Source organism: Myotis nattereri (assembly GCF_964212035.1).
Source record: "Myotis nattereri genome assembly, chromosome: X".
Classification (NCBI taxonomy): Eukaryota; Metazoa; Chordata; class Mammalia; order Chiroptera; family Vespertilionidae; genus Myotis; species Myotis nattereri.
The window spans coordinates 139163930-139236018 of record NC_138078.1 but is presented as its reverse complement, the minus strand read 5'-3'; the positions used below and the strand labels follow the sequence as shown (position 1 = coordinate 139236018).

General features: G+C 43.7%; 2 protein-coding genes across 2 annotated transcripts; one reads left to right on the top strand and one right to left on the bottom strand.

Annotated features, from left to right (window-relative positions):
* Positions 1-17039: 17039 nt before the first annotated feature.
* On the top strand, positions 17040-18110 carry LOC308511884 (melanoma-associated antigen 10-like; the record flags this gene model as incomplete). The annotated part of the gene is made up of 1 exon (XM_081081723.1): positions 17040-18110. A coding segment is annotated over one exon (1071 nt), but the record flags the coding sequence as incomplete, so codon positions are not given.
* A 9559-nt stretch (positions 18111-27669) lies between these two features.
* GABRE (gamma-aminobutyric acid type A receptor subunit epsilon) lies at positions 27670-45375 on the bottom strand (the record flags this gene model as incomplete). Its single annotated transcript, XM_081081327.1, has 9 exons — positions 27670-28050; positions 28340-28539; positions 28656-28808; positions 33288-33425; positions 34773-34855; positions 35594-35814; positions 40518-40585; positions 41011-41231; positions 45320-45375. The coding sequence occupies 9 exons, from the start codon at positions 45373-45375 to the stop codon at positions 27670-27672; spliced, it is 1521 nt and encodes a 506-aa protein (XP_080937453.1).
* Between the last annotated feature and the right edge of the window lie 26714 nt (positions 45376-72089).

The window sequence follows — 72089 nt, the reverse complement described above, 5'->3', positions numbered from 1 at the left end:
CAAGAAGAAAAAATAGAAAATTACATTCTTTTCAGATTTCACTTTTGAATGTGCTGGTGTCTCTGTCAAGAGCTCCCTCTTGCAAGCCAAAAAGCAACATGATCCCCAGGGAGCCTGCTTCCTAATAGGCAATATCTCGGTCATTCAAAGACAGAAAGGGAGAGCTCTGTACAGTGATCAGAGCTTTGTCACATCAGCTCATGGTGTGCTCCTCTTGATAGGTAGAAATCTGCTTTATCATTCTGCAAGTTTGGAACTGAGACTCAGGAAGACTGGGAGTTCCCTTAAGTCATCTAACTCAGTTGGTAGGAGGCAGAGTTGGGCCTCAAAACTGAGATGGAGTTCACAGTCCTAAACCTTTTTGAGTGCCCCATTTGGCCGTGGGTGTGAGTCAGGACCAGGGAGCTGCCAACCAAAATGGGTAAAAAACTCAACTAAGTAATAAAAGAGCAAAATAATAAGTGATAATTATAATGATATAATAATAATCACCTATTCACTGACTCCTCTGGAAATCAGAGGAGGAAGTTATAGATGTAGGGAAACCCCTTTACACTCATACTCCATACCCTGTGGTCAAGGCCAGATTGAGCAGCCTGGATCCCACTAAATGTCACATTTTCCAGGCCAGCCCCTCTTCTCTTCACCTTTTCCTGACCTTAAAGCAGAAGCAGGAAATCCATTCTCCTCCTTTCTTCTGATTTTCTTCCTGCCCCAAGTCCCTGCCCAATCCACTTCATGGCTGGCCACATCCTGCCTACAGAATCACATTGTACTTCTGCTCTGTGGGGCCCGCCATTGATTTAAACATGGCATATCCAATGTATAACCATAGCCAGCATATGGCTCCTTTCCTCAAGGTTGTGATATTTATTCTTGTGCTTGTCACCAGAGACAGAACAGAATAGATACAAGGGGAACTGGTAGACATTTTGAACAGTGCTTCCAGAAGCCAATTGGCTCATGCTCATCTCTGATCAAATAGGCAAGAGATATAGAGGTAAAAGAGCATGCAACTGACTAGTGACTCAGCCCTGAATGGCTGTGTGGGCTTACTAGGGCACGTACCCTCCCAGGCCTTTGTGTCTCCAACTGAGACAAAGAAGTTGAATCAAATGGCCTCTAAGGCCTCTAATTTTTATTTTCTAGGATTCATTCACTCACTGTCTCTTTCTCAATTATGGTCTCTATCTCTCTCTTGCTCTCTTTTGTGTGCTCTCTCTCTCTCTCTCTCTCACACACACACACACACACACACACACACACACACACACTCTCTCTCTCTCTCCTTACTCTGTCATTTGCATTGTCTGCCAAATTCCCTTTGGCTTACTGTAAAAGTATAACTGGTTTTATAAAAAATATTCTACACTGTATCCAGCCAGTGCTTGCTTCATAGGACTCCCCTGTAGTGGCACTGGCTTATTCCAACAATGCAGAATCATGACCTTTGTCAGCATTTCTTTTCAGTCATGGCCCCCAGAACCAGTTAAAGTACAAGAGGAACCATATTTCTTATTTAACAAAAATGGGCCTGTTAACATGAGGACCTGTGTAGGGCACTGGTAGGTCAATGAACTTTGATTTGGACTTGGGGTTGGGCTTCCCTGTGCCTGGTGTCCAGAACCAGGGCAGAGAATTCAGCAGCCTCACATTCTCATAAACATTTGTGGGAGGAAAGAATGGAGTTATGCTCTGGCCATCAAGAGTCAGAATCCATTTTCAAGTACATAAGTAGGAAACCTGGGACTAGCTCTTCAGGCATCCAGTCCCAAGTCTAATCAATCCCCATTGCCTTATGCATCTTCCTCAATGAGGGACCCTGTGATACTGGGAGAAAAATTGAATTTCAGTTTTTGTTAACTTCTGACATTTCTCATTTCATTCCATTTTGTAGGCAATGAACCACAAAAACATTAGTAATACGTTAATCTTTGTCTCCAAGAGAAATCACGGATATTTTTATATCACATTATCATTGTATCTACCTCTGGATAGCCTTTGTAGCTAACTTACTTTGGAATTCCAGTAGTTTTTATACTCACCACTAAGTATTTTATTCCATACATCAATAAGGAAGCATTTATGTTAGTATATAATACAAATTTTGTTTACTATTTTGATATAATTTATTCCCTTTGTAATGTAATGCATTTAAAGTATTATTATGACAAGGAGTCAACACCACAACAAAGGTTAACACAGCTGTCTAAGGCAAACTGGGGTCTGTAATCTATGAAGTTTAGAGCCTGATGTAGCTTGTATCCTCACTAGATTCTACTCCAGAAACCTACTCTCTCGCTATATAGGACACCAGCCTGGAAGATACCTATTCATTGTCCAACATCAAGGCAGCTCGTTTTCACAATGGCTGATTTCAGGTCTTATTTTGATCTCACTGTAGTTTGCCCCCAATATCAACTATTCAATCTAGGCTCTGCTAAAATGCCTGCATCTCATGACCTCTTCTTTCTCCTTCCCTCATTTTCCTTTGCCCTGGGTTCATTATTACCTTCTCCCACCTGTTTCCCCTGGCTGCTACCAGCACTTTATATCCCTTTTTCCTTCCTCCAAGGCCCACAGCATACTAGTAGCCCAAGATGGTCCACAATGCCACATATGCTCTGCCTCTTTTGATAGGAATCCAGGGGTGCTCAAATGGAGCAAGTTGGCTTGGGGCTCCAAGAAGTTGCCAGGGTTATTGTTGCTGTTACTACTGCTGATAGGTTGGGGCAGCAATAATTATGGCAAGTTGGGAAAAAGAAGCAGGTTGGCTCTGAATTAGGGCTTTTTACTCCATGACTTTCCTACATACTCTAATCTCTCTAGTCAGACCACATCTGTTCAGAATTTTGGCTCCCTGAATAGTCCCTTGAATCCAGGGTTGTTATGGGCATTGAATGAGACATTTCCTATTGGGAGTCCATGGTGGATGTGCCCAGAAGGCAACATTGGAGTGAGGCAGGCAGGAGGGTTGGCTGTGTTGACAGGCTACCTGATGTGGAATCACTTACCAGTCATGTGACCTTGCATAAGTTGCTTAAACTCTCTGCCTCAGTTTCCTTTCTTGTAAAATAGAGGTAATAACACCACCACTCACCTCATGTGATTGTTGTGAGGATAAAATGAATTAGTTTCCTTAAAGTATGTAGCATGGTATAGACGCAAACTAAGATCAATGATAGTATTATTGTCTTTGCTAAGCAGGTGCATGTTTACGAGAAGTGAACAAAAAGAGGAATTATGGGTGTAAGATGCTTCTGGATTCTGAGAAGCACAGGTTGACATCTGCTACCTCTGCACCTTCCCAAAGTGCTTGCTTTGGAATAGAAGGGAGATGACTGTCCAACCTACTCTAATATCCCCACTCAGCCTATGTCTGTTTGGAGTCTATGGTTTCTTTATAATACCTCCCTCCTAGGGATGTCACAGGAATTGAATGAGGCATTGCCTATACCAGTGATGGCGGACCTCTGACACGCGAACTCATTTTTTTGGTTGATTTTTCTTTGTTAAATGGCATTTAAATATATAAAATAAATATCAAAAATATAAATCTTTGTTTAACTATGGTTGCAAATATCAAAAAATTTCTATATGTGACATGGCACCAGAGTTAAGTTAGGGTTTTTCAAAATGCTGACACGCTGAGCTCAAAAGGTTTGCCATCACTGGCCTATACAAAGGTGGGAACTCCTTGAAAAATAGAGGTGTGCTTCAGACTCTCAGGAATGGATTTTTCACCTTCAAAAATGGATTTTTTTGGAGTCTAGATTCATCTGCCCACAGCTGCTGTCTAGTTTCTGAAAAGCCTAATAGATCAGAGTCATTGAGCCTGGGTTCTATGGCTCCCCTCCCCAGTAGCCAGCCATATGAGCACCCTGATTCCCTATACAACCCACCCCACTCTTGTTAGAGCCAAATCTCCTGTTCTTGGTTCTAATTCCAATCTGCCTCATTGCTTTTGTTCCACCATTTCCTGTGCCTTGATCCATAGCCCCCTCCACAAAGTTCAGTTATCCCCACCCTCTAAGGTGGCAGTCCCATCTTCTCCAGGAAATATGTGCTGACTAGAGCAATAGATTCTCAGACATCAGAACTCCAGTTGCCCACTCATTAATCAGCCTTCATGGACTACCCCTCCTTTGACTTCCTACAGCACTTAAGACTCATGCCAGACAATTTAGCACTTCATTTTAGACTGTCATCAATTGTGCCTCAATTTTTCCCTGTGCATTACAGTGTTAACTACAACTCCATCAACAGCTTTAAGAGGACAGAGAGAAGTAAGACCAATATTTCTTCCTGACACTGATGCAGAAAGATAACTGTTGTGGCATCTATAGGGTTGAAAATGATACACAATTCTTATCCTAAATATTCTTTCTGTTCCCAAATCTGGTTGGGAGCCTCCTCTTATGGCACAGGACAGTGGAAATGAACAATTTGCCCAGCTTGCCAAGGAAAGGTTATGTGTGCCAGTATACTCAGCAACTCCACCTCCAGGACATCCCCATCTCATCCGACCCTGGACATTTGAATTCTCCTCCTAAGGGCTTGCTTACTCAGGCTAGGGCCACTTAATACTAAGACCAGTGGTGGAACCAAGTGTCCTGGGTGAACGGCTGTTATACATGGGAATATGACTCTTCAGGTTGTCTGCAGAAAGGTTTGCTGTAATAGGGTAGTGCTTGTTCCAATCTGCCTGGGGCAGGCTATTGTGATCTGACAGAAAGTGTGCCTGGTGGGCTCTTTACACATACAAATTTGGGCACAAACTGTCTCTATGTTATTCATCCATGGTGTTTGTTCTACAGTGATACCTCAATATGCTTTTCCAAACTACTTTGACTGATCTAGTGTTCTGAGGCAACAAAGAAAGGCAAGGGCAGTAGCCAGACAGTTTTTCATGTACTTGTTCAAACACATTTATTGAACAGTTATTATATGTCATGTCTTTGTTGAATGCTGGGGTCACAAAGAGAACAAAGAGAGAGTCCTCGTGTTCCAGAAGCTCATGGTGTAATGGGAAAGGCAATTTATACAGCCAACTAAATTTCATGGTGGGGGAGCCACAGAAGCTGTGGGGACTCCTACAACCAATCCAGTTTCCAAAATCAAAACAAAACTCAGTTTTCCCAAGTTCCATACTGATGGTGTTTTCTACCGACTACCTATCCATTGCCCTACCTAAACTACACTCCTTCCTCCACTGTAGCTGCCAGGGGAGCTCCATACTAAGAGAAATTAATGTGACCGACAGGCAAAGAGGAAGTTTCTTGTAAGAGGATGGAGGATGGGGATGTTGTGAGTCATAATATTGCTAAGAGAGTCCCACTGACTGTATCACTTAAGCTCCAAAGCAAGAATTGAGGGAAGTCCCTAGGCCCTGGGAGATACTTAAGCAATGGGAGCTATAATTATTATCCTAGTGTGTTTCTTGACTTTATATAGTTTCCACTGATACTACATGGGGCAAATATGTCCAATGGGAAGAAGCCTGCACGTGGGGTCAGGGATTTGCCTTCTAATTCTGGATGAGTCATTTACTAGCTATGTAACCTTGGGTAATTTACATGACCTCTTTGCCTCAGTAACCTCATCTGTCAAATGAGGTTAATAATGGTATTTTAGTCAGAATAAAATGAGATTATGTTTTTTGTTTGTTTTATTCTTTTTATCTTTCCAGCCTGCCCCTGCCACTCAGCCCTGGCCTTCACCCTCCTCATTGTCTGTGTCCATTGGTTGTGCTTATATGCATATAAGCTCTTTGATTGATCTCTTATCTCCCAGCCTCCCCTTCCTTCTCTCTGAGGTTTGACAGTCTGTTCAATGGAGATTATATGTTTTAAAATTCCTTCATGAAGGCTGACATACTAGTACTATGTAATCCACAACTGGGGACTAGTTGTTGTTATTAAGAGCTATAATCCTCTGCTTCAGCAATAGCAACAGAAGCAGCAGTCAGTAGCATGTTTGTACCAACTTCTCTCCCCCCCCCCCCGTTTTTGGCCTTTCCTCTCTCAGCTAGCTGAGTCCTTCAGCAAGTGGGCAGCAGAGAACTTGACAGTATGAACTGAAATGTCCTCAGGTAGATCCAGGCAGCTTCCTAGCAAAGAATTGACTGTTGCTGCCAGAGGGCCTCTATAATAGAGGTAGGGGAGAGGGCTGAGTTCATGTACTGAGATTACTGCCTCCCTCTGAGAAAGTTAACCTGCCCATTTCATCTGATGAGTGTATTAAAGCAGTAATCACGTCCATGCGGTCTCGCTTTTTTTTTTTCCTGGGAATTAATGACTGGGGAAACAGTATGGTCCTTTTTGCAGCCATTAGTGCTGGGCTATTACTAATTCCAAGAAGGACCACATTAGTGCTCTAATGAGAATGTGGGGCCAATGTTTTTTTTTTTTTTAATTGGCTGATTGCCTGTGGGGATGCACTTGGCGCTTTGAGCCTTAATGTCATCCCCATTAGAAATTCAGCTGCCTATACCATTTTATATCTGTCCCATGCTTGTACTAATAATGTTTGGGAAGATTTTAAACAATGAGATGACCAAAGTCATTGTCAGTCTCAAAATTAAAGAGTACTTTGTAAGTGGAAGGCACTTAGCTTGGATATAAAACATCATTCGCGAGAGAATGGATGATGATTTTGGTTGCCTTTGGTTACCTCTCTCCAACCTAAGAGGGTGGGATTCACCACATCTGAGTTTCGGTCTCTCTCTCTCTCAGAACACTGAACAGTAGATATATTCTCTCAACAAGTGTTTAAGTGCACAACACCATATTATTGACTAGGTACTTTGTCAAATAGCACATCTTTAGAAATTATCTTGTAGAACTGTAACTTTAAAAATATATATTTTTATTGATTTTAGAGAGAGAGAGAAAGGGAGAGGGAGATAGAGAAACATTGATATGAGAGACAGTGATTGGTTGCTTCCTGTATGCACCCCGACTGGGGATCTATCGAATTCACGATCTGGGTATGTGCCATGACCTGGAATCAAAATGGCAACCTTTCAGTGCACAGGACAACCAACGTTCAACCAACTGAGCCACATCAGCCAGGGAAAAAACTGTAACTTTATACTCATTGAGCAACAACTCCCCGTTTCCCCCTAACACCAATCCTGGCAACCACCATTTGACTTTCCTCTTTTATGAATTTGACTATTTTAGATTCCTCATATAAGTGGAATCATGTTGTATTTATCCTTCTGTAACTAGCTTATTTTACATAGCATGATGTCCTAAAGGTTCATCCATGTTGTCACAAATGACAGAATTTCCTTATTTTTTAAGGCTGGAACACATATATACATATACATATTTTCTTCTATTAATTCATTTGTTGGTGGACTTTGGCATTATTTCCATATCATGGCTATTGTGACTAGTGCTTCTAAAAGTATTGAAGTGCAGGCATCTATTTGAGTTCCTAATTTCATTTCTTTTGGATAATGCCCAGAAGTGGGATTGCTATTTCACACAGTAGTACTATCACAGATGTATGCATATTTCCAAACTCATCAAGATATGTATATTAAATGTGTAAAATTTTTATGTATCAATTATATTTCAATAAAGTTTTTAAAAAAGACTCTTCCTTCTCAACTTTTCTGCAGCCATAAAGAGCTGCCAACCTTACCTGTCCCCAGAGGCTGCTTTGACTTACTCCCCCACTCAGGGCCATCAAAGTACCTCCTGGCATTGTTGTTAACCTCAAGAGCACATGAAACTCATGGAGGAGGAAGGAAGGAGCCAGAGGCAATTATTACTACTGTACAGATAAAGAAATAGAGTTTAAGTGACTGATGCATGGTCACTTTGCAAGTCAGTGGCAGAGCTAGAATGAATATTAGTTTCTAGCTTAAAGCTCAGAGCCATTTCCTCTCTCTAGTTACACTAGGGAGGTCTGTTAGTTCTCTGAAGAAGTGCTACTCAGAGTACTCATTGGTTATAAAATGAGAAGCTTGGTGCAGGATGTAAATCAATGCACTGCTTCATTCATTGAGAAAATCTTGCTAGGAAATAAATGTCAGTTGTATGAAACAGTGTGTTTAGTTTACATTTTGGCACAACTTCCATCAAGGATGGTTCTGGGAACCACACTGTGAGTAGTACTGGCCTAGATTATCAGAACTGTAAGTTCTGTAGAGGGAAGAGACCTTTTTTGTCTTAATAAGCATAATAGCCACCATTAATGTATCTGAGTTTTCCTAGTGTCAGATATTGTGCCAAGCTATAAACATTCTCTACAATTTTTTAAGGTTGGCACTACTGTTATCACCTTTTTATACATGAGGAAACTGAAGTATGGAAAAGTTAAGTAGCTTTTCTATGGTCATACATTTTATCAGTGGTGGAGCTGAGTTTCTAACTCTGTCCACCTGACTTAAGAGAATACACTATTTACACATTGTTTCATATCTCCCATGTCACTGTGGTATTCCAAGAGTGAAGTTTAAAAGTACTATACATTCTTTGTGGGGATACAAAATGATACACACAGCCACTCTGGAAAATAGTTTGGCAAGTTTTTATAAAACTAAATATGTGACTACCATATGATCCATACATTCCTGGACATTTTTACAGAGAAATAAAAAACCTGTTTTCATCCAGAGCCTGAACATGAACATCCAGAACAGTTTCATTACAAACTACCAAAATTCACAATTAAAAAAAAATACCAGAAGCAATTCAGATGTCCTTCAATAGGGCAATGGTCAAACAAACTGTGGTACGTATATGCCATGAAATACTACTCAGCAAAAAAAGATATGAACTATTAATATATACAAAAATGACCTGGATGAATCTGTAGAGAATATTCAGTGGAAAAAAGCCAATCCAAAATACTTACATACTGTACAAGCCAATTTATATAATATTCTTCAGATGACAACAGTATTTAAATGGAGAACAGATGAATGGTTACCAGGGGTTGGGGAGGGTGGGGGTTAGAGAAAGGAGGAAAGAGGAAGTGGCCCTAAATGGACAACATGAAAGATTCTTGAAATGATGAAATTGTTCTATATCTCCAATACATCCATATCAAAATACCAGTTGTGATATTACACTACTACAGTTTTACAGTATTACTAGAGGCCCAGTGCACAAAAATTTGTGCACTCGGGGGAGGTGGGGGTAGGGGGTCCCTCAGCCCGGCCTGTGCCTTCTCGCAGTCTGGGACTCCTCCGGAGATAACGACCTGCTGGCTTAGGCCTGCTCCCAGGTGGCAGAGGGCAGGCCTAATCCCTAGGTGCAGCCCCTGGTTGGGCTCAGAGCAGAGCCGATTGGGGAGTTGGGGCGCTGCCCTCTGTCATGCACAGAGCAGGGCGGATAGGGAGGTTGTGATGCCACCCTCAGTCACGCTCAGGGTAGGGTCGATTGGGGGTTGGGGCACCGCCCCCTGTCACGCACAGAGCAGGGCCAATCAGGGGGTTGGGGAGCTCCCCCCTGTCACTCACAGAGTAGGGCCAATAGGGGAGTTGGGGCACCGCCCCCTGTCACACACAGAGCAGGGCAGATCAGGTGGTTGGGGCGCCGCCACTCTCACACTCAGGGCAGGGCCGATGGGGAGGTTATGGCTCTACCCCATCACACACAGAGCAGGGCCCATGGGGGGGGGGTTGAGGCGCCGCCCTCTATCACCCACAGAGCAGGGCCGATCAGGGGGTTGGGGCACCCCCACTCTCACACTCAGGGCAGGGCCGATGGGGAGGTTATGGCTCTACCCCATCACACACAGAGCAGGGCCCGTGGGATGGGGGGGTTGAGGCGCCACACCCTGTCACACACAGAGCCGCAGGGCGATGAGGGGGTTGGGGAGCTCCCCCCTATCAGGCACAGAGCAGGGCCGATCAGGGGGTTGGGGCGCCTTCCCCTGTCAGGAACAGAGCAGGGCGGATAGGGAGGTTGTGGCCCCGCCCTCTGTCACACACAGAGCCGCAGGGCGATCAGGGGGTTTGGGCGCTTATCCTGGTGCCAGGAGGCCTCTCGGCTCCACTGATCCGGTGCTGGGAGGCATATTACCCTTTTACTATATAGAATAGAGGCCTGGTGCATGGGTGGGGGCTGGCTGGTTTGCCCTGAAGGGTGTCCTGGATCAGGGTGGGGGTCCCCACTGGGGTGCTGGACAGTCTGGGTGAGGGGCTGAGGGCTGTTTTCAGGCTGGGACTGAGCTCCCAACTGCTCCTTTTTTTCTTTTTTCTTTTTTATTCTGGGCCAGCTTTAGCTCTGGCTCTAGCTCTGAGGCCTCTGCTGCTGAAAGCAGGTATCTGGTTTGTTTAGGTTCTATAATCGGAACTCTGTATCAACTCCAGCTCTGAGATCCTAGCCGGCTGAAAGCTGGTTTCTGGGGTTTTGTTTAGCTTCTATATTTGTTACAATGTTTCAAACTGCAAGCTCAGAGGCCGGCAAGGCAGGCATGGAACGTTGCAGTCTTCCATCACTGAAGCAAGCAAGCCTCATGTTCAGTTTAAGCTGCCTGGCTGCCGGCGGCCATCTTGGCTGGCAGTTAATTTGCATATCGCCCTGATTAGCCAATGGGAAGGGTAGCAGTCGTACGCCAATTACCATATTTCTCTTTTATTAGATAGGATTACTGTTAAGGGGAGCTGGCTAAAGGGAACAAGGCTCTCTTTGCATTATATCTTACCACTGCATGTGAGTCTACACTTATCTCAAAATTAAAAGTCTAATAATAAAACAAAAACCGCCCTGGTCAAGTGGCTCATTTGGTTGGAGCATTGATGCATAAACCAAAAGGTTATAGGTTCAATTCCCAGCCAGGACACATAGCTAGGTTGCTGGGTCTATCCACACAGTCAGGGCACATACTAGTACTTAAGGCAGCGGATTGATGTTTCTCTCTCTCTCTCTCCATCACTCCCTTCCTCTCTCTAAAATCAATAAAAATATTATCCTTGGGTGAGGATTAATTTTTTTAAACTAAAACCTGAAACAATATATGCATGCCTATGTTCCTTGCAATGCTATTTACAATAGCCAAGATTTGGAAGCAGTCCAGGTGCCCACCATTATATGGATGGATTCAGAAAGTGTGGTAGATTTATACAATAGAATACTAATCAGCCATAAAAAGAAGAAAATCTTACCTTTATGGCAGTATGGATGGACCTAGAACAGGGGTGGTCAACCTTTTTGTGAGTGCGTGCCAAAACCAGCAAAATCTCTGACTCAAAATTCTTCTGCGTGCCAACCCTAATTTTTTGAGAACATGTTATGCCTACTTGTTATTTCTTAAGGTGTACATATGTGAAGAACCTTGAAGAAATAATAAAATTCATTGGAGCGACAAAAACACAGTATATGATGATGAAAAATACATTTATTTTTTAATGTATACATGTACACTGATAGTCCGACAGAAAACTTTATGACTCCGTTTGATATTATCAGTGGGACTTTTGCTCCTGCATCACTGATGACAGAGATTTTACATCAGGTTTATATTTCTTGACCTTCAGAGATATGCACGAGCTACTACTTTCATCCGTCAGGCTACTCCTATTATGAGACTTAACAAAATTCATCACTGAGAACAAAGATTCACAAGCGTATGTGGATAAAAACATGGAGAGTAACGCTGTTGCAAAGTTTTTTAAACAGAAAAAAATTTTCTGGGGTTGAATGTTCCATAACTGCACTAGGAGTTCTTGGTTTCCTGGTCACCTTCACTATTCTAAGTCTTCAATAGTTCGTTTTCGACACTATTGAAATTGCTCTTCCCCTCTCTCGTCAATCCATGTCTATGGTCTTAAAGATAACTTGTTATGTAAAATTATTTATTTATGTAAGATGCACCTACACGGAATTTATCTGAAAAACAAAAAAGTTGATATTAAGAAAAAAATTGTAAATGGAAGATTATAGGAGAGCGTTTCACGTGCCAGCAAAAGTTATTGGCGTGCCATGTTTGGCACTCATGCCAGGGGTTGCCCACCCCTGACCTAGATGGTATTAAACTAAGTGAAATAAGCCAATCAGAGAAAGACAAACTACCATATGCTTTCACTTATGAAATCTAATGAACAAAATAAACAAAAACAAAACAAAATAGAAACAGACTGATAGATACAGAGAACAGACTGACAGCTCTCAGAGTAGAGGGAGCTTCAGGTGCTGAGTAGTGATTAAGGACAAAAAAAAAAAATTCCATATAGCCACAGACAACAATATGGTGGTTACCAGAGGGAAAGGGGGGGAGGAGGAAGGTAGAAGAGGGTAAAGGGGAGATAGTTATTGAAGGTGAATACACAATACAATACAATATACAAATGATGTGTTGCAGAGGAGTACACTTGAAATCTAATTTTATTAACCAATATTATCCCAATAAATTTAATAAAAATTGTCTGCAAATTTTGCTTAGACTAGAAGTGAACCACTTATCAATTTTATTTTAATCATCACTATTGGTGTACCCTGTAGGTGTAAAATTTGGCTTCCACACTGTCAACGTTTCTTGGGGGCCAGACTTCAGAGACTTCATATATAGTTCTGAAGTCTTTGGATTTGCTCTGAAGTTATTGGCTGCCCAAGTTATCATTTGAGGTGTTGAATTTTCTACATTATCTTGGTCTTTCTCTGGATCATTTTTATTCAGTTCCTCATTTGCCCTGTGATAATGGCCACATATTGTTGGCTTTATAGCTTTCTTAGGTTTTCTTGAAGGGGTAGGAATTTTTGGAAAGGCTCTTTTCCTTGAACTCACTTAAAGACATATTTTCACCCCCATGGATGTCTTTAGTACCTGGAAGGACAACAGAGTGAGCACAGAAGGACATTGGTTTGTAGGGAAATGGCTGGGATGAAAGGGAAAAAATCTTCATGAGGAAAAGTATGGATTGAGGATGGTATCTGCCAGGCAAGACCAGGGAGTCTTGGGGATATGCCACTAAAGAAGAGGAGGAGAATTTTGGATGTGGTCCTTTTATCCTGGACACTGGACCTGGGTTAACAGGGCTTCTTCCTCTTTTACCTTCTTTTGGTGAATGGGGTTGAATGTTCCATAACTGCACTAGGAGTTTGTGGTTTCCTGGTCACCTTCACTATGTCAAAATTTCTCAGGACCCTACCCCAGGCCTCCTGAATATATGCTTTTCTCTAGGACAATGAGGGGGCACACCCCCTAGGCTTTAATTAATCAGGAAGCCTCTCCTCCTGCTAATGGTAGCTCTGAGAGAGAAACTTAGACATCATAAAGCACCATCCTGACACTTCCATGGGGAGTGGTGAGGAGGCCGAGATGCTTTGGTAAGAGAAAGGGGGCATTTCTTTAGCACTTCTAAGCCTTCTCAAACTTATTGACCCCATGTTCAATTCTGATGGGTCACATGGTAGGGAGATGATGCTTCCTCCAAATGTTTCCCTAGGCCACCCATTTCAGAGGTTCATTGTTCTTTCTCATCCTTCACCATTAGCTAGTTTTCATAAGATTTACCTAAAATCTTTTCAAGGTAATGTGACTGTCTCTGTGGAGATGTGAATCATCCTGCTTCCCTAGTACAGGTTGCTCTTATGCACCTTGAAGACCATTCACTTCTTGGATACTACCAGAGAAATTTTCCATCTCACCCCCCTTTTTCCACTGTGGCTCTCCCCAGCTTTCTGTTTTCAAGGTTGAAATCATTGTCTTTAGGCTGTCTTTAATGAATAGAGTTGCTCAACTGGTTATCTTAGCTTTGTTTAAAATCTTGGGGGTGATCATAGTAGATACAGTATCTAGATTTGGGGTTTAACAGTATAAGGTGAATGAGGCAGGAATTTAAATTCCTGAAGTTGGGCTTCCTGTTTGTATGTTGAAAACTGCACCTCCCCTCACCACCCCCACTTCCTCAGGGAACTCAGGGAGTCAGACCCTTGGTCTGAGGATTGCAGACTCAGGTTCATAGAGGACAGGAGGCCCAGGCCCTGTCAAAGTATGGATCAGACGAAGGGCTAAAGGACCCTATGGAATTCATCTCAGCCCCTGCCATTAGGCTTTGGAATAGCTGGGTTTGGCACCAGATGTGATGAACACTGACTTCATGCAGAGGACTCAGGGCAGTGAGGCCTTGATCTGAGGAGTTGGCCTTGGGTCAACAGAGGGAGGATCCCAGGACCTGCCAGGACTGAAGGTGAGGAACATGAGGGAGGAGGGAGGGACCCTGGACCCTAGAACAGAATCATCCCACCCAGGGCAAGATGACGACACCAGGTGATTTCTGCATCCAGGTCTCAGAGACTTGGGGGCTTTGGTATAGGGAGTGGGACCTCAGATACTCAGAGGACTGGCCCAAGTCCTGCCAGAGTCAAAGTGAAGACCCCAAGGAAACACTAATGGGACTCTGGAAGCCACAACAGAGGGGATCCCACCAAAGCCCTCCCCCGCTGTAAGCCCTGAGAGTCCCCAGGGTGGGATGACCAAACGCAGCATTTCCTGATGTCCACATCCTAGTCTGACAGACTCTGAGGATTCATTTTAAGGAACATGGTCTCAGGTTGGCAGAGGGAGGGCCCAGGACCTGCCACAGTCAACATGAAGATGTAGCTACCCTGGATCCCATAACAGAGGGGACCCCATAGAAGCCCACCCTTGCTGTCAGCCCTGGGAGTCCCCAGGGTGGGATGACCACATGCAGTGTTTCATGACTTCCACATATGTGTCTGAGAAATCCTGGGAATGTGGTATCAGGAAAAGGGCCTCAGGTCCACAGAGGGGAGGGCCCAGATCCTACTAGAATCAAGGTGAGAACGCAGAGGGAGGACAGAGGTACCCTGGACCCCAGAAGAGAATCATACCTGGAAGGCCCAGAGGGCAGAATTACCGTACACAGCGTGTCTTGACTTTTACATCCTAGTCTGAGAGATACTAGGGAATTGGTATAAAGAAAAGGGCCTAGCCCCAGCCAGTTTGGCTCAGTGGATAGAACATCCACCTGCAGACTGAAAGGTCTTGGGTTTGACTCTGGTCAAGAGCACTTACCTAGGTTGCAGGATCGATCCCTGGCCCTGGTTGGGGCTCAGGCAGGGGGCAGCCAATTGATGTGTCTCTCTCACATCAGTGTTTCTCTGTCTCTGTCTCTCCCCCTCCCTCCCACCCTCTCTCTAAAAATCAATGGAAAAATATCCTAAGGTGAAGTTTAACTAAAGAAATAAATTTAAAAAATGTAAAATGTAAAAAGGGCCTAAGAAGAAGAAGAAAAGGGCCTCAGGTTCACAGAGGGGATGCCCAGGTCCAGCAGGAAGTGAAAGTGTGGATGTAGAGGGAGGATTAAGGCACCTTGGAACACTCACTCCTAGGAGCCCACGGTGGGGGAGGACCACAGTTTCCTGACTTTCCCTTTGGTGTCTGAGATGTTTTGGAAACTTCGTGTAAGGAAAAAAAAACAGGGCCTCTGGATGGCAGTGGGAGGACCTAGGTTATACCAGGACAGAAAGGGAGAATGGAGGGAACCTGGACTCTGGAGTAGAGTAAGCCTGGGATGCCTCAGTGCAGGATGACCACAGGGGAATTTCTTAACTTCTGCATCTTGGTCTAAGCAAGATTGAGGGTTTAGTATGACCAGAAGACCTCAGGTCAGCAGAGGAGGGGCCAATGTCCTGCTGCAAGTCAAGGTGAGAACACAGAGGGAGAACTATGGAACTCTGGACCCCAGAAAAAAGGGGATTCCACAGAAAGTCCCCTGCTGTCAATCCAAGGCCACTTCAGCTGGGGTGGGGGAGGGGCTGAGAATGTGATGTTTCATGACTAAACAAAAGCCTAGCCCTCCCTGTCCCTTTTGTCAGCCATGAGAAGACCTGAAGTGGTGTGGCTGCATTAGGTGGCCTGTCATTTTCATCTTTGGTCTCACATAAAGGTGAGACCTTTGTTTAAGGAGAGTGGCCTCAAGTAAACAGAGACCTGCCAGGCATCAAGGTGAGGACTGAGTAGACCCTATATCCCAGGACAGATGTACTCCATGGTATTTGGCCACCCTTTCTGTTCCCCTGGAAGCCCTGGGCAGGTGTGGCTAGATACAGGGCCCCCTCACTTCATTCTGTTCAGTTTCAGAGGTATGGGATCTTGTTCAGAGAGTTATGTCTCAGTCCAGCAGAGGGGTGGACCCCAGAAATAAGTTGAGGACCCTAAGTGAGCACAGAAGGGACCAGTGCCTCAGAACAAAGGGTGCCTCAGAGTCCAGCTTACTTCTCCTATGAGCACTGGAGTCCCAGGACTGTGTTTGCAGTCTGTACCCTGAGATGCTACCTCATTTCCTCTTACAGGGCTCCAGGAACTGGGAGGTAAAGGCACATGACCTCAGGTCACAGAGCAGAGGAGGTGCAAGTGGTGCCAGCAGTCAAGGTGAGTTGCATGACCTTAATGTGTCCCCTGAGACTCCCCATCTCAAAACGGGGAACCCCACAGCACCCAACCCCACCTTACTCCATTGTTAGCCCCAGAATCTTGGGAGTGCTGGCTGCACCCTGAGGAGCCATCTTACTTCCTCATTCAGGATATCTTAAGGGGAAGACTGCCCAGGAGGAGAGATCCCCAAGAGGCCCAAAAGCATCCCTAAAGAGACCTGAAAGTCACCTTTGTCAGAGTTTCCAAAGGTGTGTTTCTCAACTGAGGTCACTCACATGTCCTCTTTCCCCCAGGCCTGTGTGGATTTCATCGCCCGCCTCCTGTTTATATTACTGCCAACAGGAGTCATCATGCTTCCTACTCCAAAGTGTTGGTACTGCATGCCTGAGGAAGGCCTTCAGTCCCAAAGTGAGGCACAGGGCCTCTTGCATGGACAGATTCTTGAAACTGAGGAGGAAGAAGCCTCCTTAGACAGGGGAAGAAGTGTCTCCTTCCCCTCCAACTCCTGCTTTCCCTCTCCCTCCTCCTCTTCTTTCTCCTCTTCCTCTTCCTCCTTTTCCTCTTCCTCCTCTTCTTCCTCCTCCTCTTCTTCCTCCTCCTCTTCCTCCTCCACTTCCTGCTGCTGCTCCTGCTCTTCTTCCTCTTCCTCCTCCTCTTCCTCATGCTCCTGCACTTCCTCCTCCTCTTCCTCCTCCTCCTCTTCATCTTCCTCCTCCTCTTCATCTTCCTCCTCTTCCTCCTCCTCCTCTTCTTCATCTTCCTCCTCCTCTTCATCTTCCTCCTCTTCCTCCTCCTCCTCTTCCTCCTCTTCTTCCCCCCATTCCTGCAATCCTCAGACAACAGGAATCATGAAGGTACATGATGCTGCTGCTAGGGCACCATGTCCCCTCCAGCTTCCTCAGAGAGCCTACTTCTCTCCCACTGTCACTCCATCAATCAAATCATATCAGGGTTCCAGTAGCCAGGAAAAGGAGGGGCCAAGCACTTCGCAGGCTCTGCTAGACACTGGGTCTTTGCTTAGAGATGCCATAGAAGATAAGGTGGCTGATCTGGTGGGGTTCCTGCTCCTCAAATATAAAACAAAGGAACCAATCACAAAAGCCGAAGTGTTACGTAGTGTCATCAAAGAGTACAAGGATCACTTCCCTATGATCTTTGACCAAGTATCAGAGTGCATGCAGCTGGTCTTTGGCATTGATGTGAAGGAAGTGGATCCTACCAGCCACACCTATGTCCTGGTCAACACCTTGGGCCTCACCTGCAATGGGATGTTGAATGATGAGCAGAGCGTGCCCAAGACTGGCCTCTTGATAAATATTCTGGGTGTGATCTTTATGAATGGCAACTATGCTCCTGAGGAGGTCATCTGGAAAATGCTGAGTGTTATGGGGGTGTATGATGGGATGGAGCATAGCATCTATGGGGAGCCCAGGGAGCTCCTCACCAGAGTTTGGGTGCAGGAACAGTACTTGGAGTACCGGCAGGTGCCCAACAGCGATCCTGCACAGTATGAGTTCCTGTGGGGTCCCAGGGCCCATGCTGAGACCACCAAGTTGAAAGTCTTGGAGTTTTTGACCCAGATCAATGATACTATCCCCATGGTCTTCCCTCACTGCTATGAAGAGGCTTTGAAAGATGAGGAAGAGAGATCCCAGGGCAGAGTTATTGTCAGTGAGAATGGGGCAGCTAGGACCAGGGTCTGGGCCTATTCTAGAGCCACATCCGTCAGCTTCTCTTGCCCTAAGTGAAATCTGAGGCAGATTTTTCACTCTAATTTTGAAGCGAGCAGTCAAAATGTTCTAAGTAATGGATAAGCTGAATAGGGATTGGGGAGATTTAGTATATGACATCTTCGTGTTCCTGTTCTATAAGAGTGGTTTGGAAATATTTTGTTTTTGGAATTTTTCTGATGTTGTTCTTATTAATGGAAAGTGTAATTAACTCAAAGTTCTAAGTTTATAAATAACATTGGTCACAAATGTGTTGCAGTTTATCCAGTTTAAGAAGTGAGTGTTTTGCCTATTTTGTATTTATAGTCATTTACTACTGTTGTCTTTTAACTTTCATACTAGCTTTATAAGTGATTAATCTACTACCTTTACTGTATATTTACCTTTACCACTGAGATTTATACTTTCGTATGTTTTCTTGTCACTAATGAGCACAATTTCTTTTCAGTTTAAAAGAAGTCCTTTTAGTATTTCTTGTAAGGCCAGTTTAGTGGTAATGGACTCCTTTAGCTTTTGCTTATATTGAAAACATGATCTCTCCACAAATTCTGAATAACTTTTCTGGGAAGAGTATTCAAGGTTGAATCTTTCAGCACTTTGAATATACTGTGTCACTCCCTTCTGGCCTGCAAAATTTCTGCTGAAAAATCTGCTGATAGTCTTATGGGACTGGGTAGGGGTTCATTTGTATATAGTAAGTTGTTTTTCTCTTGCTGCATTTAAGATTTTCTGCATTTTAGTATTTTGTAAAACAAATTGGGAAACCTTCCATCTTATTTTGTGATCTGGAACAAGATAGTATGGCTTCAAAAAAAAGTTTCCTTGGAAATTTGAAAGAAGCAGTAAAATTGATGGGGTAAAGAAATACAGGAAAAGTTTTAAAATATTAATGCTGGCCTTCCCTTATCTGTTTTATCATATTGTTCTATAAATTTAAAAGATGTATACCTGGATATGTGTGGCTTATTTAAAAATGTAAAAGAAATTAAATATGATTAAATAAGACCCCTGCTCATTGGTTCATTTCTTCTACAATCATTAATTAAACATGGGCTCTCAGGAAGGCCTTGTGTTAGTAGTGGGGACACTAGTATAAGCAGGACACACCCACCCATAGAATGATAGTCTAGAAACCACAGACATATAAGGAAGGGGGTGAGGAGTCCCATAAGACCTATAGAACAAGTAAAAGAAAGGGAGAAGTGGTGGGGCTCTAGGGAAGAGCACTCAAGTGTAAATAGCCAAAACCAGGACATTTGGGGCTTTGGGGAACTGTGATTCCCTCTGTGGGAGTTGATTGTAAGGAAGCTGGGTGATGGCCACTGCCAGACTTACAGACAGCATGTGTTGGGGGATGAGAGAAAAGCCCAGAATGGAAAACTTCAATTAACAGTTATTTTTGGGATAGTGGATAATCCAGAGCTGTCTGCACTTGGGACAGGTAGAGAAGGTGTCCTATACTCTTGTCCCAATACACTTGAATACACTATACTTAGTATGTGTCTTATACCCATCATCCTCAAGGATTTCTGGAAAATCCAATGATATTCCTTTGAGGTGGTACCCAGAAGCCTCTAAGACTGACACTCCTTTCTCTGGCCATGGAATACCAGATCCATTCTATTAAAGAAAATATTTTAATTAGATGATCTTGAGTGTAATTTGCACAGTTCTAAGCAAAGGCTTGATATTTAGTAAGGTTGAAATGAATGAAAATTATGATCTGGTTGTAAGACAAAATGGGAGGTAAGGAAGAAGTTGGTTTTTGACGCATATTCTAGGAGGTTTGAGTTGCTTCTAGGGGAAGCTGGGGAAGACCCTCTTACCTCCAAATTAAATAATTCACCCTTGCCCAGCCAGTGTGGCTCAGTGATTGAGCATTTGCCTACGAGCCAAGAGGTCATGGTTCCATTTCTGGTAAGGGTATATGCCTGGATATGGGCTCAATCCTCAGTAAGGGATCTGTAGGAGACAGCCAATCAATTATTCTCTCTCATCAATGATGTTTCTATCCTTCTCTCCATTTCCTTTTCTCTCTCTGAAATAAATAAAATACAATCCTATCTAGTAAAGAGGTAATATGCAAACTGACCATCACTCCAACACACAAGATGCCACCCCCATGTGGACACAAGATGGCCACTACAAGATGGCCTGCAGGGGAGGGCAGTTGTGGGCGATCAGGCCAACAGGGGAGGGCTATTGGGGGCAACCAGGCCTGCAGGGGAGGGCAGTTGGGGGAAATCAGCCCTGCAGGGGAGGGCAGCTCTGGGTGATCAGACCAGCAGGGGACGGCAGTTAGGAGGGACCAGGCCTTCAAGGGAGGGCAGTTGGGGTCGATCAGGCCTTTAGGGGAAGGCACTTAGGGTCGACTGGGCCAGCAGGGGAGGGCAGTTGGGGGTGACCAGGCCTGCAGGTGAGGGCATTTGGGGGGCACTGGGCCTGCAGGGAAGAGCAGTTGTGGACAATCATGCCTGCAGGGGAGGGCAGTTGGGAGCTATCAGGCCTGCAGGGGAAGGCAGTTAGAGGTGACCAGGCCAGCAGGGGAGGCCAGTTGGGGGTGACCAGGCTGGTAGGGGAGGGCAGTTAGGGGCAATCGGGCCAGCAGGTGAAGGCAATTAGGGGTGACCAGACTGGCAAGGGAGGACAGTTAGGGGTGACCAGGCTTGCAGGGAGGACAGTTAGGGGCATCGGGCTGGCAGGGGAGCAGTTAGGCATTGATCAGGCTGGCGGGGGAGTGGTTAGGGGGTGATCAAGCAGGCAGGCAGGCGAGGGGTTGGGAGCCAGCAGTCCTGGATTGTGAGAGGGATGTCCAACTGCCCGTTTAGGCCCGATCCCACCAGACAGTCAGACATCTCTTGAGGGGTCACAGATTGGAGAGGGTGCAGGCTGTGCATGAATTTCATGCCCCGGGCCTGTTGTTTAAAATAATAATTGACCCTCTGGAATGAAATTGTACTGAGTTTTATGTATAAAGCAGTATTTTGGGCTAATTTAACATTCTGTGTCCTATTGTATTTCATATTAATGCATAAAAAACAAGTATATAAAGAACTCAACAAAAGGAAGACAAACAATCCATTTAAAAATGGTCAAAAGACCTGGATATACACTTCTCCAAAGAAGGCATACAGATGGCCAAGAAACATATGAAAAAAATACTCAATGTCACTAAACATGGGAGAGATGCAAATTAAAATGACAATAAGGTATCACCTCAGACCAGCCAGAATTGCAACCATTTATAAATCAACAAACAGCAAGTGCTGGTGAGGATTTGGGGAAAAGGGAGCCCTAATACACTGCTGGTGGGAATGCAGACTGGAGCAGACACTGTGAAAAACAGTATGGAGTTTCCTCGAAATATTAAAAATGGAACTGCCATTTCACCCTACAATCCCACTTCTAGGAATATATCCTAAGAATCCTGAACACCAATCAGAAAGAATATTTGTACTCCTATGTTATTAGCAGCACTATTTACAGCAGCTAAGATTTTGAAACAGCCCAAGTGTCTATCAGTAGATGAGTGGGTAAAGAAACTGGTATGTTTACAACATGGAATAAGACCCGGCTGTAAAAAAGAAAGGTCTCTTACCCTTTGAAACAGCACAGAGGGACCTGGAGAGTATTATGCTAAGTGGAATAAACCCGTCAAAAAGAGACAAATACCACATGATCTCACTTATATGTGCAATCTAATGAACAAAAGAAACTGATAAACAAATGGGTCCAGAGACATAGAAGCATGGAACAGACAGACCTCAGAGGAAAGGGAGAGGGATGGTGGGAAGAGATTAACCAGAGAATTTGAATGCATATATGCATAACCCATGAACACAGGCAATAGTGCAGTGAAGCCTGGGGTAGGGTGGGAGCCAGGTAGATGGGGTCAAAGTGGGGGGAAATGGGTTTATCTGTAATACCCTCAACAATAAAAATAAATTCAAACACACACACACACACACACACACACACACACACACACACACACACACACACACACACTTTCCAGAGTATAGAGTTGTAGGGCTTGGAGATAATATAATATTAAAAATAACTGTCATTCATCACACTTCCAATCTCCACCAGGCACTGTGGGAGGTGCTTTACAAACACTCCATACATTCCTGTAGTCCTACAAGACAGGGCTTATCAAATCCACCTACTTCACAGATGAAGAACCTGGGGCTCTTAGGGACAGCTAATGTCCCCAGGATCACATAGCTAGTAAGTGACAGGCAGAGATTGGATCCCTGGTCTGAATTCCTCTGAAGTCCATGCTGTTCCCACCCATCCCAGACTGTGCCTAACCTTCTGACTCATAAATCATTTTTCTTCTCAGTACTGCATGATGTCTCTCAGGCAATAAAAAGAGGGACCCTGGGGCCAAGGCACTAAAAGCAGGCCTAAGGAAGGAAGGTGACAGTGCGAATCAAACACAATCTGGGTATCGTTTGTGGCCTTTATTTACCAAGGTTCCTCCTGCCCAAGTCCCAGGGTCTCTTGAGAGCTGAGATGCTGGCATTTCTGTCCAGTCCATGCATTTTTCCACATCACAGCACCCTTCTACTGTATGCCCCCTTGTCCATCCCTGGATCCTGGCCTGCTTCTCAATGTTGCCTCCTCTGAAGGCTGCAGCCACTCATGGTGAACAACCCCAAATCTCCTACCCCCTACACCCCTACACTCCCCCTCCCCTGGCTTAGAACATGTCTACTCCCTGCTGAAGTACTGATAATCCATCCCTCACCCTGGAACTGCTCTGATGGAAAAATCTCTTTGAATTTGAACAGTGACCTTTAGATACTCGGACATCCTGCTAGATGTCTTCAGCACATTCTTAACATGCTTTCCAAATGAATCAATGAGTACAGTATGATTGGGCCCATAATCTACCAATTTGGGGATGTCATCCTGAAGTTAGAAAGAAGGTTTGTTAGAATACCTGCTGTTTACAGCAGGAGTTTAATGGGATGTCTTATTTGAAACTGGCCACTGAACACATACACGGATGAATTAGCTTACCTAGGGGGTCAAATTCCAATGCCTCCTTCATAAGTGGTAGATGCAGAAAGACCATGGAAATCACTGTGGAGCAAACATCTACAGAAGCTAAATTCCCCCAAACTTGGAGCCCCCTTGTAGGTGAAAAAAGGTTTCTATGTAGACATGTTCATCTTAATTACAAATTTAAAAAATAATTATCTTTCCCCCCCTCCACTGTTTCATGTCTGTGTGTCTATACCCCAGGAAAATAATCATTTTCAGTGTACCTGATGGCACCTGTATTGGTGTTCAGGTATGTTCAGTCATACAGAGGGTAGCAGAAACTCACAATATTTTGGTCATGCATCAAAAGGAAAGAGATAATTCTCAGCCAACTGAGATTATATAGGTTATCTCAAAGGGAAGTGTAGAAAAGTGTTATTGAGGGAAGATAGCAAACCCACTCAACTGATATTTACAGGATCCTATGGAAATGAAACATGATCCTGAATTTGAAATCTGTCACATTGTAGTCATTGAAAAAGTTGGGGAATTTAAGGCAAATTTGACCTTCTCAGAAATTCCTCCAAGAAATGAAAGTTATTATTATTGGCATAGAAGCTCTTGTTTTTCCAGCTGCTAAGATTGTTGGAGAATGATAATTGAGTGGTTCTCCACACATACACAAGTTTTTGTCCCAAGTTCATACTGGCATTCAGTGACTGGTCAGCGCACGAGTACCACAGACCATCCCCTTTTCCCTGATATATAAAAATTCAGAAGGCCCAACCCAATCTTAGAATTCCCCATGTGTTCAGATGAGGCCCTTATTATGAATGCATTGCAAGCCAATCTCTTCTCCCACAGGCATTGACCCTAAGAGGAGTCCCCAGTCAATCCCCTGCATGCTAATATCAGTCTCAGGGACTGCAGCAGAGAAAAACTAACCAGTGACAGTGTGTTTTTCTATACATTTTTTTTTTGGTTTTTATAATTCATTCTTAAAAGGGACACAATTTTCAATATTTGTATAGCTTCTGGTGTTTTATTTTCCATCCCCAAAATATAAACATTTTCACCTATATGTCTTATGATTTTCTTTAAAAGTTTGTAAGTCTTTAATTGATCTGTAATTTCAATGTAAAGAGAGAAGTAGAGACAGTCTTTTTATTGTTTTTTTACATGATTAACTAGCTCTCTCTACACTATTTATTTTTAAAATTAATCTTTCCCAAAAACTTTTCTAAAGTATAATCTGCTTTTATTATTTTTTCCAATTTCTACTTAACTCCAAGTTAATACTTAACTCATTTTTCTTCCATTGTGTTTAGTAATTGAAATGCTTAAATTATTAATTTTCTCTAAGTGCAGTGTTAGCTGCATCTGATGTTTTAATATTTAGTTTTTTATTAATTTTAGATATTATGCCCCCAATTATGTTTTTAATTTCTTTAGTTTTTGAAATTTATCTTTATTGTTGAGAGTAATACAGACGTCTCCCATCTTTTCCCTCATTGTCCCCTTCCACTGGGCTCCTTCCCGACCTCAGGCCTTCATCACCCTATTGTCTGTGTCCATGGGCTATGCATATATGCATACAAGTTATTTGGTTAATTTCTCCCAGCCACACTCATCCCTCTGAGACCTGTCCTCTGTTCCATGCTTCCATGTCGCTGGACCTATTTGGCAATTTCTTCATTTAAAAAAAATTCTACTGAATTTATTGGGGTGACATTGGTTAATAATTTTTTTCTTGAGAACTTTTTTCTTTATTGATTAAGGTATTGTATATATGTCCTTACCCCCCCATTAGCCCCCTACCCCCTCAACTCATGCCCTCACCCCCCTGGTGTCTGTGTCCATTGGTTAGGCTTATATGCATGCATACAAGTCCTTTGATTGATCTTTACCCCTTACCCCCACCCTCCCCTGCCTTCCATCTGAGGTTTGATGGTCTGATCAATGCTTCTCTGTCTCAGGATCTGTTTTTGTTCATCAGTTTATGTTGTTCATTATATTCCACAAATGAGTGAGATAATGTGATATTTATCTTTCTCCATTTCTTCATTTTTAAATTACTGTTTGCATGAGCTTTTTAAAATTGTACTAATGGTGGGAATTTTCTTTGTTCTTAGCTTTATTGCACTGTGACTAAGGTATCCCATTTGTACTAATTCTTTGTTTTAAAATGCATTTAAATATAAGTGCTCACAAATTTGCATGTCTTCATTGCTCAAGAGCCAGGCTAACTTTTGTTTTCTCCCAGCTTCATTGTAATGTAAGTAAAAATGAAGAGCTATTTACCTTCTTCTAAATTATTACTTGTAGGTTGTGGTGGGTTAGGACATCCACAGTAGGACATGTGGAATTCTTATAGGGAAGGTGTTTCAGCATTATTTCACAAACTTTATTGCAAAAATGTTGGCTGTTCAGATGCCATTTGTCTCTTCAGTTCTTGTTATTGTTTCTGTGTTTCCTTAGAGCTGGATGTGTCACAGGATGCTAGGACCAACACTTCCTAATATATCTTTAGAGACATTTCATTTGAAGGATGTATCAACCAAGATCTCCAGGCTTACTCCAAGCCAAAACAGGGTATTGGGATTTCTGGGGTCTCATCTCTCTCCATTACTCAATAGTTGTATGACTGTAGACACTTTTCTCTGTGCCTAGGCATCTCCCTCTTTACATGGTGGGGAAAATGTTCTGAGTTTGATGGTCTGTAGGAGCATTCTAGGTGAGGCTAGAATCATGGGCGAAACAAAATGGACATGGAGAGGTATAAGGCTTCTATGCAGAGGTATAGAAACAAGTAAAAAAATCAATAAAAGGGGCTATCTATTTAACCTCTCTCTTTCACTCTTGCACTGAAAGCAGGTTCATATGCATGCTTTGTACGTCTGTAGATCATGGATGGGAGAGTGAAACAGTCAAAAGGTTGGATCATTACTTTAAGATTTTTTTTTATTAGTTAAGGTATTATAAATGTGTCTTCATCCCCCTACTTTAAGATTTAAAACCTGAGCTGAGAACAAACTTGAGTGATTGAGAAACCAGTCACACGTTGTATGCTTTGCTGATATATTTATTGATATATTTCCCCTTTTCAGGTGATGGTGACAAAAAGCAGATGGAACCCCTACCCTACCCCCCCAATAAAATACAGACACAGATTTCATTCAGCATATACAAGCATTGGGGCATGTCCAAATTTGACCTCACTGGGTTGTCAGAGCCAGGAGAGGTTGGATCTTGAGGGCAGTCTGAGCACCTGAGGCCCAGGAATTGAGTAGACCAAAGCTGAAGAGAGGCTGCTACTCTGGGCCCTGCCACTGGGGTGCCAGCAGAGGCTATAGAATTGAATCATGGTGAACACAGATGCCTAGCCCTATCATGTAGTCTAGAAAATGACAGTGGGCTCCTGGGTAGTTTCCAGTGAGATCCACAGTCCCATAGAAATCTGTGCCTCAGGGTTCTCATCTGCAAAATGGGGATAAGAATCCTGCCCCGAATCTTTCACAGGGCTATAATAAGGCTATAATAGAATAGTTTTTCAAAAGTGTTTTTGCAAAAAGGTAAAGTGCTGTATAAATTTAAGGGAATTTAATTGATTGATTGTGATTGTGAGAGTGCCCCAGGGATAAGAGTGGACTGGCTCATGGATCCAGGGGCCAAGGAAGTGTCAGAACTTCTATGCTGTGCCGTAGAGGGCACCAATCAATGCAAGCGATGACCACTGCAAAGCAGAGTTCCCTTCATTTCTTGACCCTGGGAAGTCACCATGGCCTAGCACCTGGGTTGGGGCTGGGAAAGTCACTGGGGTAGTTACATTAAGAGTCACAGGGGTCAAGGAGGAGGGAGAAGGTGGCATATAAAGCAGGGGGTTATTACTATTATCACACAAAAATATAAACCCACTGTATGAAAGGCATTGAATTGGTAGTGCAGATGAATGATAGAGGCAGGGGTAGGAGAGGGAGAGGGAGGCATCACAGCAGCAGAGGGGGGATACTGTCCTAAAGAAGCTCAAGTGTTGGCTCTCCTTTTAAAGGGATAATGTCAAGCTCTATCTGCAGGGAAAGGGTGGGCAGGGAAATAGAACCGATAATATAATAATCTCACCTAAGGATGGAGGATACACACACACCTTATTACACTGCTGACCAGCATCTTAAGGAAGTGTCAGAAACCGGGAAGCAGCTGGTCGGTGCACTTTGAGGCTGAGGCCAGATCTGGGCCTGGAACACCACAAAGGCAGTATTAGGATTCTTGAAAAAAGCAGTGTTTGTCAACACTGTTGGGAGATAGCTAATATGCTCATACACGGGCATGGTCTTAGGGAGCTGGTCATTGACAGCCTGCAATTTTCAAGCCTGAACATCACCAATGCCCCTTGAGGAATAGAGAGGTGAGCCATTTTACTCTAAATGGGATGACATGGGTATTCATTGAATGGGCCGGGGGGGGGGGTGTGAGGAAAGACACTTTCTAATTGCTCCTGCTGCTGCTTTCCCCCAACTCCCTTGGTAAGGGGTGTGGGACCTCCTGGGGAACTTGGGAGGCTGCCCCACAGGGTGCCAGCTGGTACCTACAAGTTAAAGCAAATAACCCAGTAGAGCACATTGAAAAAGATGAAGGTCACTGGGAAAATAACTCGTGAGTAGTTATCCAGGCGGTAGATGTGGATGAAGAGGCGGCCCTGCTGCCAAAAACTGCCATCGCAACTGCGGACCACGCACAAGTACTTGCAGATCCTGCAGCAGCTGCGACGGCGCTGGGTGAGTCTTGGGTTGAGGGACTGCTGAGCTGGGCAAGATGGGCCGTCCTCTTCATCATTCTCTTCATCAGACTCCTCGAAGTCATACACAAAAACATTTTCCTGCTGCTGTTGGTTGGCATGGGTACCGGGTGGGGTAAGGTCACGGGCACGGGCACGGGCACGGGCACAGGCACGGGCACGGGTAGGAGGCTGAAATGAACAAGGAAAGGGAAAAAGTAAAGATGAACCCAGCCTCAGGGGTTTCTAGAGATTCTGTCCTTGGCACACTTTTTTTTGCCCCTTCCCCAAATTCCCACCATCACATTAGAAAGTTTATTCAACTCCCCATAACACTTCAGCCTACTCCCCCCACCCCCCACCCCCCACACACACACACTACACAGTGAGCTGGCTACTCATGTGCCATGAATTCTAGTGCCCTTACTTGCATGCTTCAATACTCCCAAACCATGCTACCACGCCCATACCCAGTTCATACATAGCGAAGTCTCGGAGAAGCACGGGGTCTTGTGTGGTTCTGGATCAGGAAGTTAAGCACAGCAAACTCCACCAGAGCAAAAATGCAAAAGAGGAAGCAAATAGCAATGTAGACATCCAAGGCTGTTACATAGGATTCACGTGGGAAATTCTTCTGGGAACAGGAACCCAATGTGGTTATGGTGAGTACAGAGGTGATGCCTGTTAAAGCACAGGAGTGGAGGTAGGCTTAGCTGCGTATCCATATATCACACTGCTGAAAGGATCCCTGAGAAGGCAATTCTGTGCCCAGGTGGATGCCCACCTTACCTACTCACCTAAAGAGGTCCTGGCTGGAGCAGATTCTTTCTTGATCCAAAAGGAAATCCAGGACATGACCGTGGTCATAGAAGAAGGGACATAGTTTTGAACAGCATTAAAGCCAAATCGCCTGCTTACATTGAAGAAAAGTGTGATGACCATGAAATCACCTGGAAAACATAAAAAATACCACTTTATTACAGCAATGACATAAGGGTCTTCCCCAGGCAGGACATGCATATTAAAGGTCCCATTGTTCAGCCCATGGGATCCCTACCACAGTCCTAGGTTAGAGGCATATTATTCCAGTGCCACCTACAGAGAATCAGAAGCCCAGAAAGGAGACACCTTGCAAGAGCCATGGTCAGTTAAGAGCTAAGCCAGGAGAAGAACCTTAATTGTTTCTTTCTCAGTTCATTGTCCCATACCCTACATCTGCCTTTCCAGGATGGCAGAAGAGTCAGATGAAAGTGAAAAATCAGCTAGCTCTCTAGATATTAGGACCACATAGCTAATGTCCAGATGTCTTACTGAGGCCTTTACGTCCACTGAGTTGCCACATCTACTCTGCAGAATCACAGCTTTACACATGCACTACTAACCCTTACAATATGTATTCTCAGCAAAAGTGCCAAGGGTGGTCTGTGAGGTGGTGGGGGGAAGCACATAATCCATCAGGCCTCCTGCCGTACATTCATATGCTGGTGAAATGCCTTAGTTAGCACTGTTCTAACAATGGCCCCCAAAAATCACTAGCCTAACCCCATACCTCTGGTGGTTCCCTGCTCCAGAAGAGCTATAGAATCAAGTTTACACTATGTACCTGACACCAAAGGCCCACCATGGACTGACTCCAACTAACATCTTACACGCATATGCACACACCACCATACCCTAAGCTAATCCTATCTATTCCGAGATTCCCTGCAATAACTTGCATATTTATACCAATATTCTAACCCTGGACTCCCTGTTCTTAATCTAGTACCATAACCCAAATTGAGTGTTTTGGAAAAACAAGAATTAGCTGAAAGTGAAATTTTTATTTAGTCCTCTAGATGTCAGGTATGCAGAGTATACACACACAGGCAGCTGAGGTCTTGACATTCATTTGGGCATCATGTCCTTGATGTTGGCTCTCTCCCTAGATCAGCGGTTCTCAACCTGTGGGGGTAGAATGACCCTTTCACAAGGGTCGCCTAAATACATCCTGCATATCAGATATTTACATTATGATTCATAACAGTAGCAAAATTACAGTTATGAAGTAGCAATGGAAATAATTTTATGGTTGGGGGTCACCACAACATAAGGAACTGTATTAAAGGGTCACAGCATTAGGAAGGTTGAGAACCACTGTCCTAGATGGTTGATGACTTCAATAGGACCTAATGACAACCTACCTCTCCAATTGGTATTTTCTATTGTACTCCTCATGCTGCCCTCTACTATGAAACATTCATCTCAAACACTGCATGCCCACCATGACTCCAGAAATTTCGGGGACTTTTCTGAAGCCAAAACATCCCTTTTCTTTCTCAACATCACATTGGATGTATAATAGCTCAAATGTTGGCTCTTTAGTGAAGCTAAGCTCCAAACTCCCACCTCAGTGATACTATAGAATTCCTTGGCCTTGAAACCCCTTTCAAATCCTTTCAGAGCACCCCGGTGGCTTTGATTCTGCCCATCATCTAAGCCTGGCACATCCTGGAACCTAGCACACTCTCAGCAAGTCTTGCTGCTGCCTCACAATGCCTTGTGAAGCAGACCAGAACACTAACTTGGCCATTTGTCCTCCAATTTTGAAAAGTAGATCACCTTTCCAGTCTAAGTGTGTTGGAGCTGAGTGAGAACAACAGCCTTTCCTACTCACCTTGGCAGCACTGACAATGGACAAGATTTCACAGAATATTCTGGAAAAAGGCAAGGACATGTCTTGGGGTTAGTGGAATGCTTGTGTCCGGACTAGTAGTGTTGGGGATAGAACTCCAGGGTTGCTGCAGGGAGCACTCACACTTGTCTCTGGCCAGAATGTATTTATCAAGTTCCTAGTTCCAATTTATCAAGTTGTCCTGGGGTCTTGACTAAAATTTAGCACAACCCTATTTAGCTACAACCACTCACACAAAAGTTTGTTCAGTGTATACTTATTGCAAGAAGATTTATTATCTTATTGGCTTTTACTATTTTTATTTTATTTATTCCAGTCAAAGACGAACCTTCTTCACTTGTCAACAGAAATTTATATTTGAAGGCTGAGAAAGGATGTTAACACACACCACTTTGCTATTTCTGAGGAATGCAGGAGAATGAGTAAGGGGGAAACAGGATGGAAATACCTAGGGCTAAGGAAAGAAAGCCAAAAAAAAAAAAAAAAAAGGCAGAGGTGTTTTATGCTCTTGTCTTCTTATTTGCTTTGGTCAGAACCCCCAGTTGGTCACTGCACTGTCAGGGGGGGCACAATTAAGAAGACTGTGTCCAAAGGACTGAGACTAGAAGGATGAGTGGACCCAAAACTCTGAGTAACAAGGGAAGAAAAAGGAACTAGTGTTCTATAGTCTATACAAGAATATGACCCAGGGCTGCAACCATAATACTGACCCTTTAATCTTGACCTTGTTGGAAAGTGACTGGACTTACTGTAAGCTCAATAATTTTAGGGGGAAAGAATTAGATCCGATGGGTGGAAGTTCCAAAGACTCTAATTTCAGATGAACAGGGAGAGCTTTCTGATGGACGGAATTATCTACAAAAGGAAGAAACTCTCAAGAAAGTGAGGTCCTAAGGCAGGGGTGGGTAGGTGTGTAGGGGGGAGATTAACTGGGAAACTTATATGAATATAGGCCTAGCCCATGGACACAGACAATAGTGTGGTGAAGGCCTAGGAAGGGTGGGTGCCTGGTGGAGGAGCTCAATGGGGAAAAAACAAAAACTAAGGGGACATCTGTAATACTATCAACAATAAAGACAAATTTTAAAAAAGAAAAGAAAGCAAAGTCCTAATCATAGGTAAAATTCCATCAGAGTCTCAACAGCCACCAGTGAAGGCTGGCTTACTCACTGGAGTCAAGGTTGGACTCTCTGAGAACCTTCTGGCTCTACACCAAAGGTAGCAAGAGTATCAAGCTACCATTGCTTTCTGAACCTTTAGGATCTTAGTACTTAAGTTTGCTACTTATGGAGAGACTGTCCTTGAGGCGACTGGAAGTGGAAGAGTTTGGGATCAGTCCCAAAGATAACTGTGATAGTGGAGAAACCATGATTCCAAATCAATTAGTCTCTAGCAGAAGAAAAAAAAGCCCTCCTTTTTTTCTCCATAAAAACCCTTATCTCTCCCAGGGAAGACTGGTGCTTACCTATTGCCATTGCTTTAGTGATGATGCTGGCTCTGGGGCTTTGTAGTCACTAGGGTACCATTTTGAAACAATGCACAACCATCTACTAAACGGAACCACTAGTGACTTGAAAGCCCCTGGGCCTTGTCTCCTCTGCCACTTTTGATGATGGGTCCTACCTGTTTGGGGAAACTGAGATGCAGAAAGGCAAGAGGCAGGCCCATGGTTAGCTGACAGAAGATCAAGGATTCCAAGTCAAAAGTAGTAAAACTGCTTACCCAGAATTCCCAAGAAAAAGGAAAGCATTTGTAAAGCAGACCTCTCCCCCTACCTAGTACTGTGCAAGCAAAGCTCTAGCCAGATGAGCATGAGATATCCCTCACCCAGTCACTCAACAAGTAAAGCAAAAGCATATTTCCTGCCTAGCCTCATGGACACAAAGCAAGATGCCTCCCATGGCAAATGGTTGATTTGGTGAATGGCTTCATCCGCATTCTGGAGACGATGAGAGCAGTGCCTCCACTGCCCTGACTTGGCCAGTATGTGTGAAGAGGATTTCCAGGGCTGCTCTGGGAGCAACCCTGAGGAGGTCCCTTGGCTCCTTATTCAGATCACCTAGGAACACAAGCAAAGATGCTCACACCTAATTGGAAGCTGAAATATGAGACCCAGGACCCTCCCATCTGGTCCTTTTAGGAACAAGATCAGAAAACCAGTGGTCACTACATACCCATGTTGAATTTATAATGAAGCCTTTGACAGAAATCTGTGCTTGTCAGAGCTGCTCCTTTAAAATAAATGTTGATGCAGCAGCCATTGTAGCTGCTGAAACTTCCTCTATACTACCCCAGACCTCACTTGGTTGACATTAGAACTCTAGCCTCCATCTCCTGTTAGGAAAGTCTTTGCTTCTCACTCAGCTGGGCTGGATTGGTTCTGGGTATGGAGAACTCACATGAGCTACATTCCTCATAATCATTCAAGTAGGTCAGTTGTAACAAAGACTTGAAACTGAAGGGTCTGCATGACAAAGCTAGTTGCAAATTCTGACAATACAACTCTATCTACTTACCCTGTGCGGGGCTTGGCAAAGCACTTACTTCTTTGCAGATGAGACTGAGATGTAGTTACAAAGTCTCAGTTTCCTCTGCAAACAGTTGTAAGTGCTTAGCATTAACAAGACAGGAGCCATGTTCTACAATATTTCCATGGGATGATTACATAGCATTTGTATGTATGATGGCTACCTCCACTCATCCCTACCACCCTCCTGGGCCTCTGCTTAGCCCTGGTTACAAAGGGGGCACTTACCGTCCATGGTTGAGATAATTTCGGTCTCATTGCTCACTCCTATAAAATCAAACTGTAAGAGCTTCCAGGAATTATTCTCATTGATTTCAAGCTTGAAATCTTTCCACTTGTACATTATCTCATTCTCAGGATAGGAAACTGTAAAGCAATATGGGAAGGAGGGTCATGTGAGACTGGGAAGCCTTGTGGAGGTCTCTAGCAGCATGGAGTCTGAACAATGCTTTGGAGTCCTGACTCTGGCCTCACCAGTGTGGCACCTTGCCTCTCTTACCTCATTGTTGAAGTCCATTCAATAAGTGCATATATTGAGCATTCTTCAGTACCAGGCCTTGTTCTGGAAATACATAGATGAACAAGGCAGGAACCCTGCCCCTTAAGCATTCACATTTTATTGAGTTGGACAGTGAGTATACATCTGTAATTCATAAAATTGTTCTGAGAAACCTCTGCCCTTGGACAGTAGGGAGATAGAGGAGGAAAGATCACTTAGGGATATATCCAGAAAAGACTTCTTAGAGTAGGTGACATTCCCAATAAGTCTTTAAAGTTGAGTCAGTTTTCTCTATATGTATGACGCTGAAAGGGTGAGGAGGGTGTTCTGTGCACAGAGAGATAAACAAATCTTATGTATTAGGAAATGCTAAAAGTTCAGGATGGATAGCTAACAGACGTTAAATGAAGTATACAAGGGTATGTATTAGGGGCCAATTTGTGATGGGCCTTGAGGAACATTGTAATGATTTGGAATTGGTACATGAGAGATAAGGATTTGAAACTAAGAAATGACTTGGTCTAAATGATTCTTCAGCTAGGTCACTCTGGTCATAATATGAAGATAGCCTGTTGACAAGGATACCAGTTATGGGAGGCCAGTGCAGTAATCCAGGCATAATAAAATGAATGAAGGCAGGATTCAAAGCTGTGGCAGTGAAAATGCAGAGGGACAGACAGGATCAATAGCGATTTGGAAGGGACTATCAACACCATGAAATTTATTAGATGTAGCAGGTGAAGAAGAAAGAAGCATCAAAGTTCTTGGCTAGAAGTGGGTGATGATGCCTTTCAATGAGATGGGAGAGAACACAGAAGAAGCACATTTATTTTGGGGGTAGAGGTTGGGAGTAGACTATATATTTAGTTTTGGACATGTTCAGCTTCAAAGTGAAGATGCTGCAAAAGTCCAAATGGAAGATGAAAAAGACCTATCCAAGTTAGTGACAGTGGAGATGGAAAGGAACAGACATACATGAGATACACTTCAGTGGTGGATAACAGACTTGAGATGGAGTGAAAGGGAGATAAAAGAACCCAACATGAGACCCAGATTGAGCAACACAGTATTGTCAGCAGGAAAGGAGATGAGCATGGATTGGGTGGTCCTTGGCAACCCTGGCACCAACTTAGGAGAAATATAAAGGGCAAAGATGAGAAAAAGGAGGATCCCAGTATGACTCTGGGGCCCCAGAAACCTAAGAAGGTACTCACAGCTAGAAAAAGACAGAGGGCAAGAGTGAGAATCCATTGGAAATTTGAGCATGTGGAATGAACATCCAGCATCAATGGTCATCCTGGAAGGGAGAAAGAAGCCTCATTAGGCTGGCTCTGAACACTTACATATACACTCAACTTGGGCCCGAGGATCACCACCAATGAATGGCAACAGTGGGATTTGAGTCAAAAAGCTCAAAGGAAAGACAGAAAGAGAGGAAGAACAGCTTGGAAGTATCTGGCTACTCTGGTCTCCATCATCAGAAAACTTTAAGGACTGACATAGATGGGCTTTTGTTTCTTGCCCATCCCAGCTTCCAGAAACTGCCAACACTTTCCCACTCTCTATCACCTCACCACCCCCTACACCAGCCATTTACAACCTTCCCCTGCCAGGCATTCAGGTACCCAACCTGGTCTTTGCTATCTTTCTGACCACTGTGTTACTGCTCCACCTAGACAATTCCACCACTAGGAATGTGTCCTTACATCCAGTGCCCTCTCTGGATGGAATTGTCCAGGCAATGCAATCATACTGATACATTCTATTAGGGGAGCTCTGGACTTGGAGCCTAGTAAATGGGTACCAGTTCCAGCTCTGCCAGAAACTTGGTGTGGCCTTAAGTACCATCTTTCTATTTTGAGGCCTTAGTGTCTGTATCTATACATGAGGGGGTTGAGCTCATGGTCTCAGAAAGTTTGGAAAGGCCCTTAGAAGTATCATTGAAGATGAAGCCTCTGTCCATGTTTCTTTGGCAAAAAAGTCTCAAAAGGGGAGGAAGAGTCCCAAGGGATGAGATTCCAGAGGTTTGACATACCTATCTGTGTACAACACCTTGCCATCCTTGTGGATGCGGACCACCTGGCTGTGCATGGTGATCGAATATACACGGATCTTCTTAGAATTCCTAAAAAAGGTGTCTGGGATCCATAACTGGCTCATCATGTTGCCATTCAGAACAAAGCTCTCAAAGCTTCCATTAAAACGGAGGCGTTCATCATACCAGGTCTGGTAGAAAGTGATGTCAATGGAGTACGCCTAGTGGAAAAGATAAAATAAAGCCCATGGCATCCTATGACAAGCTTATCAAGCAGATAGAAACCCACTTAGGTTTGCATAGAGCAGGGATGGGGAACCTTTTTTCTGCCAAAAGCCATTTGAATATTTATAACATCATTGGCAGGCCATACAAAATTATCAACTTAAATATGAGTCTGCTATATTTGGCCAGAACAAATGATTTCTTGGGCGTTTTATGGCCTGTGGGAAGGGTGTTCCCCACCCCTGGCATTAGAGGACAACAGCATGAGTTTGGCTGTAGGAGTTATCTATTTCCAGGTATTCCAAAAGGAAAGAAATATTCCCAAATGGATAATAGGCTGGGAAGATACATTTCATCTAGAAACAGGCAATAGTGGCTTAATTTCATGGGCTGGACTCATCACATCACCATTCCCTTATAGGACTGTTTTGTACTCCAGCCAGGTCAACACTCTCTCAGCTCCCATTGTTTCATAACAAACCAAAGATCTCAGCTCAAAATCATTTCACAAACACACACAGTGTTGATTATATACAGCAAAGTTTTGTCTTTCAGCTTTTATTTGGGGAACACAGCTTTTAATTAAGCTAAATCCTTCATCCTCCAGAATTACATTAAAAATGAAGTACGTTGTGTCACAAGAGAGATGTCTACTTAGTTGCATGTTTTTTGAATAATTTTTGTGTTGTTTTTCTTCTTAAACATGAGCACCTAACCTCTGAATGGGTGTGCATGAAGAAGCATGAGTAACCGGAAATTTGTACCACTGGTACTGAAGGGAGAAAAAGCAGGTTGTAATAGAACTGCAAGCAGCTTGAATAATAAGTATCAGAACTAAGCCAAGGTAGAATCTTGAAGGCTAGCTCAACTGCCTTTACTTTACAGGTATGGAAACTGAGGCTCAGAAAGGAAGGAGCCTGTCCAAAGTCACACAAATAGTTAACAACGGCACATTGGTGCTGATGCTCAGAGCACCATTACCATAGCCTTGTCCTGGGAGGAGCTTCACTGATTTCCCTCTCCAGTGTTTATTTCACTTACACCAACAATCCCTTTGGATACTGAGATCCAATTTCCCTCTGCAGAATACATAGGCCTTTACCCTGACTTATCCTACATCAGTGAACACCAACCAGCCACTCATAACCCTGGACACCAGTAGAGCCTGCAGTGGGGAAGGTCAAGATAATCCCTACCTGCCTTTGCTGCCTACCCCAAAAGGTGGTGAGAACTGCTGGGATCCAGCCTCCCAGACTAGGAATATTCCATGCAGTAGTCCAGAGAAGCAGAAGCAGACAGAAAAAAGATGACAGAGCCTGGATACCATTCACTTGGGTGCCCTCAGCCCTGACCCACCAGGCTCGTCCATCCAGCCCTCACAAGTGGCCTTCAGAGTGTTTCTTCAGTCCCAAGTGGCTGGCAGCTCCAACTTGGTTTGCACAGCCTCATTCGTTCTCAGGCCATATGAAGTGCTTGGTAATAAGGAGAAACCTTCCCCTCCACAATCCATACTGTGCTCTTGCTCAATGTTATCATGTTTCAAATGAGCATTTAATTTATATTTAACAAGCTACCAAATGTAAGTTCACTACACATCAACTAATAGCTAACAGTTCAATTTTCCCTCACTTTGACAAGGAAACTTGAGATATACATCTCTTTTAGCTCAGCTGAAACTCTAGAAATTCAGTGTCAAGGAGTTTGCTTAATTAGAATTGCTTGTGATAATTACCACAGCAAGAAGCAGCCTTAGCAACTGTTGGTGCTGTGATGGGAAGTCATTCCCAGACTGGTCATTGTCTTCTAAGCTCAAGCCAGGAGACTAGTAGAAACATTTTATTTAAATCCATATGCTGTGGGCTCAGATTTCTCTCCCTGGGGACAATTTCTGTCCTCCACATAACATCTGACTGAAGGGTGTTGGAACTCAAAGAACACTCAAACAACAACTTCTACTGTGGGGACTCACAACCTTGCTAAGAGACTCAGTTGCCTCAAACATAAAGTGGGGATTACAGTGGCAGCCTTGCCTGCCATAGAAGATGTCATGAGGATCCAAGTGCGGTGGCTATGTGAGAGCCACAGCAACCATAGGACTCTATAGTGTCACCAGGGAAAAGAAGGCTAGACAAGAACTGGTAACTCCCACAGCTTAAAGAACAATTTGGAACTATGTGAAAGGCCAAACTTCTCAGGAACTTTAATACCACAGAAGCGCTTGGAATCTTCAAGGAACTTGACTAAAGCATCACCTTACTGGCCAAAGAAAATCAAGTTGACTCCTCTTTGGACCAGTTCTGTGTTGGATGTCAGGTTCGATGACTGCTGAGTTATTAGACTGCATCACTTGGGATTGTAAGGTATCAGTGCTTCCTGGCACCTCAGGTAAGGCCAATGCTACCAACATTAATAGGGGCAGAGTAAGAAGAGATGGGGAATTCAGCTGCTTTGTTGCCACAAGGGATCTTACAGATGATAGAAATTGTCTTCCTAAAATTATATCTTACACAAAAAGCAAGGAGGTTGTGGCCACAAATTGTCCACTATTTTTCAGGCCACTTTCTCCATCCCTGCACCAATAATCTGAAAGATCCATTTTCTATTAAGAGTAAATAGTGGTCATGATAGTGGGAACACAAGACCTCAACCTCTGGGTCTTGCTCAGAACCCAGTGTTTCTTAGTACATCAACAATTTAAATCAAATTAATTGCTAAATTCACCCATTTAATAGTAAGCACATTGATAATAGCAAAAAGTAAACCTGACATCAAGGGAAGAGAAAATACTTTAAACTGTCTACAGGAACTCAAAAAGATCTGTCTGCTCTCATGCTTCTCTTCTTCCTTATTATTCCCCAGCATACCATTTTAGTTATTACAGGCCTTTACTTTATCACGGTAATGTGTATTAGACAGGCTCTAAGAAGGCCCTCAAAATCTTCACCTCCTGGTGTTCATGCCCTCATGTAATCCTCTCCACTGGTCTGGGGCTAGACCTAATGAGTTGCTTCTGATGAACAGAATACCACAGAATCTATGGGATGCCACTCCAAAAATTAGATTACAAGTTCGTGAATATTTTCTCTCATGTTCTTGCTCACTCTGAGGTAAATCAGCCGCATGTTGTGAGCTATATTGTGTAGAGGCCTACAAGGCAAGGACTGTGGGAGACTTCCAGCTAACAGCCAGCACGGAATAAATCTGCCAACAAACATGTGAGGGCTTGAAAGTGGATCTTCCCTCAGTTGAGCCTTCAGATGAGATGTCACCCTCAATTGACACCTTATCTGCAGCCTTGTAAGAGACCCTGAAATAGAGGACTCGGCTAAATCATGTCCAGATTCCTAGCCCACATAATCTGTGAACTAATGACTATTTGTTGTTTTAAGATTCTGTGTTTTGGGGTAGTTTGTTACACAGTAATACATAAGTACACCATGCCTCAAGAACCTGGTAGCCAAAACATCATAAGGGGGAATCTCATTCTTCCACTCAGCTTATATAAACATCTTAATCTACCATGAATATTTACTTATCTCTGAGTGTCTATTTGAAAATCCCATCTCAAAGCCTAGACTCTGAGCTCACCCAATGATGCTTGTAGGGTACCAGACACACTAAAACTGTGTCTTGCCTGAGCCAGGCCAAGGCTATGGCTATAATGGAGTTGGTTACCACAGCCTTTCTCATTATCAGGCTGGGTAGATTAAAGTGACTTGTGCAGAATATCTTTCATAATTCAGTTGTTCAGCTAACATATACTGAGTCCTTGACATTAAGAAGCCCATAGTTGAGGCAGCAAGGCAGACATAGAGCACATAATTATACTATAATGAGGTAGGGAAGGTCAAGTAAACAACTGGGATATAAGCAAGAAAGATCTGTGTGTTAAAGAAAAGGCTATGGTGTAAGAAGGGAGCAATAAGTAGCTGTGGAGGTCAGGAATAATACCATGAAAATGTTATTTGAGCTAGACCCTGAAGGATAAGGCTCATGACAAAGAGAAAATTGGAGCAATGGTATATCTTGAACAACAACTCAGAGGCACAAGATAGTTTGTGAATACTCATAGTCTACTGTGAGTAGAGGGGCTAAAAGAGATAAAACTAGAGTCCTGAGTTGGCTCCAGCCATGGAGGAGTTTGACTGCTAGAGTGTGGGTTTAAACTTCATGCTTTAAGCAGGGTCAGAATTGTAGGAGACACATGACTCAGGAGGCCAGGTTGGTATGTGGACTGGGATAGACAGAAAACTTGAATTCTGTGTTCTTCAAGTGGGAGATAATGAAGGCTAACTGGAGACAGAACCTACACTAGAATGATAGCAGTAGAAAAGGAGATAAGGAACCAGGGAAAAATTAGAAAAACATTCTTAGAGCAAGAGTTGCTAACTATAGTATTAAGTCCATAAAAATCATTATCAGAATAAAAAAGACATTCCATTGTGGTATTTAAAGTTACTTTATTATTATTATTTTGAATGAAAGACTGGAAGATGTAGTCAGGATTCTGAAGGTCTTCTTCAGGCAGTGAGGTACTTACCTTTCCCAGCCTCCTTTTCAAGTAAGTGTTTGTTAAAATCTCTCCCCCCAATCTTAAACTTGCATTACAGACACACAGAGCAGAAAAAATAAGTATGTGAAATGCCTCATGGATCAACTCCCTAACTTAGAAGATACTGTATCAAAGCTCAGTACTCACCATGTCTGGGATAGAGATAGGGCCAAGGGTGTTGACAGAGAGCTCAACAGTGACCACAGTGGGCTTCTCTGTAAAGGAAGCAGAAGTAGCAGAGGTAAGTTTTCTATAGGGGCATGTGGCAGGGAAGGGTGTGGTCTGAGGGCAGAAAAAGGGAGAAGGATCAGGGTTAGACTAAATGTTTTCAACATCCAATCCTTTTCCTTTCTTTGTTCTTTCATGGCAAGAACCAACTCATAGACTGTAAGAGTTATACATACCTCCAAGATCATATCACCTAGTCCAGTCATCTCATTTTATAGCTGGGAAAACAGGATGAGAGAAGGAAAAAGTCTAGACCAAGGTAAATGGCATTGCTGAGCTCACTTGAGAGGTGAGCAACAGATGTTCCTGCCCACATGTATGGCACCTTCACCAACACCCCAGGCTTATTCTCTATACTTGTGCCCTCAAACTCTCTCCCCTCTGGGAGGAAAAACTATGTTCTACTACTTACCACCAATGCCGGGGCGCAGTTTGTAATCAGAGTTATTGAGGATACTGTCCAGGATTTGAGTGGCTGCTGGCAGTTTTCCAAGGTCACGGCGGGTATCAATAGCAGTGGGCTTTATTTCTTCAGAGGGGAGTTTCTTTTTGGGATACTGGGGCTTGGGGCCATAGACATCATCATGATGAGCACATGCTCCCATCTCTGATTCAACATGAGTTCCTTCAATCCTAGAATACACAAACAAAAAATGAAACTCTGCCCTCCAATCTGTAGAGGCCCCAGTTGGTACCTCTCTGGACAGAAGCAAACCAAAATAATCTGCAACCTAAGGCATAAAGAGTGACTAGCAACAGTAAATTATGAGCCAGTAACAGATTATACTTATTTATGTCTTCTAAATCTTGCTGCTCTTTGGGAATTTTCCATGCCATCACTTTTTTATGATCATTCTTTCTTTTAAAAAATCAATATGAAAACCGAGCTCAATATTTTAAAATATTTTTTTCAATGAAAATGGTGAAGGCACTGGTATATGAGCTCTAGCCAATCAGCTGCAGTTGCTAGGCTTGGTCTCCAGTCTGCCTGACCAGCACCACCCAGGAGCAAATGGGCAGGCAGAGGGCCAGGACACCTGAGGAATTCTCAGGAAAGCCAGAGAAACCTCTCCCAGAGAGGGCTGGAATGCTGTGGGAATAGTCTGCATTTCTTTGCTTTCGTGATAATCATTGCATTGGAGTTGGAGGCTGGGGGTTGGAGGAAACTCTAAGCATTGAGAAAAGGCAGGAGTCCTTCACCCAAAGACTGTAATCGAAGAAACAGATGGCCAACAGAAATCCACCCTGAGAGCCACAGCCATGCACCATAGTCAAAAAACTAAGGAGAAGAATAAAAAAAACAAAAATGTTAAAAGCCACCTGCCAATATATTTATTTAGTCAAGGTTGTGCTATCTTGCTAAGAGGCAGTGAGGAAGGGGGTACCAAGGGTCTTCTAAGGTACTGGTCATGTTCTAGGTCCTAATGTGGGTGTCGATATCAGTGTGGCAATTTTCTGACAACTCATCAGCTGTACACTTATGATTTGAGCACTTTTGTGAATACACGTTCTAATGCAATAAGAAGTTTTGAAAAATAAAAATGCTAATAAAAATAATTTAGGGACCTTATTCAGACCCTGATTTTAACAAGCACTAAAAAACAAAACACAACACACACACAAAAAAATTTTGACAAAATAGGGGTGATCTGAACACTGACTAGATATTTCCTTCAGCATGAAGAAATTATTCTAAAATTTTTGGTGTAATCATATTTTATTATGTTTTTGAGGGCCTTATGACTAGAAATACATACTAAAATGATTACATATAAAATGATATAATGACTTAGATTTGTTTTAAAATAATTTAAGCTGGAAGTGGAGAGTTTGTTGGGTATAGAGAAAATAAGAGTGGCCATGAGTTGATAATTAATGGGTACAAGGAGATTTACTCTACTGTTCCCTCTACTTTTACATATGTTTGAAAAAAATATAATAAAAAGCTTTTTGATAAGCTATGAGGAAAACTAGAAAGCAGGAGAGTGGTTTCATTTGGGGAGGAGTGGACTGGTGGGGAGGCATGTAGTGAGGGTTGTAGGGGGAGGGGGTGAAAGTGACTGGACTGTTCTATTCCCTGGTCTAGTGGGGGTTACAATGGCATGTTTACTTTGTGAATATGCACTGAGCTGTTTGATCAGATTTCTATATTTTTATATTTGTATATTATACCTACAAAATTATTTTATTTTTTAAAAAGCCATATTTTATTTTTTAAAAAAGCCATAAACTTGTTTCCTAAAATAAGGGGTTAACAGGGCAGAAGATGTGGAGATGGCCTCTGTACTGCAGACCAAGGGACTGCCAATTTGAACAGAAAAATGAGTTTTCCTATACTATTTCAAGCTCTTAAAATGGCTTAACTGGTGTACAGATGTGCCACGTCTATGCCGTTTCTCATGAACAAAGTGGCTAGTTCCTATTGTGGGCCAGGGGAGAACTGGGCTTAGGAAAAAATAGTTTCCATTTCTAAATACTACATCCAGAGATGTCCCCTTTCCCTGAGGTTTCCCCCTAGTCCTCCAAATAGATAATACCAACCACTTGGAGAGGGGAGGAGGGAGAATAGGGGCTTGAGACTCCCTAAAATAAGTGACGTGGCCAGGAATATAGCATAATCAGGATTCACACTGCCAGCCAAGACTATCCAAGAACCTGCAGCAGCCCCTCCCTGATGTCTGAAGCCAAAAACAAAGAATCTGAGGTTTAGGAGGCCAATAAGCCAAAGCCAGGGGTCACCAAACCCCCCCCCCCCCCCCGTTCATACACTAGTCAGCAATGAAAATGATATTAGAGGGACTTGATGTTGCTGTACTTCTACAATTATATTTAGCGGTAAACAAACAAACAAAAACACTCTCATCCTGGGATACTTGGGGTTAAGGAGCTGCTGACAAGGCATGCTTTTCCTCAGCCATTAAACCCATTTTCAGGGCAAGAAAAAAACAAAACTTGAAAAACGCTCATGCACTGGATTAGTGGAATCATTCCATGGGAATTTTCACATCCCTTTTTAGACGTGATGGTCCAAGATGGAGCTGAATTTCTGCAACCCCTGCCCCCACTGAGGATGTTCATTCAGCTAGCTGGGAGGAGAGAAGGGAATAGGAGAAGGGCCATGGATGGTTTTTTTCCCCCCCCAAATCAGCCCTCTTTTTCACCTTACAAATGGAGAAACTGAGGCTCAGATTGGGGGAGGGCTGTGCCTAAAGTCACACAATTAATTTGAGGCTGAGCCTGGACCAGAGCAAGTATTCCTGGTTTGATGTGGCCCTTGCCAGCATACCCCACTGCACCCTCCCCAGCTCTGTCTTGACGTCATGGGTTGCCATGTTGACAATGTTTGAACATCAGTTACTGCAGCCCTTCCCCCTGGATAGAAAGGTGGTTTCCATCTCAATAGCCCACCCTCCTGGTTGTTTGCCTCCTTATGCCCCCTCCCTCTTTCTTCCCTGCTCCCACCCCTCTTTTGCCCTAGCCAGTCATCACTCAGCTCTCCCAACCAGTCTATTTCACATCTGGATTGATGTGGATAACTCAAAATTCCTAGCACAAATTCAGAAATATTTATCAAGCCTCTGCTGCCCTCACCCCCAAGTGAGGGCACCAGTGAGTCATACAGCCAGCCCCTCCCTCGAGGAACTAAAGCATTCTAAGGTGAGAAAAGAAGCCATCTTCAAGCTCCCCAACACAGATAAGCAAGACACAAGCCCAGTGCCATGGAGAATTCGAGAATGCTGGGCAGTTCAGGAAGCTTAGAAACACCTGACAGTTCACAGTCAGCAAGAAACCCTCTCAAAAATATGAAGCAGTCATCTTCCACCTTAAAAAGCCAGCAACACAGGGAACATTCCTAGCAAAGTGCCAGGGCCAGAAGGTGCGAGGGAAACTGGCTGCTCAAGGGAAACCTGCTGATAGCCTTTAGAAAAGTGAGGAGAGACTGAAATCCAGGACCCAAACCATAGACCTCAGAGAATAACATTCCTTGATCTCTGGCTCCAGTCTGCCCAAGACCCAGCAGGGTGTGTGTGTGTGTGTGTGTGTGTGTGTGTGTGTGTGTGTGTGTGTGTTTGGGGGGGAGGAGGAGGGATAAGAAAGGAAGACTAGCGGTAGAGAGGGTGGGGTGGGTAGCTGGGGTGGGAACCCTGAGACTAAACCAAGGCTAGTGCAGAAGCAAGTCATGTCAGAGTTCTCTGGCACCATGCTTGGTACTCTAGCGGAGCTCAGAAAAAAAAAGAAAGAAAGAAAAAAGATCGAGAAGGCAGACTAGCCAACACTCAAACACTTTCGGCACAGTTTTGCTTCCCCAGCCCGCGGACGTTTTTAGGTGCTATCTTCCCAAAGCCTTCCCCTCGGCCCTCCCCCCCCCCTCCCGCCCCGCTCCCAGTTCCATTGCCAAGAAGCGAGAGCCTGCCCTAACTGGTCGCCCCACGGGCGCTCGCCTCTTCCCACGGAAAACTGAGAGAGAGGGCATGCTGGTTCTCAACCTCCTCACTGGTTTGGAGAGGGAGAGTCCAGCTACAGGAGCGGCGTGGGGACAAGCATCCCGCCTTGGTTCCCAGACGCGCCCTTTCAGGAGCTCCTGTCCGGGAGGAAGCTGTGCGGAGGATGGCTGCACAAGTGCTGGGGACAAGGTGTGCGCGGCTCCCCAGAGCCGGCCTCGCTCCCAGGGAGAGGGAGCTGGGCGGGAAAGGATCCTGGATTCCGGGATGGAGACTCACCTAGACGGCAGGATTATGGGCAAGCCCAGAAGGATCAGGAGAACTTTGGTCAACATCTTGCCAGAGACCGGAGCGACCACCTGTGCGGAGGTCGCTGCGCACGGTCTTGCTGCACCAAGCGCAGTGTGGAGGATTTTGTTGGGATCCAACTTTCACTCCTCCCACTCGCCCTGCCTTGGCCCCGCCCCCTGGGCCCCGATGGAAATCTCCGACGACGTGTTTGCTGCGGCAGCAGGGAGTGGAGGGGGGCGGTCTGCGAGGGCTGCAGGGGGAGGAGGAGGGAGAGGGGGGAGGGAGCCTTGTCGCTTAGGGCCCCGCTCCCCTCTGCCGTCACCACTGCAGCGCAGCCAGACAGCCAGGGGCGGGGGACAGAAGAGGGAGGATCCTGGGGAGCTGGCAATACGCTGGCCCCAGGCAAAAGAAACCAGCGGTCCGAGGCTGCGGCTGCGAAGACAGCCGCAGACTGAGTCGGGCAAGGGCACCATGGGTAGGCTGGGTGGGCTTTTTCTTTTTCCATGACCCCCTCCAGCCCATTGACGCACTGCAGGCTGGAACTATGCCCTCTAGTCCTTGGCTCCCCACCACCACCTGTTGCACCCCATTGTTTTTAAAAGTAGCCTAGCTTCTGATATTTCCCACACCCTTACTCCACACCTTCCAGTCTCTCAGAGCACATCTCCTGGGGCAACTAGGTTATTTAGCACCTTCCTTGACACAGGGGAAGGAGGCTTGGGAATTTCCCTAGCAAACTCTGATATGAGCTACTATATGACCAGTTTCCTAGGCCTTTGGGGGGACTGAGAGGCCTTTAAAACTGAAGACCAGGCTCAGGCATTCACTGGAGGACTTTTGCAACACTCCACAGAGACACTGACACACTAGCTTCTGGTTTAGCCTGGGGGCCTGGGTGTGAGATGGACCACTTGGAGTGGAGGGACCTTGGAAATCTCCTCTGCAAGATCTGCTGGTCAAATCTTTCTGGAGACTTGGCTCTAGGTGATGCCAGAAAAAGTGAGAGGGCACTGGCATTGGGGATGGGGGTCAATGTCCCCATTCAGGGGGGACATCTCAAGAGTCTTAAGTACCCTTGGATTTATTTTTCTTGCCTGGATCCTCATGATTCACTTCAGAGGGGAAAGGATTGCAGAGATTTGACATCAAGCTGATTCCAAACACTAGCAGCATCCTTACCTGTTGCTCTAGAATGGGCTGTGTGCATCCCAGCTAACCTGGTGGCTCATTGGAGAGGCTTTGCTGTTTTACTCTAGTCTAATACACCCTTTCTATTTCTCACCTCCTTGTCATCTTCACAACACTGCGCACTAACTAATAATTTTCTTGGGCAATTTTTTGTGAGCTTGTTTATGGTGGCTTTCCCCTACTGGAGTAAGCTCAGTGACAAATACAAAACAAAACAAATGTGTCTGTCTGATTTTCCACCACATCTCTGAAACTTAGATGAGTTCTGGGCACACAGTAGGCACTCAACAAATATTTGGTATGTCCTTTGCGCAGCTGTGCATCCTAGTGCCACTAAGTTCACTGTGATCTGGACTCCCTTTAGCCCAGGGGTGGGCAAACTTTTTGACTCGAGGGCCACAATGGGTTCTTAAACTGGACTCAGAAGAAGGAGCTGCGGCCGTGTTTCCCGACGTTGCCATTTTAACACTGCTGCTGGTGAAGGAGCAGAGGGGAGAGCAAGAGAACCCTCCACTCTTTCGGCTCCACAGGCAGGATAGAACAGCCGAACGGGCCGGATTCGGCCCGCGGGCTGTAGTTTGCCCATGGCTGCTTTAGACTCTGTGCAAGAGAGAAGACTGCAGGGCACATTCAGACCTCCTGTGTGTATGCTTCCCAGCCCTGTGACAGGGCCAGTTTCATGGGTGTGAGACCTGTGCAATTCCACAGGCTCTGCACATAGAAGGGTCCCATGCTTTGTTTAATGCTTTGCTGTTGCCCTTTCAAAATTCTTAATAATTTTTGAACAAGTGGTCCTGCATTTTTATTTTTCCCCGTGCCCTGTAAATTATGTAGCCACTCTTGCCCTAGGGAGACATGCTGCAGATCAGAGAAGAGGCAAAGACAGAACATTCCTGAGCCTCCAGACAAAGAAAGCTGTCTGGCCATCTGTCTGCCTTTCTGTCCAGCACCAGACTGCTGCAGAGAGGTACTTACTATAGCTAACCTTGTACTTGAAGTGTCTTATATACATGTCTGTTCCTCCATGGGCATTGGAGCTCCAGAAGATGGCGGTTTGTCTAATTTACCTGTCTTCTCCTGGGTTGAGTTCAAATGCCAGTGTTAGTTATATTTGCTGAAGGAGTGACTGAATCCCAGGCAGCCAAGAGGCAAGTGGTTACAGCTTCTTAATCAGAGGACCCACCCAAGGCACCTTTCTCTTAAGGGCTGAGATTATTCACATTTTCTAGTTCTCCAAGTATTTCACATGTTCTTGTCTGTACTAGGCCCTGGACTTGGTGATGGAAGAATATATAGAAAGGCCTCAGACATGGACTTGGCTCCCACATATGTGGTGCAAGAGAGGAGAGTGAGCTTCTCTCAAAAAGTGTTAACACAAAATAGAAAGTTATGATTGCCCTGCCATTCCCAGGAAGATAGGACTGCCTCTAACCAGGCAGTCCTGGAATCTGCATGCAGGCTGGAGAAGGTTGTACTTTACATCGACTTGAGCTTGGCAGCAATAGGTAGGTCTCACAGACAGAGTTTAAGAGATGGACATTCCAAGCAGAGAGCCAGCCAAGGCGTTGAAATCAGAAATGTGTGGTGCTTGATAGAGAACAAGGAGGAGTTTGCAGGAAGCACTTGTGTGAAGAGGTACTATCTATATCCTATATAATAAAAGGCTAATATGCAAATCAAACAGCAGAATGAACAGTCGCTATGATGCACACTGATCACCAAGGGGCAGACACTCAATGCAGGAGCTGCCCCCTGGTGGTCAGTGCACTCCCACAGGGGGAGCAGCGCTCAGCCAGAAGCTGGGCTCACAGCTGGCAAGCGCAGCGTTGGTGGCGGGTCCTGCTTCCACTCCAGTGCTAAGGATGTCCAACTGCAGGCCCAAGCCATCAGTCAGACATCCCCCAAGGGCTGCTGGACTGCGTGAGGACACAGGCTGGGCTGAGGGACCCCCCCCCCCCCCCCGCACACACACAAGTCCACCTAATATGCTAAGTATCCCTCCAATTGTTCGACCATTTGACTAGTTGCTATGACACACACTGAACACCAGGGGGCAGATGCTCCAACTGGTAGGTTAATTTGCTGCTGGGGTCCGTCCAATAGGGACTGGGCAAGATGGGCTGGACATGCCCTGGAGCCCTCCTGCAGTCCTTCCCTGGCCCTGATTGTGCACCAGTGGGGTCCTTCGGCCTGGCCTGCACCTGCTCGTAATCTGGGACCCCTCTGGGGATGTCAGAGAGCCGGGTTTGGCCCAATTCCCACAGGCTGAGGGACTCCAGTGGTGCATGAATTTGTGCACCAGGCCTCTAGTGGGAAATAAAGCTGGAGTGGGAGGATGGACAGGTAAGTGCTGGAATTTCAATGGCAGTCAAAAACTTGCACTTTATTCTGTAGTCAAAGGGGAAGTCACATAAGAGTTTTTAACAAGGACATTGCATGTCAGAACTGGTTTTGTTTTTTTTTGTTTTTTTTGTTTTTGTTTTTTTCAGAAGACCCCTCTAGTGGAGTCAGGGAAGAATGCTTGCAGGAGGGACAGACTAAAGCCTCCTTTCTCCCAGAGAAGGAGTTATACCAATCTGAATGAGAGCAGAGCCACAGGGATAGTTGGAAAGGAGGGAGAAATCTGGGGGAGGTTTAATTGATACAATGGATGGCTCATTACATGGAGTGGGGGAGTAGGCAAAGGAAAGAGGGCTGCTGGAGAAGAGGTAACCAGGGTGGCAGAACAGAAATATGGAAGGCAGGATGAGCGGGGAGAGTTTTAGTCACAGTTAATAGAATGGTCTCCTGCATTTTACACTTCACTTCTTAATGTACCAAGAACCTTCACATTTATTGTCTAGATGTCTGTGTGTGTGTGTGTGTGTGTGTGCACTTCTTTATCCTGGGCTATTTATACTTCAAATATGTCTTTCTTCAATTTGATATTCAAGCTGGATATAAGGGTAAGCCAGAAACTGAAGTGAATGGGGACAGCGAGGCTTCAGGACAGACAGACACACAGTGGAGGCCGAGGCAGCCAGCACAGAAAAGTGATAAGGCCTTTGTGCTCCACTACTTGCAAGGCTGAATTTGAATTACAGATCCTCCACTAGATACTAGCAAAATGGCCATGAGAAAGTTACTTAAAGCCCCCATGAGCACAATGTTTCTTGTGTGAAAAATGGGAGTTATAATGCTTTCCACATGGCATTTGTGATGATTAAATAGCACAATGTATGTAAAATATTTAGCACAATGTCTAGCACAGGGGTGGGCAACCCTTGGCACGCGTGCCAAACATGGCACGCCAATAACTTTTGCTGGCACGTGAAAACCTCTCCTATAATCTTCCATTTACAATTTTTTTCTTAATATCAACTTTTTTATTTTTCAGATAAATTCAGTGTAGGTGCATCTTACATAAAAAAATAATTTTACATAACACGTTATCTTAAAGACCATAGACATGGATTGATGAGAGAGGGGAAGAGCAATTTCAATAGTGTTGAAAACGAACTATTGAGAACTTGGAATGCCATTCCAGAAAATTTTTTCTGTTTAAAAAACTTTTCAACAGCGTTACTCTCCATGTTTTTATCCACGTATGCTTGTGAATCTTTGTTCTCAGAGATGAATTTTGTTAAGTCTCATAATAGGAGTAGCCTGACAGATGAAAGTAGTAGCTCGTGCATATCTCTGAAGGTCAAGAAATATAAACCTTATGTAAAATCTCTGTCATCAGTGGTGCAGCAGCAAAAGTCCCACTGATAATATCAAACGGAGTCATAAAGTTTTCTGTCGGACTATCAGTGTACATGTATACATTAAAAATAAATGTATTTTTCATCATCATATACTGTGTTTTTGTCACTCGAATGAATTTTATTATTTCTTCAAGGTTCTTCACATATGTACACCTTAAGAGATATCAAGTAGGTGTAACATGTTCTCAAAAAATTGGGGTTGGCACGCAGAAGAATTTTGAGTCAGAGATTTTGCTGGTTTTGGCAAGCACTCACAAAAAGGTTGCCCACCCCTGGTCTAACATATGGTCAATACGTAACAAAATCTATGTGCCATTTTTATTCAATAACTGATTAATAGCAGGGCTTGCACACCTGATACCCCTGAGATCTTGAATAGCACCTAGGAAGTATCTGACCAAGGAGCAAGAGCCCAGCTCCAGATTTACACTGTAGAGCAAGGTTTCTATCCCAAGAAGGTGGAAATGGAGTGGACAAAACAGGATTCTTGACCACAGTGAACTAACCACTAAGTGAGCACCCCAGACTGGTGGTATCAGGTCCAGTCTACAAGGGAGAAGAGAGTCATGGCTGGCGATGGAGACTGAGAATCACCAGCACATGGGTGCTATTCAAATCCATGAAACTGGATATGGTCACCCAGGGAGAAAGAAGAGTCCTGAGAGGTCTGTCAAAGCAACCAATAGAAGAGAATTTTCTATCAGGATTGCAGGATTAATCAACAATGTTCCAGTAAGATGAGAATTAAATGGTGCCCACTGGGCTTATCAACAAGGAGGTCATTGGTGAGCTTGGTACTAGCTGTTACAGTGGAGCAAGTTGGTTGGGGGACTAGTTCACAGAGGGTTGAGGAGTGCAAGAGAGGAGAAGTGAGAGAAAGGAGAATCTAAATGTAGACAGCTTATCTGAGAAGTCTGGCTGGAAAGCAGGAAGAACTATTATTGTCTCCCAGACCAAGTGTGTGGAGATGGGGGCTTAATGCAGCGCCATGTCTACATGTTTGATTCTTCTATGGGAAGTTGGAGGTAGTATACACCAAGAGGTGGGAAGGTGGAGGCATCTGTCTCATAGAGCAATGTGCCAGTGGGTTAGTGGAAGGTTTTGAAGATGTGGAGGTGATTGCAGAGTGGTAGGGTCCAATTGAAGTTTCAGAAGCACAGAGTAGTGCAGGGATGGATGTGCTAGAGAGCAATGAGCACAAAGGCTTACAGAACAGGACTGGGGTTTGGGGTATGGTGGGTCTTGTTGGGGTTTGAGGGAAATGATTATATGCATCCCTATTTCCTCAAAGTTCAGAGTAATATAAAAATAAGATCCAGGGCTCAGACAGATAGTTTCCCACATCCCCTAATAAAGGGACAGAGGATCCAAATTGGTTTCCAGAAATGCTACTCCATCCCTCACTCCTGCCTCAAATTAAACAGAGGACAGGCAGCTGCAAAAGGTAGATGACCCTCCTGGATACCACAGAAGCCTGGCACAGATAAAACAAGAAACCAGGATCACTGCATTTTCTTTGCTCTGTCCTACCAGACAGAGAAGGGATAACACTTCTAGCCTTCCCTTTTCTTTCTCACAGATGCTGTTCTGGGTGCTGGGAATACAGTCACAATCGATACTAAGTCCCTGGCTACACACAGCTTATATTCTTATACAAGGAACTAGGCAATAAACAGATAAAAAATTAAATCTAATATTTTTCAGTATGAAATGCCACGAAACAGTTAAAATTGGTAATGTAGCTAAGAATGACTACAGGAGAAGGACAGGGGACTGTTAATCTGTCCAGGGTAGAGAGAATGTCCTGGGTTCCTCCTGGGCTTTCTGATCGGCTTGGAAACTCAGGGCAATCAGCTCTGAAAACACTTTTGCCATCTCTAATTCTAATGTGGAATAAAGGGAGCAAGATGTAGGTAAAATGACAAGGCTATTAATATACAAGAGGCTGCCAAGCCATTATCATTTATTTCAAGTGGTAGTAAAAGCAGATGACTCATCCTTCAGAGCTGCAGGACTTTGCATCAAATAGTCTGGTTTGTCTATTTTCCTGAGCCTGAAGTTCAGGACACAGGGTTTCTGAGCATGAATAACCATGAGGACCTGCATTTCTTCACCCCACCTCTAAGAAAGACTTCCCCAACTGTCAAAGGTCCCAAGGGAACAAACACAGGCTTCAATAATGACTGTGAGCAGGGTGGTTTCTTGGTAGAGATGGAGCAAAGCAACTAGATTGAAGAGTCTGTGTTTTCTTTGCACCCTTTCAGTGGACACACACTCCTTTGCCTTGTGTAACTTAAGAAGAAAAAGAGTGAGTCTCTTCTTAGAATTTTCAGGAGGAACATGTTTTCCCTGGTGCTCTGGGCAAGTTTAATAGCCTATATAATGAAACACATTTCTCCTCCCAAGGTTGTGGAAAACTAATTGTAAAGTTCATAATGCCTGATGGGCCCAGTTGCCAATAATTTGTAACAATTGGGATATTGAACTTGGTCAAGTGTTCCAAGAGGCTCCTTGGATGGAAGCTCTGCCATTGACTCTGCAATGTGAAACAGCCTGTTCTACAAAAGACATTTGATCTAACAGATTGTTAGGTATATTGATCAAGGAAATAGGTAGTCTCAAAGTAAAAAGGTCTTTGTAATGAACAGGTGTTCTCTTTTTTTCTGATGCATCATCAATAATACCATTGCTTGGGCCTAAGTTCCAAATTTTTAGGACTAGAGCTCTTGTATGAAACATAAAGGGCTTTGTTATGGGCTAAATACATTTGATACATCCTATTTATATAGACAACCTTGATAGGAAAAAGAATAGAATATGTGTTCATGTCTAAGAGCCTAGTATGATGGGCTATAGGAAAAAAAAGGGATTTAAAAGGGACTGTAAAAGATTCTATGTAACTGATCCTAACTTCCTCCTGAAATAGGAATCTCTTTTACACTCTCCCTCACAAATGGGACACTCAGCCTTATATTGAACCAGGGATGGGGAATCCAGGGCAGCCTGTGTCACTTTTAGACTAGCTCTATAGCAAAGAAGTCCTTTGACATGATAAGTAAAAATTTCCTGAGAAAAAGGTAGATTGGCCAATTTGACTCCCATTGCTTTTCAACTCTAAGTTGGCCAGGAAAAACATTTAAACTAGAACCTGGAGAGCCTGTCCCTACCACTTTTTTGCCCTACCCACATAGGCAGGCATGGTATGGCATCCCTTCTATAGGCATCCACTCTGTGACATTCAGATGATTTGACTTTGGGTGGTGGACACAGAATGCAATTACAGATCATGTATCAAAGAAATGTACACTTGAAACCTATATAAGAATATTAAATAATGTCACCCCAATAAATTAAAAAAAAAAGTAAGTGGTACATTATCTTAATAGTTTTGGTATTGTATGGATCAAAGATTAGCCAAGAATATATATACATTACACTCATCTGGACATCCTAAGGTCAACGCTAAGGTTTCTGATATTTCTTCATAGATAAGCCTTAATTACTTCACTCAGAACCTGTTTATACTTAGTCTACATATAGTTCTAAATATCCTGCTGAAGTCTGCATACCCATTCCACAGCAACTTAGCAATTAGGAGGGAACAGGGCTTATTCACCTGATAATCAAGGCCGCAAATAGTTTTATGTATTGCCATAATAATGCAATTAGCCATGGTATTTTCAGTGTATTCTTGAGGAAATTACTTTTCTTCTCTGAGCCTCAGTTTCTATTTTTGTTTATTTGATTGATGTGAGAAAGATGATAGCTTCCTATCCATACTTCATATACCTGTGTTTTTCTCAAGTCAGATATTGTGCTGGATCATTTACAGTGCTTTTACTTGAAAGTAATGAAAAACCTTATTTATGTTGACTCAGACAACAAAAACATTTATAACAAGAAATCCAGAGGTATGTGGGCTGCTGTGTTGCTTAGCACAGCAGCTCAACAATGTCATTGAGGACCATCTCGAAAACAACAAAATATAGTTGGCTTTTTTCTTTAGTGGCAGAACTAAAACAAGAACTGGACCCAAAGTCATCTAACAGTTAATTCAATTGTCTACTTCCTGTGCTCTCTTAGAACTGTGGATATTCCAAATGCAGCAGTTGCCTTCTGTATGAGGCCATGTTGGGAAAAAAAGCAAATATCACTGGAACTTGAAGAAAGCTATGTTAGGGCAGTTCTTGCTGTTCAACTGACTTTATGGTCCCCCAAATCCAGGAAGGATCTAATTCCATGATATGGTTCAAAGTATATCAGAATGAAAAAGGCTCAAGAAAGTTGGAGAAGACATAATCTGTTTAGCATGCTTCTGGTTAGGAGTGCTGAGAGTATTGGATACTTAGAGGGATAGGGCGGGAAATGAAATCAGTATGTATCACTAGTGCCAAGGTGCTAAGATTGGGTTTTCTCTTTTAGAGGACATTACATAATTGAAGTAGGGGAGTTTGACATGGTAAGATTTATGTTTCTGAAAGACTAGTATGACTGTTATGCCAAGCATGGATTTGAGGAGGTAGGGTGTGAGACCAGAGGTAGCTGGTTTCTTAAGATACTGTTGCAATATTCCAGGAAATAAATACTGAGAATATGACCTAGGTCAGGGCAGAGGAGATAGAGAAAAGGGGTTTGGTGTCCTTCAGATATTAGTCTCATCCTGGTAATTAGTGACAGATTGGATGTGGGTGGTCAGGGAGTGTTCAGACTATAGGGATCTTCAAGTTTCAAGTGTGGTTCCCTAGTGCCTCTAGTGCCCTTCACTAAGATAGACTCCACAGGAGAAACAGGATGCTGTGATAGAGGTTAAGATTTTCATAGTTTGAGATGTGTTGACTCAGAATTACCTGTGGATGTACAAGTGGAAATTTCCAGGAGCAAGTTAAACATATTAGGATGGCGTTTAGGACAGAATTTTAGGTTAGAGATGGACTTATTAATATTATGAATGATACTAGAGGCCCGGTGCACAGGATTCATGCACTGGGGGGCGTGGCCTGTGGGGATTGGCCCACTGTGGGAGCGCTGCTCATCCTGGTCAGCCAAGTGGCTGTGGACTCACTCTCTGAGCGGCTGCTCCATGGTCCAGCATCTTCTGTGGAGCGGGAGCACTCACTTCTCCAGGGGACCTGGTTGGGGTCAGGCCCAGGGACAATAGCACCGAGAGGCAGCACAGTAGGCCTCAATCCCACAGCAGCCATGAACCCACCTCCCAGCCTCTGGAGTCAGCTCTGCAAGCCCAGCAGTGGCAGCGTTATGCAGCCTGTGGGCATCTGGAGGAGGCAGCAGGGAGCAAGGAGGAGGAGCCTGGGGTGAGGAGGTGAAGATCACAGCAGTTTCTGCCCATTGGCCTGAGGTTTGCAGCGGAAGCAGCTGCTCATCCTGGTTAGCCAAGCAGTGCTCCCACTGTGGTAGCACGCTGACCACCAGGGGGAAGCTTCTGCATTGAGTGTCTGCCCCCTCGTGGTCAGTGTGCATCATAGCGACTGGTCGACTGGTCATTCTGGAGGTTCCGCCATTCAGTCGCTGGGCTTTTATTATATAGGATTATATAGCCCTAAGTGTTTTACAAAGAATCTTCACTTTCATGATTTTATTTAATCTTTACCTCAATTCTGTGAGATAGACATCATTTTTCTTACTTCCCAGCTGAGGCAACTGAGTCCCAGGTAAATTAGATTACTTGCCTAAGATCAGACACTCTGGAAGTAATAGGACTGTGCTAGAATGCAGGTCCCCTAATGCTGAATGCCATGTTTCCCACTGTTCTTTAAATAGCAGAGTCAGTTTCACAGAGATGGTGGGAGAAGCCATGGGAATTGCTGAGGTCCCTCAGAAAGCTTATGGAGATTAAGAAGATAGTTAGAACAATAAATGAGATTGATTTTTTAGTTTCTCTTTCTGAGAATTCATTATTAGTGTATAAAAGTGCCACTACTTTCTGGGTGTTGATTTTGTATCCTGCTACCTTGCTGAATTCATTTATTAAGTCTAGTAGTTTCCTGGTGGACTCGAGTTTTCTATATACAATATCATGTCATCTTTGAATAATGACAGTTTTACTTTCCTCTTTCCAATTTGAATTCATTTTATCTCTTCTTCTAGTCTGATTGCTGTAGCTAGGACTTCTTGTACTATCTATACTAATAAAAGGGTAATATGCTAATTAGACCAGACATCTTCTGGACGTCCTTCTGGACAAATCCATGGGGGTGGGGGACGAAGCAGAGGCGGTTAGGGGTGATCAGGCTGGCAGGGGAAGGCACTTAGGGATGATCAGGCCAGCAGGGCGGAGCAGTTAGGGGGCAATCAGGCCAGTAGGGGGGAGCAGTTAGGGGGTGATCAGGTCAGCAGACAGAGGTGGTTAGGGATGATCAGGCACACAGGCAGGCGAGCAGTTAGGAGTCAGCAGTCCTGGATTGCGGGAGGAATGTCCCACAGGGATCAGGCCTAAACTGGCAGTCGGACATCCCCCAAGGGGTGCCAGATTGGAGAGGGTGCAGGCCAGGCTGAGGGACCCCCCTGCCTCCCATGTACGAATTTCATGCACCGGCCCTCTAGTGTTGAATAAGAGTGGTGAAAGAGGACATCCTTATCTTGTTTTGTTCTTAAAGTAAATGCTTTTAGTTTTTTCCCCATTGAGTATTATGTTGACTGTAGTTTTGTCACATATAGCCTTTATTATGTTGAGGTATGATCCCTCTATTCCCAATTTCCTGAGAATTTTTAACCAAGGTGGTAAAAGACATGTACTTGGAAAATTATAGGACATTGAAAAGAGAAATAGAGGAAGATACAAACAAATGAAAATGTATACAATGTTCATGGATTGGAATAATTAACATCATTAAAATGTCTAAACTACTCAAGCAATCTATAGATTCAACACAAATCCTATTAAAATACTGATAACTTACTTCACAGAACTAGAACAAATACTCTAAAAATTTATATGGAACCATAAAAGACCCAGAATAGCCGCAGTAATCTTGAGACAGGAAAAGAAGAAAGTAGGGATGATCACAATACTGAATATCAAACAGTGCTACAAAGCCATTATAACCCAAGCAGCCTGATACTGGCACAAAAATAGACATCTAGACCAATGGATCAAAAAAGAGACCCCAGAAATTGACCCACACCATTACAGTAAATTAATATTTGACAAAGGAGGCAAGAACATACAATGGAGGAAGGACAGTCTCTTCAACAAATGTTGTTGAGAAAACTGGACAGATACATGTAAAAAAAAGATGAAACTAGACCACCAGCTTACACCTTACACAAGAATAAACTCAAAATAGATAAAAGACTTAAATGTAAGGCATGAAACCATAAAAATCTTTGAAGAAAACATAGGCAGTAAAATCTCAGACATCCCACGTAGCAGAATTTTTTGCCGATACATCTCCTGGGGCAAAGAAAACTAAGGAGAAAATACACAAATGGTACTACATCAAAACTAAAAGCTTCTGTACAGCAAAAGAAACCACCATAAAAATTAAAAGGGAACCCACTGTATGGGAGAACATATTTACCAATGATACATTTGATAAGGGGCTGATATCCAAAATATATAAAGTACTCAGACAACTCAACAAAAGAGGGACAAACACTCCAATTGAAAAATGGGCAGAGAACTTGAATAGACATTTCTCCAAAGAGGACATACAAATGGCCAAGAGACATATGAAAAAATGCTCAAAGTCACTAATCATCTGAGAGATGCAAATTAAAATGACAATAATGTATCACCTCACACCTGTCAGATGGCTATCATCAACAATTCGACAAACAACAAGTGTTGGCGAGGATGTGAAGAAAAAGGAACACTAGCTCAGTGCTGGTGGGAATGCAGATTGGTGCAGCCATTATGGAAAACAGTATGGAGTTTCCTCAAAAAATCAATTATGGAACTTCCATTTGACCCAGCAAATCCACTTCTGGGAATATATCCTAAATACCTCAAAACACAAATCAGAAAGAATATGGGCACCTCTATGTTCATAGCAGTGTTATCCTCAATAGCTAAGATTTGGAAACAACACAAGTACTCATCAGTAAAAGAATTGATAAAAAAGCTGTGGTAGATCTACACAATGGAATACTATGCTACTGTTAAAAGAAAGAAGTCTTACCATTTGAAACAGCATGGATGGACCTGGAGAGCATTATGCTAAGTGAAATAAGCCAGTCAGAGAAAGATAAATATCACATGATCTCACTCATTTGTGGAATATAATGAACAAAATAAACTGATGAACAAAAATAGATCCAGAGACATAGAAGCATCAAAAAGACTGTCAAACCTCAGAGGGAAGGCAGGGGAGAGTGGCTGGAGGGGGCGGGTAAGAGATCAACTAAAGGACTTGTATCCATGCATATGAGCATAACCAATGGACACAGATAATATATGGGTGGGGGCATGTGCTGGGGGACAGGAGTGGGCAGGGAGAGGTCAATGGGGGGGGGGAAGGAGACATATGTAAAACTTTCAACAATAAAGAATTTTTTAAAAAGCTGTGGGACATTTACACAATGGAATACTATGCAGCTGTTAAAAAAGAGGAATCTCTTACCCTTTGGAACAGCATGGAAGGACATGGAGAATATTATACTAAGTGAAATAAGCCAATCTGAGAAACAAATATCACATGGTCTCATTTATTTGTGGAATTTAATAAACAAAATGAATTGACCAACAAAATAGGGCCTGAAGCATGGAGGCATGGAACAGATTGACATACCTCGATGAGGGGATGGGGGAGGAGAGAATAGATAAACCAAAGAACTTATATACACAGCCCATGGACACAGGAAACAAGGTGGTGAAGAATGGGGGTGTGTAGGTAGGGGCTGGGAGGAAGTGGGTAAAGGCAGGGAGATGAGAGACATCTGCAATACTATCAACTACATATATATATCAACTATATATATATATCACAGGATGTAAAGTACAACATAGGAAATGTAGTCAATAATATTGTAATAACTATATATGGTGCAAGGTGCAATGTGGGTACTGGAAATATTAGGGGCAATACTTTGTAAAATATATGATTATCTAACTGCTATGCTGTACACCTGAAAATAATCTATAATAATAAAAGAGTAATATGCAAATCGACAACCAAACAGCAGAACAACCATCTGGACGACCTTCCAGATGACCACGCTATGACAACCACTGGCGCCAGGCCAGCCAAGGTGGGTGTGATGCGATTGGTCAGGGGCCTGGCCATTGCCCCATGATTGCCCTGCAGAGGAAAGTCCAGACCACTGACCGGTGGGCTGTGGCGGGTGGGCAGGGCCTCCCTCTGTGAAGTGCAATCGATCGCCCCAAAGAGGGAGCTGGCTGGGTGGGCAGGGCCTACCTCTTTGGGGCAATCAATCATGGGGCTCTCGGACTGTGAGAGGGCACAGGCCAGGCTGAGGGACACCCCCCACCCAAGTGCACAAATTTCCTGCACCCGGCCTCTAGCACAAAATAATACAGAATATAAACTGTAATGGAAAAATAAAATTCACACATATTTTGCTCATAAAAAAAGAAGAAATTTGTGAAGAAGATAGAGCACTGGAGTTTTCATGGAAATAGGCATGAGCTGCTTGCAGCTGGGCCTGCAGAATTCTGATCAATGGGACATTACCGTTCCACTTGCCTTTGGACCTTGTCTGGGTTCTCTGCCCTAGGGATGCTGCCATTTTGCCTTCTCACCTTTCTTCCCATACGCACTCTAGCCCACTCCTCCCTGTGCTTCTACTAAAGTTACTCAGTTTGTAGTTTGGACCTTGGCTCTGATAATGATGCCTTGAGGTTCTGAACCCTGGCTGCATCCCTAGAATGTTGACTCATGGGACATACCCTGGGCCTCCCTCTTTTGGTCTTGGACTTTGTCCAGGGCTTATGCTGGCTGGGTTTCAGGTTCTAGCTGCCAAGACTCAGCAAGTGTTGTAGGGGAGGGATGAATTCAAACATGTTTCTTCATCCCCTCTCAGGCTTGTTTTGTTTTTTGTTGTTTTTCTTCCCCCAGTAGGTCATAGAGGAATGGCTGTGATTTGCTTGATTGGCAAACAATCTCCAGTGAAGGTTCACATGGCATGTTAGTCAGCAATGAGGGCTTTGTAAACTAGAGAGCAAGCATCAACCTTGGAGTGCATTGGGGGAGTAGGGGTGGCAAGGAAGACAATGCAAGCTTTCATTCCTGTCTTCAGGGAAACTGGAGGTAATTTATTTCTGTCCTCAGATCAGGAGAAACTGAACAGCAAAAGAGTTATTTTAAAGCACATATTAGTAGGGAACACCCTCCCCACCCCACCCCCCCCACACACACACAGACACACACAAATTACCTGTAGAATGGCATATTTTTCTACTTTAGCAAAATGAAGCACACCAGGTATACATAACCTCTTCCTAATGACTCCTGGTTCTTTTTTTTTTAAATATATTTTATTGATTTTTTTTACAGCGAGGAAGGAGAGGAATAGAGAGTTAGAAAAATCGATGGGAGAGAAACATCGATCAGCTGCCTCCTGCACACCCCCCACTGAGGATGTGCCTGCAACCAAGGTACATGCCCTTGACCGGAATCGAACCCGGGACCCTTCAGTCCGCAGGCCGACGCTCTATCCACTGAGCCAAACCGGTCAGAGCGACCTGGTTCTTATTGTGAACTTCACATCATGTCCTTGGACATAGCAATTTTTTTCTTGGTTGCTACTTGGGTGTAGTCACTTTACTTCTATGCAAAATGGCTCCAGATGGATGTGCTTTATGAGTCTCTCTCTCTCTCTCTCTCTCTCTCTCTCTCTCTCTCTCTCTCTCCCTCACTCAAAGATATGTTTTTATTGATTTTTTGAGAGAGAGAGAGAGAGAGAGAGAGAGAGAGAGAGAGAGAGAAAGAAGAGAAGAGAAGAGAAGACAAGAGAAGAGAAGAGAAGAGAAGAGAAGAGAAGAGAAGAGAAGAGAAGAGAAGAGAACACATCAATCAATTGCCTTCTGTATGTACCCTGACTGGGGATCGAACCTGCAACCTAGGTATGTGCCCTAACCTGGAATTGAAAGCACAACTTTTTGTGTATGGATGATGCTCCAACCAACTGAGCCACCTGGCCACGGCCAGTGTATATCATTTTACAGGGTTTGTTTTCTTCCTTCACTGTCAATATGTCAATTGCCACTTTTCATGATTGTCAGCAAACCTACTTCTTGCATGAAATCACTTTTTCCTACTATTTCTCATTTGCTTGGGATTGGAGTTTATATTCATATGCTTCATGGAAATTCATACAAACTAAATTTTCTGGGCTCTGACTAAATTCCTGAGACTTTCAGTATCCCTCCCTGAGAAAAGTATGACACTTGGGATTTGTGATGGCCATTTCAATTGCTCTGAGCCTTTCTTTTTTTCCATCCTCTCAGTTGTGACCTTATTAAGCAAAGCTTATTCATTCTTTTAGATAATATTTTATGTAATATTTTCTGACATATCTCTACTATATATCAGAGATTCTTTGAGTGGCTGGGGATATAGAAGTAAGCAAAATATAAAAAGTCCCTGGTCTCATGAGGCTTGCATTTTATGGACTAAGATGGAAGTGATATAGTGCTGAGGGTGCAGTTCATTATTTTAAACTAGGGGCCCAGTGCACCTTGAAAGGCACTGTGGGCCTAGGCTGCAGTGGGCACAGGGGTGGGTCTTGGCCCATCCTTCACGCCCCGCCTGGCCTCTCCCGTCACGGCTCCTGGTCCCCTCTCTGCAGGCAGCCCCACTCCCATTGCCACTGCTGATGGCGCCAGAGCTGCCACTTGCACCCACTCCTGGCACCCAACACTGGTTCTGATCACTAAGTGCCATCAGCAGGTGCGAGTGGCTGCTGATGCCCCCATCACCCCTCAGGAGCAGGGGGAGGTGGAGAAGCCCTCAGGGGCAATTGGGGCCAGCAGCCACTGCTCACACCTGCTAATAGTGCCGAGCGATTGGGACCGGCGCCGGGCACCATCAGTGGGTGCAAGTGGCAGTTCCTGTGCTGGTTGCCGGTGCGAGTGGGGCCAACACCAGCAGCAGGTGCAAGTGCCAAGCGGGACCACGGCACGCGGGAGCAAAGAATTTTCAGTAACCACCAGAGGCTCGCCCTGATGATAGTGACCAGCACCCCGCCTTGGTCTGGTGCCTCCACTCACCTGCTCCACCATCCTGCAATGGTTGACACCTGCCATGTTATGCACAACCCCCTAGTGGTCAGTGCGCATCATAGTGACCAGTTGTTCAGTTGTTCCGCCATTTGGTCTATTTGAATATTAGCCTTTTATTATATAGGATAAGATGCTGTGATTGAGAAAGGGGTTGAATGGAGGGACTGAACCATGTGAATGTCTGAAAGGAAAGCATTCCAGGCAGAGGGAGGAGGAGTACAAAGGGCCTGAGGTGCTTGGGTGCATACATGCCCAATGTGCCAGAGAAATGACAATAGGGCCAATGTGGCCAAAGGAGAGTGGGCAAGGGGAGAGTGGTAAGAGGATGAGGTTAGGGAGTTTCTGGGCACTGAATCCTGAAATAGCTTCAGAACCATTGAAAGTACATTAGTTTTGCCCTAACCAGTTTGGCTCAGTGGATGGAGCGTCAGCCTGCGGACTGAAGGGTCCCAGGTTTGATTCCGGTCAAGGGCATGTACCTTGGTTGTGGGCACATCCCCAGTGGGGGGTGTGCAGGAGGCAGCTGATCGATGTTTCTCTCTCATCGATGTTTCTAACTCTCTATCCCTCTCCCCTCCTCTCTGTAAAAAATCAATAAAATATATTTATTTTTTAAAAAGGAAATAAAAGAAGGTACATTAGTTTTTACTTTGAAATGGGGGATCATTAAAGAGATTTTGAGCAGAAAAGTGGTGTTATGGGCTGAATTGTGCCCTACCCAATTCATATGTTGGTGTCCTAGCACTCAATCTCAGAAAGTGACTGTTCTTGGAGATAAGGTCTTTAAAGGGGTAATTAAGGTTAAACGATATCAATAAGGTGGGGCCCTAATCCAATATGACTAAAGCCCTTGTAAGAAGAGAAAATTAGGACATGTACAGAGGGAAGCCCATGTGAAGACATAGACAAGGTGGCCATCTGCAAGTGAAGGAAAGAGTTCTCAGAAAAAATTAACCCTGCTGACACCTTGATCTTGGACTTATAGCCTCCAAAATTGTGATAAAATAAAAGATTTTTTTTGTTTAAGCCACTCAGTCTGTGGTACTTCATTATGGCAGCCCTAGCAAACTAATTCAATTGGCATAATCAGACTTTAAAAATAGCACTCTGGCCTCTATGTGAAGAAGGAACTATTGAAACACAAGAATGGCCACATAAGTGGCCTATAGATCTGAATATTGAGGAAGCATAGTGAATGTTGTTTAGAAGTGGGTATTGGATCTAGAGTTGAATGTGTTGATAAATAAAGTCTTTAACAGAGCCTAAAGGAGGGTATGCCAAGGAGTGTGAATGATATGTGCAAAGTGATTGAAAACCTGTTGTAGGCAATAGTGCAAAGGACATATAACATCTTGGCCTGCCTATGCCTAGGGATCCTTATTGGGAACACATGCCATTTATTTGCCAAGGTAAAGAAGGTCTTATTCTGGTGGGGTTTTGGTAATATACTGGGAAGAATGAGGAGGGGGCAGTAGACAAATCAGAAATGAAGGTGAATAGAACTGTATAGCAGATAATTATTAGAAAGGAGGAAAGATGGAATATAGGATAGTAAAACAACTTATAGGTGCTTGGAGTTAAAAGATTAGAGTTATGATCTTAAGTTTGACACTTGTAGGGCAGATAATTTCTCTGAGCCTTGCTGTATTTCTCTTTCCATTGAAGCCCAAAATTTATACCTTGCCTGCTTCACAGTGCTGTTGGGAAGGTCAAGTGTGATAAAGACCAAAGACATTCTAGTGTCTTTCCCTTAGCTCCTGTTGGTGGAGCATTCCCAACTACTTCCAGTTGGGCACTCTTTCCACTTTCCAGACCACTCCATTATACACACCTGCCCCCAGCACAGATATACTGCAGAACAGGGGCTTAGTGGCCTAATGGACCTTGGGGGCACAGGCCCTCTTTTCTAGCCTCACTATACACCCTGAAAATAATCTAGCTCATTATGGGTGACTCTTTGGTGATCTCTCATGTAACACTAGGAGGAAGGAGGCTTTCTTCCTAGGTTTCTGAGGGAAGGTGAGAAGAATGGAAGGCTGACAGGAATGCAAGGCTGAGTGGATGCACAATGCTAGAACAGAGTGTGGTCCATGAATCTATGCCAGACTACAATGAGGTAAGACAGAAATTGAGAGTGTTTCAAAACTTTTATATAAATTTAATAATGCCTAATAAACAATAAATAATTGATGTCTTGTCTCCCTCTTGATAATTCAGTTTTATTGCATTTACCAAAGTATTGCTCCATGCAGTTTGGAAATGTAAAAAGATAATTAAGAGGGGAAACGAAAACAAAACAAAATATAAGTGCTTCACACCAGATAGTTTCCAGCCTTACCATGACACCCTGGCTCTAGCTTAATGGAAAAAGCACAGAGTTCTCATCCTGGTTCCTTCCTTTACTTGGACAAGTTGTTTAACATCTGAGCTCCACTTTTTTTCATCTGTAAATGTCTTGTGAGGACCACATGAAATCTTGGATGAGAAGTTGCTTTATAAACTTTAAGGTACAGTGTTAAATGAGAGATAAATCATGAGGATGCTACAATTTTGTGGCCACTTCATGCCCCTTCCACATAAGTAGTACTGGGTACTAGCACAGGCTGAAGCCAGGTAGATTTGATTTGGGCCCTACCTTCACAACTTACTAATCTCTCAGCACGTCCATTTTCTTACCAATAAAGGAATCCTCTTAATATCAACCTGGTAAGGTTGAGGTAAGGATTAGTAGGAAGTGCTTAGAATAATAGTGTGCAAAACATGGTACACACTAAGTGGTAGCTAGTAATATGGTCTGATTATATACCTCTTATTCTCGACACTCTACAACAGGGGTGGGGAACCTTTTTTCTGCCAAGGGCCATTTGCATATTTATAACAACACTAGAGGCCCAGTGCATGAATTTGTGTATGGGTAGGGTCCAGCCAGCCCAGCCCCAGTCGGGGCTACTCAGGGCCGGGCCAGCTAGGGGGAGGGGCAGAGGACACTTTGTCAGTGGGCCCCACCCCTGAATGGGGTAGTGGGGAGGGGTGATCAGGGGTGGGGCCAGCTGGGGAGAGGAGCTGCAGGCCAATCAGGGTGGTGGGGGAACATTGGGGGTGGGGCTGGCCAGGGGGAGGGGCTGAAGGAGGTTGTCTGGTCAGCCCTGCCCCCTATTGGGGGGGGGGCATCAGGGGTGGAGCCGGCTGGGGGGAAGGGCTGCAGGAGGTTGGCCAGCCAGCCCTGCCCCCTATTGGGGTAGGGGGGGTGATCAGGGATAGGGTCAGCTGGAGAAAGAGGTTGCAGGCCAATCAGGGTGGTGGGGACCCATCAGGGGTGGGACTGGCCGGGGGAGGGCTGCAGGGGTGTTGGTCAGCCTCCCCACCCTTGATCAGGGTGGGAGAGGTCGATTAGGGGGGCCCACCTGGGGGGAGGGGCTGTAGGAGGTTGGCCAGCCCCACCCCCCTGATCGGGCTGGTTTGCTGGCTGCAGTGGACATCATAGCGACCAGTCATTCCGGTCGTTATGGCTTTCCAGTCACTGGCTTTATATATATATATAGATTCTTGGGCCATACAAAGTTATCAACTTAAAAATTGCCTGCTCTATTTGGTCAAACATTTAATTAACTTACCCCTAATGCCTTAGCAGGGACAGACCAAATGATTTTGTGAGCCTTATATGGCTCATGGGCCAGATGTTCCACACCCCTGTTCAACCATACTATCTTGAGATTTATGCATGTTCATAAGTTCTTCCCTTTTAACTACTATTTATCTCCATCATTTACAGCTTCCATATTCATATACTCAGTCCCATATTGGTGCCTCTATATTTTTAATTGGTTACTGCTAGTGTAAAAGATACTATTGATATTAGAGTATTGATTTTTTTATCCAGTAAACATGCTAGATCTCTCAATAGTTTTAATAGTTTGCCTAATTATCTCAGTCTTTCTGTTTAAATGCTCACATCATTTCCAAATCCCCCCTTTTTTGTTTCTTCCTTAACAATCCTTATACTATTATTTTTTTCTAGAACTTTTGTGTTAATTTTGAATATGATAGCAGCATTCTCTCTTTGCTTTCTACATTAAAGGGAATGCTTCTAATGTTTTGCCTCTATTAAGTATGATATTTGATGTGGGTTTTTGATAGATGATCTTGATAAGGGTGAGGGGTTGACTAATAATTCCAATGTCTTTTATCACAAATAGGTGTTAAACTTTATACAATGTTTTTATGCATCTATAAAGATATTTTTTCATTGTTTTCCCTGAGTGTATTAATATGATAAATGACATTGACAGATTTTCTGATGCAGAACCATTCTTGCATCCTGGGGATAAATTTTACCGGGCAATGATGCAATCTTTTTGTTTCCTTGTTATGTTTTATTTTGCTTTTAATACACTATAATATTTAGTTAATATTTGGGTTAGCAATTGCAATCTATTTTCTCAAGTGACATTTCCAATAAATGTGTTTTTTTCTTTTGTTGTCCCTATCCAGATTTGACATTAAATTTATAGTAGCACCTAAATTAAGTGGGAACGCTTCCCACTTTTTCTGATCTCTGGAACAAAATGTAGAGAAAATAGATTATCTTTTCTTGTGAAGTTTGACAAAACAATCAACCTATAAAATTTTCTGGAACTGGTCCTTTGATAGGAGTTTAGCTTTTTTTTTTTTTTTAATATATTTTATTGATTTTTTACAGAGAGGAAGGGAGATAGATAGATAGTCAGAAACATCGATGAGACAGAAACATCGATCAGCTGCCTCCTGCACATCTCCTACTGGGGATGTGCCCGCAACCCAGGTACATGCCCCTGACCGGAATCGAACCCGGGACCCCTCAGTCCGCAAGCCGACGCTCTGTCCACTGAGCCAAACCGGTTTCGGCAGGAGGAGTTTAGCTTTTGATCACCACTATAATCTTACATGGTCATTGGTCTATTTAGTTTTCCTAAGCTCATTTTTTTAAAAAAAAAAAAAAATCAGGACATTTATCTATTATGCCTTACTTTAAGCCTTTTGTTTCTCTACCAGATTTCTTATAACATCACCCCTGAAGAACCAAGAGCTATGTTTGCCGTTCCACTCCTGAGCCTGCCATCTGAACAAATGAAACTGAGGCTAGGAAAGTCTTCCTCATTTCTTTCACCACCTGCCTGTCTAAAGAGAATGGAGCTACTGGACTCTTTATGGTATTTTTTTTCTAATGGTAAACTTTTGACATAAAAGTTAGTTGTGAATTCTTGTCTCTTCAGAGCAGCAGTTGACTGAATTCAAATAAAATGAAAAAGGGATAAAGAAGAACAAGAGGGGAGAGAATAACACCTGCCAAATGATTCCTGCCTGCCAAGTCTTGTGCTTCGTATACTTTGGTAGAGCAAACCTTATAGTAAGACCTTTGAAAAAAACCTTCCTGACCCTTCCACCACATTTAGGCAGAAAAGGAGCCCTAGTTCCCCAATGAGACAAAATATCACCTTGTCACATAATGAGGCACTACCAGGATCAACCTTTTTCTCTTGAGATTCACTTACCTAACAGTCTCCTGTTTTTCATCCATCCATTCATGCTACCTCTGCACCACCTTCTGTGCTGGCTTTACTGGGTTTTGCTGGGTTTTGCTTGTCTGATGTTACTATACTGGAGGAAGAAGTGTGTGATTTGTCTCTTGGCATAATCATAGCTGTGAAAAAAGAGCTGCAATTAGAACTGAACCATGTTTGTTTGTTTAATGAGAACAGAACCAGCTTTCCTGGCCGTCTGCCCTAGACCTAAGGTGAAAGTTTCAGGGTTTTTCTCTCTGAATTACACAGACTGCTTCTCTAATTGCTCTTAGGAAAAGTCATTTACCAGTATGTGCAATCTGAGTTTCTTCTCTCTGTCTTCCCTCAGATTATTTGGGGATTGTTAGTGGTAGATGGCTGAGGCTTTCTAGTGGCACTGTCTGATAGGTCCCACCTTACCCTCCAGTTTTCTCCCTGACCCTTAGCTCTGCCATATCTTTATTCGCTTGGTCTCAGTGTTTGGGATCAAAGTTTCTTACATTATTCACTATACAGATGGAAATGCAGTCTTCTCGTAAGAAGAAATAGTGGTCTGAATCATTAATCATAACTCTAGCAGAAAGGTCCAAAAAGAAAATGGTCCATCCCCAACGGACCCAGATGCCCATAGATACCCAAATGGATTGCCTACTGGTAATCACTCTAGGTGGGCATTATGGTGTCCTCCAACATTGGGTTGTTGGCCCATGAGCTACATCATTATTTAGAAATACTTTAGCTTAGAAGTATTAACATTACCTTCCAGAGGGAAAAGGAGGGAGTATATGGAGAAAAGGCAGGCAGACCAATATACCTCCAAGTTTTGAGCTTTGAGAAGTCTCTTCCCTTTCAGTCTTGTACTTTCATTCTGCCAGAAGGACCATGACCCAGTTGGCCCTTGTTCCTTTACAACTGCACCGAGAGACATTTCTCTCATCACCTGCCTGGGAGCTATCTTGGACATTCAGTTTGCTACCTGAGAAATAGATTATTCCTTATTATGGTGATTGACAGTTGGAACTGCAATTCCATTGGACATACCTGGCACCTGTGCCCAAGGTACAGCCTTAGATAGACCACTAGAGAAAAAGAACACAAATACAATAGGAGGAGGGAAGTATCGTTTTCTTTCTGTGCTTAAGCTCATAAGAAGCAATTTTACTTAATGGAGCTTGAAGTAGCTCTCAAAGGAAAATTGTTGACATGATTCTAAAAACTCAGTGGAGACGTGGTAGACAGAATTCTAAAGATGGTTCCATAAGACATCTGTTCCCAAGTTATTAAGTTAAACACTAATCTAGATAGCGTTGTAAAGGGATTTTGAAAATGTAGTTAAAATTCCAAGTCAGTTGACTTTAATATATGGCTGGTCTGATCTAATCACAGGTGCCCTTTGGAAACAGAGTTTTCTCTGGCTGGTGGCAGAGGGGAAGTCAAAGGGATTCAAAGCACAAGAAGAATTCAATGCACTGTAATTAGCTTTGAAGATGCAGAGTCCATGTGCAAAGACCAAAGAGCGATCTCTGGGAGCTGAAAACAGTCCTTGAGTGACACCTAGAAAAGAAAGTAGTCCTAACTGGTTTGGCTCAATGGATAGAGGGTCAGCCTGTGGACTGAAGGGTCCCAGGTTCGATTCTGGTCAAAGGCATGTACCTTGGTTGTTGGCACATCCCCAGTAGGGGGTGTGAAGAGGCAGCTGATCGATGTTTCTCTCTCATCCATGTTTCTAACTCTCTATCCCTGTCCCTTCCTCTCTGTAAAAAATCAATAAAATATAGTTAGAAAAAAAAGAAAAGAAAGTAAATATATCCTACTATTGCATGGAACTGTACTGTGTCAGCAACTTACATGGGCTTGGTAGCAAATTCTTCCCCCAGAGACTCAGAAAACAGATTGGTTCAGCCTACAACTTTATTTGTGAGACCCCAAGCAGAGAATTTGGTTAAGCTGTGCCCAGACTCCTGATCCCATAGAAACTATAAGAGAATAAATTTAGGTTATTTATAGCTCCTATGTTTGTGGTAATTTGTTACACAGGCATAGAAAACTAATACAGGATATCTAACCAGTTCCTCCAAAGGGTCAAGCCTTCATCTCAACCCTCTGCATGAGACCAAAGTGGGCAGAGAGAATATTTAGAGCCTACACAAGGTCCCTGTTCCTCTTTCCAGCCTTGAGTTAAACTTCTCTCGTAGAACTCTCATTGGCTGAGGCCTCTGTGCAGCCCTCTGGTTGCTGAGGTGCTTTGGACAGGCTAATAACTAACTTGATCCACTGGCAGGGAGAATATTTTTCAGGACAGTAGGAACAACCGCTGCAATTTTCAGAAATCTGGGTGCAAAGCACTTTCACAGTGATTATTCTATGGGGGGCTCCCAGCAACCCCCAGTGGTAGAAATGAGACATTTTCCAAATGAAAACTTGAGACCCCAAAAGATCAAATGGCTGTCTTAAGGTCCCAGAGCTAGCATGGGGAAATTCACTGCTGCATAACATAATATACTTTTGGTAACTATTTGTGGATTCTTCCAGCAGTGATTTGCAAGACCTTGGGCCTTTGAAACTTTAAGCCTTGCATTGGTGAAACACAATCATCAAGGTTGCTTCTCCTCATGTGCACCTGAATTAAATGAGTAGAGACACTAGGAAACCTAATGAACAGAGAGGTATTTGTTAATCTTCTGCAGAGTCATATTATGTCCCATGTTGTTCCCTGGACTTTCAGTGCTCTTTGTCAAGATAGCCACTTGCTTTTTCTGATGATTAGTTTTATTTGTCAACTTGACTGGGCCACAGGGGGCCAATAACTACTTAAAGATTATTTCTGGGTGTGTCTGTGAGGATGTTTTCTGAAGAGATTAGCATTTGAGTTGGTGGGATCATCCAATCCATTGAGGGCCTGAATAGAACAAAAAGGCAGAAGAAAGGAGACTATACTCTCTCTGCCTGACTACTGAGCTCGAACATCATCTTCTCCTGGCCTCAGACTGGGACTTAGGCCTTGAGAAATACACCACTGCTTTCCTGGTCTCCAGCTTGCAGGTGGTAGACTAAGGGATTTCTCAGCTTCCATAGAATGGGATCTGATTCCTCATAATTAATACACAAGTAAATATATCCTATTGGTTCTGTTTCTCTGAAGAACCCTGACTAATACAATTTGCTCCCTCACTTCCTTCAGGTTTTTGCTCAGTGGGGCCTTCTCTGACCACTCTGTCTAAAATTTCAATGGCCCCTCAACCCTTCCTTCTGCTTTATTTTTCCCTATTGCAATTATCACCATATGATAACAAATAAATTTATTTCTCTGTTATCTATATTCATGAGAACAAGAATTTTTGTTTTGTTGACTATTGTATCATCAGCTCTTAGCATATTGACTGACATATAGTAGGTGTTCAATAAATTTTACTGGGGGAGTGAAAGGTGAAGAGCATGAAGGAAAACAGAGTGACAAACCTTCAGTTATAAAAAATGTCATGGATATATACTATACAGCATAGAGAAAATAGTCAATATTATCATAATTACTTTGTATCATGACAAATGGTTACTACATGTATTATGGTGAAATATAAATGTTGCATTACTATTTTACACATCTGAAATTAATATAATATTGTATGTCAAGAATACTTTAATTTAAAAATAAATTGTATTATTATTATTGTTAGTATTATTGTTGTTACAGAGCTGGAATGGAATCTAAATATGCGAAGTCGAATCCAGTCATCTTACATGATTGCCATGGCCTTTCTGGCTCTTTGTAGGGGCAGAGGCTCTATCAAGGATCAGCTACCATATCTCCTATTTCTTGAGATCAGAGTGGCCCTCAAGAATATAAAGGGTCTGTCAAAGACCCTACATTCTCTGAATGAGGACTGACTGCTATGTCACCTGCTCTCCTTTCTTTATGGGAAGTAATTTCCAAAAGTGATGTGTCAGGCGCCAAGAAAAAAGATCGTATCTGCCTAATAATCTGGGCTTCATCTGTACCAAAGGGTGCAGAAGCAACAAATTAATCCTGATGTCTGGAATTTATTTACTACAAGGCCACAGTAATCAAAACAGCATGGTACTGGCAT